We start from the raw sequence: 72089 nt of genomic DNA, 5'->3' as shown, positions 1-72089 counted from the left end.
TTCTTAGCTAACTTTGATATCAGTGTTTCTTTGTCTTATAAAGTGGGTTGGTTGGTAGCTTTCTGTTTTTAATACTTTGTGAAGCAGTTTTCCCAAGACAAAGATTATTTTTCCTGGGGTGATTCATAAAAATTTCTAAAGCCATGAAGGCCTTGTATATTTGGGGTTTTATGATTGTTCACATCTGATCAGTTATGCTCCATGTGTCTTATCATGGGACTTGGACTGAAGGATTCTAGTTGAGCCGTGTTGTTCTCATAGGAAGACATGAGCAAAAGACTTAAAATCAAACAGTGCAGACCTGTGCTAACTTCTTCTCAAAGATATCAGACAAAAGTCAGTAGGCCAGACAAGGGTTTGATGCCATGATATCTGTTCAGCAGTTGGGTGGTAAGTAGTGAAGAAACACACATAGAAATCCAGTTAGATGGATGTTCATGTATATGATGGCAAGATTGAGATAAAACTGACAACTGTGGTAATTTTGAAGGCCATACACTTGTTCATCTTACATGTATAGAAGAACTTAAGCACCAACATTAAATCTTAGTACTTGTTAATAAATGCCTTTTGTAATTTAATTCCGTAGTTCATAGGCAGTGATATGTCATAGATTTTAAGACATCCCTTTATTTTATGTGCCATTAACAAAGGCAGGAAAAAGTCAATTAAGCTTTGGCATTATATATTTGTATAGCATCAGTAATGAAAAGCAGCCCAGTCTAAAGATGCTGAAGTGAGAAACGAACATGCTCTTAGGATCAATGAAATATGGTACAAAATAAGAAATGAGTCCAGGAAAGAATTGGACCGTTTATGAGCAAAAATTACAGGAAAAAGGGTCTAGGAAGTCAGGATGCTGATGTGTTGGAAAAGCAAACTGCTGCTAGAGCCCCCAAAAAGGAGACGTGGCTTTAAATGACTGAGATACAAGGACCCAGTAAAATCTCTGAGTTGAATGGAGAGACTCAGCTTTGAGGCTAAGAAGTGGCCTCTCTGCTCAAGTCTAAGAGCCTCAATGTGGATGCCACTGTGCTGAGAGGGGAAAACAGGAGTGAGAAACAGAGGAAATAAAGAGATCTGAGATCCAAGTCTACAAAAGTGTTTTGGATAATTTAACAGCCCACAGATGTAACAAGAAGCGAATCAGAAACATACCAATTATTTGAGGGAGACTGCTTCCAAAGAATTCTTCAGCATTCTCTCTTCACCTAAAAAACCCTGTGACTGTTCAGTGAGTCTTAAAACAACTCTCATAAAAGAAGTGGGCTGTGTGAGCTGCACAGCCCTCAAGGAGGGAAAGCTCTCACATTTGATGAGTACAAGATAGGTAATAAATCATAAAGAATGTCACTGAGTGAAGCCCAGATCATTAAAAACAAAGAGCAAGTGATTTTTTTTTCCTCCAGAGAAAATTGGGGTCTGTCCAGGGTAGAGGACTGTCACAAAATAGGTTCAGAATTATTTCAGAATTGCCATGGAGTGGGAGCTACTAAGCATCTTCCAAATTTCTGTTCTCTGAAAGAAAGTATCCGTGTGGTTATTATGTTCCCCTCCTACCATTGCATGGTGCATGTAGGGGAAAAATGATTCATGTTTTTAGCTTATAGGTTGTTGTGTCGTCAGAGTCACATCTATATGTAAATGGAGTAGTTACCCAGAAATCTTTAACTTGAAGCTGGTTTTAATGTACGCTGAATCTCTGGAATACCTTTTTGAGGAAGATGTGACATGCTCAAGGTGTGGGAGGAGGAATGAGATGCTTATTTGGTGACAAGAACTAGGGATGGGCTCTGTGGCAGTGATGCATGTCTGTTAAACTCATGCCATTTTCTTGTGTATTGTACTGGAAAACCACGTTTCTCCCATTGTTTTGGTGAAGCCATATGTCTGAGTTCTTACCAATGGAACATGGATAGAAGTGATGTGCTCCACTTCTAGACCTGGTCATCAACTATCCCTGTAAAAGCCATGATGTCTGTCTGCCTTTAAGGAAGACTTGGAGGCCTATGTTAAAATGGAAGGAGCCCCCTCGCGTGTGAGTAAAATCCAGAACAGAAAAATTCACCTCTCCCTGCATTTCATCCACCCCTCCCTGCATTTCATCCACCAGTGACTATGGTTGAGAGTGAACAATGCAATTTTATTGTAGTAAATGAAATTTTGTTTTTTATTTCTTACTGCAGAATAATTTAGCCTAGCCTAATTAATACAATCCATCAATTTCTCTCCATTACATTATTATTATTGATTGACCATTTATTCATTAATATTTTCCTACTTTGAAAATATCTCTTCCTTGGCCTCAGAGCCTCCTCCAACCCATTTTCCTACTCCCTGTTCAAAAGATAACTTCATGAAAGAATCCTCTTCTCTTAAAGTCACCACATCCTCTATCTCCCATTAATGCCAAGCCCAATGACTGTTTCTCTGTCCTTATTTGGTTGAAACTTGTAGCAGTATTTGTAATGGTGGATCATACCTTTGTTCCATTTTTATTCCTATTGTATTTCCATTTCCTTTTCTTTTTAAAGAAGATTTATTTATTTGAAAGGCAGAGACAAAGAGAGGGAGAGAGGGAAGTGAAGAGGGAGAGAAAGCATGAGAGAGGAAAGAGTGGGCGTGAGTCACAGAGGTATCTTCCGTCTGCTGGTTCACTCCTCAAATAGCCCCAATGGCCAGAGCATGATTCGACCAAAGTCAGGATCCTGGAACTCCATCTGAGTCTCCCATGTGGGTGGTGGGAGGCCCAAGTACTCGGACCATCTTCCATTGAATTCCTAGGCACATTGGCAGGGAGCTGTAGGAGAAGTGGAGTAGCTGGGACTCCAGCATTGTTTCGATATGGGATGCTGGCACTGCAAGTGGTAGCTTAATCCACGGTGACACAGTGTCAGTGTGTAATTTCTTCTTGACCCTGCTTGCTAGCTTCTTCCCTTCACTAGATCTTAGAATTTAGAAGCAACTGAGAACTCTTCTTAGCTTTCTAGCTCACATCCATGGTGACTCAGTCACACCTACAGTTCTGAAATATACCATATTTATACCAGTGGTTCCCAAATCCATAGCCCTTCCCATCATAGCTCTCTTCCCCAAGATTTCCTGTCTCCAGCAGTGTCACCACTGAAAATTCCCCTTTGATTCTTTTGTGATTCCTTTCTTCCTCACATCCTTCATCAACCTTTCATCAATTTGTCCTCTCCCTCACCGCTACTGAATTATAATTCAAGCTACCAGCATCGTGTGCTTTGATAAAGCCTCTAGCTTTGGCTGCTTCTGTTGCAGTCTTCTCAGATCAGTCAGTGGAATCTTTTGGAAAGATAAATCAGAGAATGTCGCCTTCCTGCTGCTGTAGGTCTTTAGGAGGCTCTGATTTCTACTGGAATAAAATCCAGATTCATTAACTCACCCTGAAGGGCCTTACGTAGTCTGTCTCCCACCTAACTCTGAATTCTCCTCTTCTCAAATTGCTCCTCTATGCAGTAATTTTATTCTTCATCTGTTTTTACTGTACCTTAATTGTGTTAAGTTCATTCCTACTCGGGGCCTTGGTATACTTTGTTTATTCTGGCTGGAAAGATTATCATTTGGATCTTATGGTGATGACATCTTTCTGCTCATCCATCTCTGCAAAATAACCCTCTTGCCTATACAAGCAAAGAGACAATCCCTCAGTCATCTCATATCCCTTCAACAAATTTTCTTTATAGCATATATTTGGATCTGAGTTTATTATTTTTTATCTGTGGCTGATTGACAATAAGGAGGTGTGACTTTATTTTAATAAGGAATATGTTCTCAGCATTTGAGCTTAACTAATTCTATCATTATTCATAAACAAGTAAAGGAAACTTTGGATACTTAGCCTTTCCATTAGAAAATATTAAGTAGGAGCTAAATATAATGGATGTAGCAGTTAACTAAAGAGAGGTGCTGGCTTTTGTGCAGAGAAACTTAATAAAACCATTGGTTCAAATAATTACTTAATTATAGTATGCCCGAGTTTGAATGCCACCCAATTGTGGCTCCATTTCCATTTACAGCCAAGATTGTGCTGGAACCAGCACTTTGAATGCCATGGCAACATTGCCTGCTGGAACATCTCATCCTTGGTGAACATGCTTTTTTCTTTCTAGTTGCCGGGCACCACTTTCCCTGCATTGCAATCAAATCTTTGCCCTGTGACTTGTCTGTTTTCAGAAGTGGTCTCACCCTTTACACATCAACATTCCCACTGACCGAGGACACTTGCTCACTCTCTAAAGACATACTCATTCCCATCCTCCATGATGGAAGCTTCAGTCTGGGTTCAGTCCGCCCTTCCCTCTGTTGACCGTCCCACTGTCAGCTCTTACTTCCGTTCCTGTTCCTGCTTTTCTCTGTCCCATACTGATAGAAATGTGGCTCAGTTCTCTCAGCCTCAACTCTGTCTTGCTGGCCTGGAACTCCCATGAACATAATACCAGTCTGCTCACCAAACTCTTCATTATTACCACGTTGGCACTTATAATTCCTGAATGGCTATTCCTAGGTAGTTCCTGTTGAACACTTAACCTAAGGTTAGGATCAAACTTTGGCCTTTAGCAAAAAATCTTCCAGCTAAAAGTCATGGGACCTCATGATGGTAGGTGGAATTAAAGTGCTCCATAGATTAACAGAGAATTGATCTGGACACATTCCCCAGATTCTGAATTCTTGTCATTAATTCAGTACGTGGAAAATTTTAGCTACTGGTATCACTTAGAATGATTCTGAAGCTGTCATCAGCCTCGTCTGGTCCAATGACCTCCAAGGAAACTAGTTTGCTTCTAAAGGTCTAATCTGACCCACCATTTGGCAAAAGTCCTTGGAGACCTAATCTAATTAGTGCTTACTGTCTTTTGAATAGATCAAAATCTTTCAGGGATGAACTTTGAAATTTGAATATTAAATAGGCCATCTGCAGAAAAAGTCTTCCTTCTTCCTGAGGGTGAGTTCTGTATCAGTTTATCAGTATTGCAGTAACCAATTACCACAAACGTTGTGGGTCACACAACAAAATACCTTTTCTTATTGTTTGAAGGCCAGAAGTGATAGTGCAAAATGTCAGCAGGCTTGTCTCTTCCTGGCTTCTTGATGACAATCCTCTCCCTCTGTTTTCACATTGTCTCTGTTCTGTGCGGGTCTGCATCCAGCGTTCCAGTCATAGTGAATCCAGGTCTGTCCTAATGACCTCATGTCTTTGCACACGACTTGTGCAAAGATTCCGTCTCCAAATACGGTCACATTCTGGGAAACTGCAGGTTAGAATTTGGAGAAGTACAAAATTCAGCTCACAGCAATATCTTGAGCCTTTTGAGACACATTTCATTAAAAGTTTCTTTCTCTCCTTATGTGATCTCCTACAGTTAAACAAGTAAATGATTAAAATGCTTTAGTTTGTATTTTCCAAAGAAGATTGCTGTGACGCTTCCTTTCACATGGAGTATCCTCTTCCTTCTGGTCGTGGGGCTTCTACCACTGCACTCAGGTCTCTGATTAAATATCACTTACATCCTTTGAGTGTCTGATACTTGTTAGGTCTTCATCTAAACCGTTATATATTTTGCCATTAAATCTCACAACTAGCCAAATTGTTTTGTGCGTGCCCAGGGTTAAGCCACCTGCTTGGACTTTTGCATCCCAAATCAGAGAGCCTGGGTATGAGTACCACCTCTGCTTCTGATTCAACTTCCTGCCAATGCGTAGCCTGGGAGGCAGCAGATGGTGGTATAAGTTCTTTTTATCCCTTCCACCCACATGGGAGGGCTAGATAGAGTTCATGACTCCTGCCTTTGCCCTGGCCCAGCTATGGCTCTTGTGGATATTTAGGGAGTGATCCAGAAAATGCCAGCTCGCTCGCTCACTCTCTCTTTCTCCCTTTCTCTCTCTCTCTCAATTGCTCTGCCTTTTTGAGAGATAAAAACAAATAAATAAACTTTAAAAAGTTAGCCAGAAGGTCTAGGTTGCTTAAATGCAGAAGTGCTCAATTTTTTAAAAATTACTATGGAAACAAAAATGCAACATTAAAACTTTCTTATGGATTTCAAGGGTGTCTAAGAACAGATGAATGGATTGTGTATTGTAGACTCACAAAGTTACATGATCACTCATGAGGGTGGAACCATTATAAATGGGATCAGTGTAACCTTTTAAGAAGGGGCCAGAGATTTAGCTTCCTCTTTTCTCACCGTGTGCAGATACAGTGAGAAGAGGGCAGTTTGCAACCCAATGGCAGAACCTGGCCATGCAGCCATCCTGACCTCAGACTTCTAACCACAGGAACTGTGAGAAATGAACTTCTGTTGTTTATAAGCCAGAATGTGTATCTGGGTGGTTATTGCAGCAGCTGTAACTTTCTAGAGCACTAGGAATGTGGGAAGGAATTTGGTGGCCTAGGGATTCAGGATGCTGGTAAATCCTTCTCATATACAGAGGGTGGAATACCATAGTGGAACCCCCATGGATGTTGAAGGTTGCTCCTCTCAGGATTCAAATACCAGTTCTGCTCTTGCTTATGGTGTAAATGGGTTAGACTTCTATAGCCAAAGATTCCTCAAAAGTAAAATAAATAGTATATTTCCTAGTTAATAATGTGCTGAAGAGTAAGTGAAATTGTATACTACCTAGTACAGTGTCTAGTTCAAAAGTAAGTCCTCAATATATTAAAACTGCTCTGAATAGAAAACTTATGGGAAAGTAATGGAATTATGGAAATGCTTTTTAAAAATGAATTAATTTTAGGCTTTGGGATAGCTGAAAGACTCCATTGTTCCAGGATCTCCTATGGTAAGCACACCAGAGCCTGTCTGTGATCATCAATACTGGCGTGACCCCGGATGTTAGTTTTCCACAGTGGAGTCACCTTACTGGCCGTGATCAACAGAATCTCAAGTCTGACAAGAAATCAGGAATGATAGCTTTCTAGCCACAACATTCTTGGGGCTGCTGCCAAGCAGCAGTGACCAGTATCTCCCCTTCAGTGTTGGTGTTAGCTACAGTTTCAAGACAATTGCGGACAATTTTTAACTTTATCCAGTTGACTACTTTGAGAGAGATTATGAGATATCATTTCATCATCCCCAATTATCCTAACATCCAAACAGAGGAAAACCATTCTCATAAGCAAACACAAGTGAAGGAACTCCTAGAAGCCCAGAATGGTTCTATAATACATGGATGATCCGATAGGACTTCAGTCTTTAAGGACACTGTCATTTGTGAATCCCGTAGGAAAAAAATGACCTTGCTGGCCTTGGCCTTCCTAGAGCTTCGTAGATGCAGAGGCAATTAGCATGCAGTTTGAATCACTTACTCTCTCTGTTGTTCAGTGGGTACAGTTTAAATGGAAATAATTTGCACAACCGAATTTTCTCTCTCTCTCCATGTTGTATTGGGAGCTTTTTAGTGTGAATTATTCCATAAGGTGAATTATCTTAATGGATTCAGTGGATATGAAAAATTAACAGATGTTTGTGGAAGTCTAAATCTATTTTGCTTTCAAGATATGATTTAAGCTCATCTGTCTTCAAATAGCTCCTAAAAGTTTCAAAAAAGTAGTCAACTACCAAGTGTGTTACTGAAAGAAAGCTGTGCACAGAGGAACTATGTATGCCAAACTGTATTTTAATTTTTCAAGGAAATGGATGCTTTTTATTGTTTGAAGTGTTCACCATTTCTAAGGGAGGCATAGAGCCTATGTCTATGTGGAAACCTTTCTGTAGCTTCTAGAAAATTGAGGAAGTGAGTTTGCCAGCAGAAGTGTTCTATATTAAGAATCGTGCTCATTGGCAGATAGTCAAGGGAGTGCTACCTGAGTGTAGACAGCCATTTAGGACTATTCAGATTTACATCTCCAATTTTAGCTGAACACCACAGTGGAGCAATAAACCCACTTGTCACATTTATGCTTGGCTGAAGTCAGCCAAAATACAGTGTTGATGTTATCTACTCTCAGAGTTATGGACATACCTATTTGCAAATGGGTCATTGTTTAAATGAATTGGTATAGTAGTGGAAGTCTAACCTCCAAATGAATAACTTCATGGAGATAATATTAACATTTGTCATACATCTATTGTAGAGTATTTATTGCATTTTAAGTCTAATTCAGGAGAAGGATTATATAGTCTGGAAGACTTAACATGACATAAACCTCTACTGGCTATCTAGGGCTATAAGATACATGCAGACCTATGAAGATCCATTTACATTAAGACCCATTACTATTAGTTATTCTATACAAATTTTTGAAGAATACAGTTTAAAAAACCTGAATGCTTAGTTAAAAATGCTAATTTTTGAACCTACCCAAATTCCAAAAGAAATTTTTAATGCAATCTGGCTACAAATGGGCACTTTACCTTGAACATTTTGACAATAACAGACCATTAGGCAGTTGTAAAAACCATATTAATTCAAGTAAGGTGTTAGTTTCCAGTTTAACTTCTTCCTTGAACTAAACTGAAACATTTTCTCTTCTGTTTTGAACTTATTAGCAATTTAGTTACTGTAGCTAGCACGGTGGGGAAAGAGAATATAATGTATAATTTAATTATGAACAAATTGTAATCTCTGTTTCAGAACAAAAATATTATTGCATTGGCAGGAAGCTTATAAGGAACTCCAGTTCAACTCCTTCATTTGATAGATAAAGAAAAAGGATGACTTCCATAAGGTCAAACTACTAATTAATGGCAGAACAAGAAGACAGGTCTAGGAGAGCCCAGATTAATTAGAGTAATTAAAATTAATAGCAGTAACAAGACCCATCAATAATTTCTCTAACAATATTTCATTACATTGGCTTTTTTTGCACATGATAAACTGTTACTGAAAAACAAAATTATAAATAAATCACTTCCATGTCCATTGCAAAATAATGTATAATTATATTAATGCATTAATGTTTTACTCTTCATATTTAATCCATCAGTACATTGAATCCTACATGATTTCTGTGTCGCCTGAATCCATCTCTCCCTTCCTTCTCTTTCAGCATTGTTAATAACTCCTCAGTGTTGTTCAATGGCCTGCTGACTTTATGCCCTGTGTGGGCATATTTATTTTTAATAACAGATTTGTTGAGGGAAAATTCACATGCCATCAAAATCATTCTCTTAAAGGTTACATTGTAAAGGTTTTACAAATATTCACAGAGTTGTATAAGCATCACTGCTTTCTAATCTTGAATTGTTTTTATCACCTCCAAAAGAAACTCCATTTCTCTCTTCCTCAGTTCCTATCTTGATGGCTCTGCCTCTTCTGGACATTTCATAGAAATGAAATTATGCATGTAGTCTTTTGTGATTAGCTTCTTTCACAAAGCAAGGTATTTTCAAGCTTCATTCATGCAGTGTGCATCAGTATTCCAATCCTTTTAGTTGCAAATCAATCCTTCATTGTATGAATATATCACAGTTTACTTATCTATCATCACTTGATGGATATTTAAGTTGCTCTACTTTTTCTTTACTTTTTGCCTTTTTGACTAACGCTGCTATGAATGTTCACATACAATTTTTTGTGAGGACCTGTGTTTCATTAAAATATATACCTAGGAAAGGGAATTTGAATCATATGGTACTTTTCTGCCTAATGTTTTGTAGAATTGCTTAACTTTTCCACAGTAGTAGTGCCATTTTGTATTCCTACCAGGATTCCAACTTCTCTACATCTCAGTTTATATTTCTTTTTGCTTATTTTTTGGGGACTAGCTTATTTCATAAATGTGGAATATTTTTTCTATTTTTTATATATACTTTTCTTTAATGTCTTTTTTTATTTAGTCAATATAAATTTCCAAAGTACAGTTTATGGATTACATTGGCTTCCCGCCCCCCCATAATTTCCCTCCCACTCGCACCCCTCCCATCTCCCGCTCCCTCTCCCATTCCTTTAATGTCTTATAATTTATCATTGTAGAGATCTTTCATCTATTTGGTCCAATTTATTCCAAGGTTCAAGATATTTAATTTTTTGTAGCTGTTGTGAGTGGTACTGATCTTACAAGTTCTTCCTCAGCCATGGCATTGTCTGTGTATTCAAAGACTGTTGATTTTTCTGTGTTGATTTTATATCCTGCAACTTTACCAAACTCTCTTATGAATTCCAGTAGTCTATTACTGGAGTCTTTGATTACCTATATATAGAATGATGTCATCTGCAAACAGGAGTAATTTGACTTTCTCCTTTCCCATTTGTATCCCTTTGATTTCTTTTTCTTACCTAATGACTCAGGTCGAAACTTCTAGAACTGTATTAAATAGGAATGGTGAAAGGGGGCATCCTTGTCTGATTCCAGATTTTAGTGGAAATGCTATCAGCTTTTGCCATTTGATATGATGCTGGCTGTGGGTTTGTCATATTGATTGTGTTAAGGAATGTTTCTTCTGTACCCATTTGCTTAAGGTTTTCATCATGAAAGGATATTGTCTCTGTATCTACTGAGATAATCATATGGTTTTTATTCTTCAACATATTAATGTGATGTGTCACATTTATTGATTTGCATATGTTGAACATTCTCTGAATACCGGGGATAAATCGCACTTGGTCTGGGTGAATTATCATTCTCATGAGATGTTGGATTCAATTTGCTAGTATTTTGTTGAGTATTTTAGCATCTATACTTATCAGTGATAATGGTCTGTAATTTTCTTTCTTTATCATATCTTTTTTTGTTTGTTTGTTTTGGAAGTAAGTTGATGCTGGCCTCATAAAAGGAGTTTGGGAGGCTTCTCTCCTTTTCAATTGTTTTAAATTGAGAAAAATTGGAATTAATTCTTTAAAAGTTTGGTAGAATTCAGCAATGAAGTCATCTGTTCCTGGACTTTTCTTTGTTGAGAGGATTTTTATTACGGATTCAATCTCCATCTTGGCTATTGGTCTATTTAGTTTTTATATGTCTTCAAGACTCAATTTTGGTAGATTTTATGTGTCCAGAAATCTACCCATTTCCTCTAGATTTTCCAATTTGTTGGCATATATCTGTGGTAATTTCTGATGATTCTTTTTATTTCTGTGATATCCATTGTAATATCTCTTTTTTAATCTCAGACTTTATTACTTTATGTCTTTCTTCTTCCTTTTTTTGTTAGATGGGTTGATGGTTTATTAATTTTGTTTATGTAAAAAAAAAACCTGTACTTCATTTCTCTCATCTTTTGTATTTTTTATTTCAATTTCCTTTATTTATTCTCTAATTCTAATTTCTTTCCCTCTACTAATGTTGAGTTTTGTTCTTGTTTTTCTAGGTCCTTGAGATGCATTGTTATGTCATTTATTTGATGCATTTCCAAATTCTTGATGTATGCACTGATTGCTATAAACTTTGTTTTATCCCATGGGTTTTGATATGTTGAGTTATCATCTTCACTCATTTCCAAGAATTTTTATTTCCCTTTTTATTTCTTCCATGATCCACTGTTCATGCAGGATCATGTTGTTCAGTCTCCATGTGCCTATTTTCTATAATCTCTTAAGTTGTTCATTTCCAGTTTCATTCCATTATGGTCAGAAAAGATACATGGTATGATTTCAGTTTTTTTGAATGTATTGAGACTTGCTTTAGAGCCTAGCATGTGGTCTGTCCTAGTGCAAGTTCCATGCATTAATGAAAAGAATGTGTATTCTTTAGCTGTAGGATGAAATGTCCTATAGATATCAATCAGATCTATTTGGTCCAAAATGTAGATTAACTCTGTGGCTTTGTTGCTGATTTTTTGACTAGTTGATCTGTCCATTGAAGATAGTGGGGTTGAAGTCCCACATTATTATTGTGTTAGAGTCTATGCCTCCCTTTAGATCCATTAGCATTGCTTTTAAATAGCAGGTATTGGGTATATGTGCATTTAGTATAGTCGTGTCTTCCTATTGCATTGATCCTTCAATCGTTACATAAAGTCCTTCTTGATCTCTTAACAGTTTTGGGTTAAAGTATGTTTTGTCTGATATTAGGATAGCTACTTTTGCTCTTTTTTCTTTCCATTAGCATGGAATATCTTTTTCCAGCCTTTCACTTTAGGTCTCTGTGTATCTTTTTTGGTGATGTGTGTTTCTTGCGGGTAGCAAATAGATGGATCTTGTTTTTTAATCCATTCATCCAATCTGGATCTTTTAATTGGAGGATTTAGGCTATTTACATTAGAGGTTATTATTTATATGTAACAACTTGGTCCCGTCATTTTTCCATAAACATCCCTACTTTTGCTTTGAACTTTCTTTGTAGTTTTACTAGGAGATTTTCTGCCTTCCCATTCTTCGTGATGATTACTGTCTTTCTGTATTTCTGTATTTAGCACATCCTTAAGAATCATTTTTAAGGCTGGGCAAGTGGTGCCAAATTCTATCAATTTCTGTTTGCTTTGGAAAGTCTTGTTTTTTAAAAATGAAAGCTTTGCTGGGTACAGTATCCTGGTTGACATTTTTTTCTTTTCTTTTAAGACTTCGACTAGTTTTCCATTCTCTCCTAGCCTACATGGTTTTGATGAGAAATTAGCTGTCAGTCTACTTGGAGATCCTCTGGAGGTAAATCTGCTGGGTCTCTTGTGCATATTTGGAATCTTTTCTTCATGTTTTACTGTTCAAAGTTTGACTACAATCTGTTGTGGTGAAGGTCTTTTCTGGTTATATCTATTAGGATTTCTATGTGCTTCCTGTACTTGAATATCCCTTTTTTATCCAAATCAGTGAACTCTACTATTATTATTTCACTGTCTAGGCCTTCTTTTTGTTTTTCCATACCTTCAGGAACTCCTAAGACTCATACGTTGAATCATTTGATAGCATTCCATAAATCTCAGTTAAAGAAATAATTTTTCTTATTTCTTTTTCTTATTTCTTTTTCTGTTTATCTATTTCCAAAGATTTGTCTTTTAGCTTGGATTTTCTTTCTTCTACCTCATCAAGTCTATTGTTAAGGCTTTCCACTGTATTTTTAATTTGACATATTGAATTATTCATTTCTAATATTTCAGTTTGATTTCTCTTTAGTATCTCTATCTCATGGGAAAATTTCCAACCATGCCATGCATGGATTTCCTTAACTCATGAATGTGCTTCTTATTGCTTGTGAACAATCCTATGATCATTCTTTTGAATTCCTTTTCAGGCATTTCATCAATCCCTTTGTCATTACAATTCTAATATTGAAATACTGTTGTGTTCCTTTGGGGGAGTCATACTGTCTTCCTTGTTCATGTTCCTCATGTTCTGTTTATTTTTAGGCATTTGTGGAACTACGTGTTAGTTTTCTCCTTTCATGGCTTTTGTCTTTGAAATATGCTTCTCTGTCCCAGTGGAGTGTCTGCTCCTTCAATGGGTATTTAGAGGCATGTGCTGGGCGGGGCCAGGGAGTTCCTCTCAGTGCTTGGGTATGGTACGAGAGTCCAGGGTGACACCCGAATTGGTCATAGTAAATCTGCTGCATTGTCAGCAGGAGGATGGTATGATTATGTTGTCTGGTATGATTGCTGTCTCATCTCCTCTCTGACAAGATAGTCAATGCTGAGGGTTAGCCCACAGTGGCTACCAAGCCCACCCATGCATTCACAAGAATCACACAAAGGATCTGTCCAGTACTCGGAGTGAGTTCAGAACCCTCCATAATGACCCCCCTCAGGCACTCAGTGAAATCTTAGCCTCTGAATCCAGACACAGTGATTGCCCACAGACCCAGCTACACTGCAAACCCTGTCGTGCAGTCACAGAATGTCCACAGTCATAGTGTGAGGGCTCCCACAGTCACAGGGACCGGGATCTGCTCTCAGTCCCATGAGGCTGCACTGAACATGGAGAGAGCTATGGAGTTCTGCCATGGCAGTTTGAACACAGACTCCAGTGATTTAGAGGGGGAGGGGATGCCTCACAGGCTTTAATGGACACCTTGCCCCCTGTCAACCCTGCAGGCCAGACTCAAAATCAACGGGGAACATGGATTTATCCCTCAGATGAAATCCCCTACTCACACAGGTGCCAGCTGTGACAACGTGTACTTGTCCTGTAAGATGGTGCTTCTTCCCTCCTATTTGCTGGGAGCCCTCGTTGCAGAGATGGGAGGCAGCCAAGGAGCTCTTGCTTCACGGTTTAGGTGGGCACCTGCCCCCAGCTAGTGCTCCAGGCCCGATTCCAAGTCTGTGTGGTCCAGAAGCTTCTCCCTCAGGCAAGATCACCAGCTTTGCTGGCTGCTGCGGTCTCCTTTCATTTCTGTTCAAGATGGTTTCTCCTCCTGGTGCTGATCCTGATATGGATAGGAGTGAGTGGAGCAGAGGAGCACTGCCCGACATTTTGCTGCCAAGGGCGGCACTCAGCCAGAGTGCGGGAGGGGAAGAAGCAGGTCAGCTTTCCTGCTCCAAGCCTGACAGTTGCTCAGACCCCAGGCAGCTCCCCAGGCTGGAGCAAAAGTCAACAGTGACTGTGGAATAGCTGCTCAGCCAACACTGCCAGTGGCAGGGCACGCAGGTCGCAAGGTGATTTCTTCCTACTCTGTCGTGGTAGGATGGCAGCTCTCAGCCAGCAGCTGGCTGCACCTGCACTGTGTGGCTGTCTGCAGTGGTGTCCCTGTCCTCTTTCCTCCTGCCCTATGGAGTCTTCACTTTTTTCAGCTCTTTGCCAAAAAGTTCTAGCAATCAGGTCCCTAGAACCATGGTTCTTCCTTTATTCTTTTCATGTCCCAGAGCAGCTGAAGTTTGTGCGGCTACGCCCTATTCAGCCATCTTGGATCCACCTCATGTGTTTTGGAGGAGCCTCTTATGTTACAAACTTGTCTCCCCTCACCACATTGGGTTGTTGTGATGTGACACAATCACTGCTGACTGGGATTCTTGACATGCCCTGAGGTTAGGAATGTTCCCACCAACTGTGCTGAGTGAGCTTACCAGAAGAGAGCTACCAGACTGGTCAAATAATGATGCTCTCTGCGGATGGGGTCTTCTGCAGTGTTTTAGCCCGTTTGCCTTCTCTAGTGTCTGCTAGGCAGCTGCTTTTCCCAGCTGTCATGGCGGTAGCAAGACCATAGCTTTTCAAGCGATGACAGAGTCTGGGAGAGGGGAATAGAACAGAGAAAGAAATGGAGAAACGAAGCTGATTTTCCCTGGGATTCAGTTGCGTTTTTTTAACAAGCACCCCTCAGATTGCTGCAAGCCCCTGCTTACTTTCCAGCATTCTGGAAAAAGTGGTTTTTGACAGCATTTTGCCACTTTTCTAAGTGGCTTTCTGTGGAAGTGAATTTTTAGATATCCTAATTCTGCTACTACCGAAGTGCTTCTTCCCTATTCCTGATTTAAAGGCTTAGCTTAGATATGGTCTCTTCGGAGAAGTCTATCATTGACTGTTGGGACAGACTCATCACCCTGATTCTGTGTCCTCACAGGGCCCTGGGCACCCCTTTCCAAACCTCTTGCCATATTACAGTGTAATGGCATATCTGTTTGATTTCCTTTCATTGGCCTATATTTCAGTTAGGAACACGGATTGTGTTCCTAACTTACTCATTTGTTTCCTTTTTCCTTAAGTGTTTGTTATCTTCCCTTCTTCCAAAGTTATTCAAGGAAACACATACATAAAATTAAATGTTAGGATGAATAACTGATGGATCTTAGGAATAGAAAAAGAAATTTAGGGCTAAGATTCATCCTGCATTTGATCTCATGTGGTTATTAGTTTTAAAATAAAATTTGGCCTTGAGATTCCTTGCCCTAGACCCCTGAAAAAGTTTTTCTCTTCTTAAATATTTAATTATGGCTTACAAAGAGAAAGACAAAAAGAAGAGGACACTAGTAACACACCTCTAAGGTCTGTTACACGGTCTCATGGTCAGTTTGGGAGTAAGACACTTACTTTCAGTAATGTTTTCCTTTCTCAGATATGTGTTCGGGAACCTATTTTGTCAATGTTACTTTAAGTTCGGTCTCTCCACTTTGGTTCTTATTGAGTTTCCCTGCCCTTATGTTCAGACCTTCCCTTCAAAGAATGAAGATTCATGTATGCCAAAGTGCTATGGGTACAATAAATGTTCCCTAAAGACAAAATTTCTGGTAAGAAAGAGCCTTGGGGAGAAGGAGTCCCACTCCTCTGTGCTCCTGATGGGACTTGGCCACATGCTCTGGGGGTTACATGTCAAGCTGCTCTCTCTACTTGGAATAGTGTAGTGAGATCTGTTAAGTGCCTGATTATCCAGCCCCCTTTGACTGAGGTTTGTAGCACTAAATGGATTGTGAAGAAAGTAAGACAAAGGCAAATGTGTTGGGGAGAGACTTAATTTCTCGCTCTCACACCAAATTGCATATTTATCTATAGCGTAGGGTCAGAGTGGTATTTTAATGGGTTTGCAGCCTTTTGAGATGCTGATGAAAGGAGCTAGAATATGGCCTCTCATTATTTTGTGCAGCCTTGGCATTGAGCTCAGCACTTCAGAGCCCAGAACCTTCAAGGAAAAAAAAAATGGAAAAATATAAATTAACCCTTTCCTCTTCTAGAGAAAAACAGAAAGGCTGCTGACTCAAGGACAAGAGGCCTTCAAATGAATAAAGATTTCTTCATGGAAATTTGCTTTCCGTATTTCTTCCTAGAAAAAAACACTGCCAGTTTATAGGACAAATTCATGAAATAAATATACTACTCTTAATTTTCCTTAGAATTAAGTAAATCTTTCATAAGTGTAATTGTATCAAGTTGTCTAATTTCCATTTTATTTAAAATCAATTTTTCTAAAAAGATAATATTTCCAGCTGAATTCTCTACACCGACTTTGAAACTTCAGGGAAGCTGCTCTTAGGGTGAAGGATTAAGGAAATGCTTCTATGATTAATAATAGGAACTGACTAGAACTGGGGAGTTTAAAAACCCTTGCTCATTGTTACAGCAAGTGAGTCGAGGTAAGCCAGGTCACATCCAGCAAAATTTAGATCCAAGTCTCTCATTTCTGTAAAAACAGGATTAAAAATTGAAATACTCTTATGTCCAGAACATCCTGAATATTTTCCTTTCTTTTTATAGCAAATATTTGGTGTATTTGATTGACTGTTCTTGCTTTTTCTCTCTTTTTTTTTAGCTCAGGGGATAAAACAAATGTTAAGCAGTAAACAATCTGAGTATATTAAGATCCAGAAATAAGACAGAATCAAGACGAGAAGAAGAAAAAAATCTAATGAAAAAGAAGAGCATACATCTAATTATAATATTCCTGTTTCATCTCCCATGAAAGATCATTATATGGTGAATCTCTCAGAGTCCATATCGTCCCTATGTTATTCTCCCACATTCCAACTAATGGTCACTCTGTCTCTAGACATAATCTATAAATACTGGCAGTCGATGAACTCAGGTAACCTGAATAGTTGAACTATCTCATTAATCTCTGATGTTTTAGGTCTCATATAAAGTAGTGAGAAGAGGTTGTTACTTATAGAGACAGAATATCTTAGTTCAGGCTGCTTTAATGAAAATATCATAGACTGGGGCTGGCGTTGTGGCACAGTGGGTTAAAGCCCCAGCCTGCAGCTCCAGCATCCCACATGGGAACCAGTTTGAGTCCCAGCTGCTCCTCTTCTGATCCAGCTCCCTGCTAATGTGGCTGGGAAAGCAGCGGAGGATGGCCCAAGTCCATGGGTCTCTACACCCACATGGGAGAGGTGGAAGAAGCTCCTGGCTCCTGGCTCTTACAACTATTGAGGGAGTGACCTCTCTCTGTGTCTGTACCTCTCTCTGTAACTCTTTCAAGTAAATAAAGTAACTCCTTAAAAAATCACAGACTAGATAGCTTAACCAACAAACATCTATTTCTCACAGTCCTAGAGACTGGGAAGGCTCCGACCAAGGTGTCAACAGATCTGGTGTCTGGTAGGAGCCACTATCTTTTCATAGTGCCCTCCCCTGGTAGAAGGCAGTGCTAGTGAGGGCAAGCTCTTATATCTCTTCTTTCCTTCATCTTTTTTAAATATTGATTTATTTTTTTGAAAGAGATCATGAGAGGGAAGAGACAGAGGGAGAGAAGAGAGATCTTCCATCTGCTGGTTTACTCCCCACATGGCTATAACAACCAGAGTTGGGCCAGGAGCTTCATCTGTGTCTTCCACGTGGGTGTAGGGACCCAAGCACTTTGGCTATTCTCCGCTGCTTCCCCATGTGCCTTGGCTGGGAGCTGGATTGGAAGTGGAGCAGACTGGAACCTGCACCCATATGGGATGCCAGCTCTGCAGGTTGTGTGTTAACCTGCTGCACCACAGCGCTGGGCCCAGGTCTCTTCTTTTAAGGGCACTATTGCCATCCATGAGGCAGGTGCTCTCCTGACCTGTCTATCTCCCCAGGCCCTGCTTCCTATCACCATCACCTTGTTGCTTAGGAGGACAGACACATTCAGTCCATAAAGAAGAGTGGCAGTTACTTCAGACTGGACTAGATCTGAGTCTTGCTAGCATTCTTACATGCCTGGGCACACATGAATGATGAGTTGAGTCTATTTGCATAAAGGGCAGAAATACTGCTCTGTATTGAATTATGATAAGAGATGGAAGAAATGAGAAATACTGGTTTGATTCAAGAATAATGCCTGAGAGTCACAGAGAAAGAGGATTTGAGTGTATAATGTCCTTTTTTTTTTCAAGTTCTCTTCTAGCCCACTTATTTCTAAACATAGTATTCTGTAAAAGGACTACAGGAATGAGCCAGGAGAGGCAGCTCGTGCAGATCTCACCAGAAGGGAGATTCCAGCTGCACTGCACGGAGACCCCTGAGCAGAGGGTAACCGAGGGTGGGGAGAGCATGCCTTCACTTTGTTGTGGGGATAGCAGTGACCAGCATTCTCGGTTAAGACTGATGCCGCGGGATGAGGATGCATGCATACTGGACCAAAAGCAAAACACAGGGACTGATTTCTAAACAACAAAGCAGCTGGAACAGAAGCTAAGAGCAGAAATCGTAACTTTGCAGGGCTTCTATTTGGCCGCTGTGGTTCTCACGGAGAGCTTTCTTATCTGTGGAGACAGCTTTCTGGCTTCTGAAATCTTGGCGATGACTAGAGAAGGAAGGAGTGAGATTGATGATGGTAAAAGCTTGTATCAGAAAGAGCTAAGGGGTTGAGCACTAAACATTGTCTTGGAAGCCTGCACGGATGTTGAAAGGTGAATGCAGAGTCAGAAGGCAGAGTGTGGAACTTCTATTTTTCAGAATGCGGAACTTTTAAGCGATCCGTTTCTTTACTGACAGCGTGATGAGACCAGGACACGTTATAGAACTTGTGGGAAAAGAATCAACCGTAAGTCCCTATGAACATTAAGCTGAAGGAGGAATAAGAATGTCATAATGACCCCATGATTACACGTAGAGGTCATTTTTACTTATGTTTGGCACCTTCACTCCAGGCTGGCTTTAGAGGACCAAGTATTATCCCCATTGCGGAAGTGAAGGAAATGGGCCCCAATTTCCAAGGTTCTGAAGCTGATGAGTGGAAGAGTCTGGATCAGTGCTGAAGGTTAATGAGTTCATCTCTGAGAAGTGTTGCTGTTCCAAGGCCTTTAGCATTCTAAGTGCTGTCTCATTTGCAAGAAGGCAGGGACCTCTCACGAGCCAAGTACTTCATAGTTAGGGATGAGTTTTAAAAACTGCAAAGGGAAAGGAATAATTACAAAGGCAAATTCTGGATGCATGATGTTGGCTGGATATTCTTTGGCAAGAAGAACCAGAAGCAGTTTGCAACAGAACTGGTAAGAATGGCAGACATGGAGTGGTTCTGGCAGGCCCCCAGAGCACAGATGGGGCAGGATAGGCATGGCCCTCAAGATAGCCTACAGCAAACATTACCTTTCATTAACAGTGTCCTCCCCCAGGTATTTCTGTCTTCCTTGGAGCCACCAAGAATAACATAGAGATTCAAAAACCCAAAGATTTATCAGGTAGGCATGGTTGATTTCTGTTTTTTGTTTGGCCCCTTGGCACAGAGGAAGGCTGTTCAGTACCACTCATGCTGAGCAACTCCTCAGGAGTTCTGCAAAGTCCTGTCAGCACAATAACCCCCCCTTTTCATCCTCAGAGGATATGCTGACCCATATCAATTCCCACCTACTAACTCAAGTACTATGAGAATCCTATAGTATGTGCTTCTCCAATTAATTCTTTAGAAAATTTTACTATGACATTTTGAAGCACAAACATAGGTAGAAAAAAATAATAGGATGACTGTGTTGCCCACCTTCAGCAGTCAAGGACACAAAGTCTTTTAATTCCAAGGATTAATGTTAAAATATATGTTATGACATAGACTGCTGGTTCTATTCCAAAATTCTTCCCCTTTTTCCCATAGTTGTAGAAGCCCAGATGTTTAGATGCCTAGGGTAGTGGCTGCATTCTCCATCCTCTACTTGTCTGTGTTGCAGATAAGGAAATGAAGTACCTTGGACTGGGAACTGAGACCACTTCCTTATAATGGTACAGCTACAAAACAGAAAGTGTTCAGGCCTGTGAAGATTTGGAAGTGGAGAACCACCATACAGGTTGGGCTACTAGGTGAGCGAGAAACACACGTTTATCTAATTTATGACGTGTGGCCCTCTAACTTAAAGCACATCTCATTTGAGTCTCTATCACCAGTGCAAAACCAATGTCCTAATAGTCTTCATAAACAGTCCTATAATATTTGCAGAGTAGAAATCTGAGCATGTGTTCTTAATACCAGTTCTCTGATTCAATGGTGTTGATTACATTTTAGCTCAGCTGTTATATTACATACAACTTCCCTTGTTCTAATTTAACAATTATTCCCTGAGTGTTAGTGATATGCCAGGGATTATTCTGGATGTTGGGAGTGTATCAGTCAATAAAAAGAAATAAAAATCTATGTCCACATGGACCTTACGTTCTGTTATGAGCTGAATGTCTGTATCCTCTCAAAATTCATATGTTGAATCCTTAGTCCCCCGTGTGATGGGATTTAGAAGTGGGGCCTTGGAAAGGTAATTGGGTTTAGATGTGGTCTGGAAGGTGTGACTTTCAAGACAATGTTAGTACCCTTAGAAAAGGGGTCGACTGAGAGATCTGTCTCTGTGAGCAAGGACGGGAAAGCCCGTTTGAGGACGTGGTGAGAAGGCAGCTGTCTCAAGCCAGGAGGAGATCTCACCAGGAACTGAATCTGCTGATACCTTGATCTTGGACTTCTAGCCTTCAGAACTGTGAGAAATAGATGTCTGTTTATGCTGTCCCGTCTACGTTATGTTTGCATAGGGGCCCAGGCTGAGACACACTAATAGATTCTTGCTTTCTCCTCTTTTTATTATGAATCCATTTATTCATTCATCAAATATGTATTAAGTGCCTAATATATGATCTGTTGTTGGCATTAAGGATGCAGAAGTTTAAAGGCAAAATATCATTCCTATATCCCTGGTACTTACAATCTAGAGGGGAAGATAGATAAGCAAGATCGCTATGTATCACTAAAAAATATATTCTATAACAAATAATGCTATATGCTGTGGAGTAAAATAAAGCAGGAAGAGCAGTGGGAAGTTGTGTGGGTGGAATTTGATATTTCAGCTGGGGTGACAGTCCGAGGCCACCTCAGAGAAGGTGATACTTGCATGAAGACATAAAGGAGCGATGAGCAAGCTACTCAGAGGCATGGAAAAGCAGTTCCGGCGGAAGGACTTGCGAGGGAGAAAGCCCAGAGGTGGGTAACATGTTCTGGGAACTGTAATGATCCTCTTGTAGCTGGAGCTGAGTGGTCTAGGAGAACACTGGTAGGAGATAAAGTCTCATCCTCTGAGGCCTTGTAGGCCCAGGGTTCTTGAAAGCTCAGGCATCTCTCCCTTCAAACCTAGGTCTGTAGAGGTAGGGCCCCTATGGTCTTGCTAGTACCCACTTGAGGGAAGGTTTGGAGAGGAATTTGAAAATGAGTTCTAGGCCGGTGCCGCGGCTCACTAGGCTAATCCTCCGCCCTGCGGCACCAGCACACCGGGTTCTAGACCCGGTCGGGGTGCTGGATTCTGTCCCGGTTGCCCCTCTTCCAGGCCAGCTCTCTGCTGTGGCCAGGGAGTGCAGTGGAGGATGGCCCAAGTCCTTGGGCCCTGCACCCCATGGGAGACCAGGATAAGTACCTGGCTCCTGCCTTCGGATCAGTGTGGTACGCCGGCCGCAGCGCACTGGCTGCGGCAGCCATTGGAAGGTGAACCAATGGCAAAGGAAGACCTTTCTCTCTGTCTCTCTCACTGTCCACTCTGCCTGTCAAAAAAAAAAAAAAAAAAAAAAGAATTAAAAAAAAAAAGTTCTAGCAACTGATGAACAGGAAAGATCTGGCTTAGGACAAAAGGACTTACTTGATCCTACGTTCTAGAGAGGGCTTCCCACAAATAGATATTTCAGTGCTGTTGCTGTTCTGAACTGGAGTCAGTGTAAGAAATAAATAATGTAGTGGTGTCCATTGCATGGCCCACTCCAACAGTGCTGCTGGGAAGGAAGTAGAATCCCGCGTTACCAAAGGTGCACCTGCACTCTCCTGGCTGCCAGCCTTGCTCTGCAGGTCCTGACAGATTGGACCTGCCAAGAGGGAACAATAGAGCAGGGTAGCGTAAGGACTACTTTGGGTCCAAAAAATGGGCGATAATAGAAAACAGCTGGTGAGAAATGGAAACCATTCCCATTTTTTCCCCATCATTCTTCCTCTATACTGCATGTCTTCCAGAAGACCTGTGAGGACACTTCAGAAAGTTTGTGAAAAGTGGAATTAAAAGAAAAACTTATGTTGGTGCAAACAGTTTAACAATGAATGATATTTATAATATGCCTTTTCATAAACTTTTTGAAATATCCTTGCCATGGCGACATAAGAATTTCCTAAAAATATTCCTTTTATAACAAACTTATTTTAAATTTGAGAATAGTGGAATTCTTTGTCCAAAGAAAGGCTGGAAATACCAAGTTCAAAAGTGGGTGTAGGGGCTGGCACTGTGGCTCACTTGGTTAATCCAACGCCTGCAGCGCCAGCATCCCATATGAGCACCATATGAGTCCAGAGAGTCCAGCTCCTTGCTGTGGCCTGGGAGGGCAGTGGAGGATGACCCAAGTGCTTGGGCCCCTACACCCGCATGGGAGACCAGGGAGAAGCACATGGCTCCTGGCTTTGGATCGGTGCAGCACCGGCCATAGTGGCCATTTGGAGAGTGAACCAGCAGAAGGAAGACCTTTCTCTCCATCTCTCTCTCACTGTCTCTAACTCTACCTGTCAAATAAAAAAAAAAAGTGGGTGTAATAACAGTTTAGGTTTTGTAGGTACATAATAAGATGTGGTCTTAAGTTAGGCAAACTGAGAATATTTTGTGCAGATGGCATAAGACTTTTTCTGCAACAAAGCCACTCATACATACATCATGGCTCCCACACCCAAGAAGAGGCAGGTCTGTGCAGCTGCATTCAAGGGATTTCCTCTATTTCTCATTCTTTTTCTCCTGGCTCCTCACTTTTAGCTTTGGGCTTGTGCTTTTAATTGCAGATTTTGTCCTGGGACTTGCTTCTTCAACAAAACCCTTCATATGGTTTTCTTAAGCACTTCGACATGCATTCTCTGTTGAAGTTGCCCCAGGAAATCCCTGGGGTCTAGGAGGGGATTGCGGGAGGTGTGAAAGCCAAGCTGAAGACATCCTCCTACCCCACAGCCTGTAGTTACCTTGGGAGCTCAGGCAAAGCTGGAGCCTCTTTGTGTTCTAACTCCAGGAAAGGAGTTTTGCCCTCAGACTTTTTTAGAAGGTGGTAGCAGAAAGGAGCAGGAGAGAATAAGTGTACAAATAGGGAGGCAAAGGAGTTGCTTTGCCTTTTTTTCAGACTATTGCTTTTTCCCATTTCTTTAAAAGTACAAGAGATCATTTTCTCTCCTCCCTTGCCTGAGTTTCTCTAGGCTTTGTTATTTCATTCTGACACACGGTTTTCTGAACCCTTCCTGTGCTCCTTCCCCTGCTATTTTATAGGCGACAGGTAAAGTACAGTACAAAGGACACAAACAGAAGCAAGTGGCATGCAAGAGACCTGTTGGCCTGGGCCACCTGCGGGAAGGCATTGAGGCAGAGCCCAGTGACCCTCCTTTTGAAACAGAGCAGTGTGCCTGCAAACGAAATCAAAGGTGCTTATAAAAAGAATTCCCTCTTTGGACCTGGTTTTTTCCCTCCAAGTTCCAGGTCCTGCTGTCTTCCTGCTGTCACAAGGGAAGGACCCATGGTCCTACTGCTGCTTTGAATGGCAAAAGCTTTAAATGGTAGCATGGCTTCCTGTTCAGGTTGCTGAAGCCAACTCTGCGTGCAGCTCCAAAACCTGGCTGGGAGCTGTTACCAACAATTTTTCTCTTCCTGTTTCACTTTCTTTTTTAAAAAATGCAGTCCCTTTTCTCCCCTGCTATAAATGAAATGGATGCTTCCTACAGGAAATCACTGTAGAACTATGCAGAGAGAAAAAAAAATCTCACCCTCCAGCTCCACCACCAAAAATAAGCCCTGTGAACATGTTGACATTACATTTTGGACTTCTCTCTAGCACCCTTGGAGTTGGAAGAGTCCCAGTCTATGTGCATTATTTTCTTATTTCTCAGATATTCAGGATCTCCAAGTGTGATTTCATTTTTGGATAAGGGTGTTTCAAGGGAGAAAGAAAGAAAAACACCGGACATAGAAGTCATGAGCCCAAGCACCCTCTGTGTAATAATAGTCTGTGATCTCTGGGGACTCCCGGATTGGTGCTTGCTTACAGTAGTTCCTCTTTAGATGCATCTGTTAATTAGGAAGAGGAGTGAGACAGCAGTGACCTGGGGAATAACAACCAGTTGTATGAGATGAGTAACTTGGCAGCACCTTCAGCTGCTCTTTTTTTTTTTTTTTTTTTTTTTGACAGGCAGAGTGGACAGTGAGAGAGAGAGACAGAGAGAAAGGTCTTCCTTTTGCCATTGGTTCACCCTCCAATGGCCGCCGCGGCCGGCGCACTGCGGCCGGCGCACCGCGCTGATCCGATGGCAGGAGCCAGGCGCTTCTCCTGGTCTCCCATGGGGTGCAGGGCCCAACTACTTGGGCCATCCTCCACTGCACTCCCAGGCCATAGCAGAGAGCTGGCCTGGAAGAGGGGCAACCGGGACAGAATCCGACACCCCGGCCGTGACTAGAACCCAGTGTGCCAGCGCCACAAGGCGGAGGATTAGCCTAGTGAGCCGCGGCACCGGCTTTAGCTGCTCTTCTGAAGATTCTGGTACCCAGCATTGGAAACAGTTTATTTCCAGACACCAGAGTTCTCCAAGGAAGCAAGTTCATGAAGAGATGGCTGGCAGTTTTCAGAGGTGTGAGGAGGGTAATGGCGCCTTATCTGGCAGGCACCACATGGGTTGGAGATGACTGGACTCCCGCCATTCCAGGCTCCACATCCACTACCTCTGTGCGGGGCATGAACAGTGCAGCCACATATGGTAACTCATGGCATGAAAGGGGAGTCAGGGTTGCTCAGTCTAAGGGTCCCCTTGGCCACTTCATGAGTACCTTTGGCCAGTTGCTGTCCTTTTGTCTGTTGGCTCATTCCCTAGTAAAATGAGTGGCACAAAATTAAATAACCTCTAAGATGCCTTCCATGTCACACATTCCAGTTAAAAGGCAAAATATATGTTCCAAGATGTTGCCACACTCATCAATACATGCTCAAATCTCACCCAAGTTCTCAGAGAACTGCCTGTTCTTACAAACCATGGGTGATCTTGAACATGATACTTAACATCTAAACCTCTCTTTACTCCTTTGTTAAAAGGCAACAGCAATGTGCATCTGTAGGCTTATTACTAGGATGCAATGAAAAATAATTTATTCCACAAATATCTATTCAGCACTGACCACATACTAGGCATAGTTCCAGGCACCATGGGCAAGCAGTGAGCAAGAAGAGTAAAATCTCTTGTCCTGTGAAGATGCTAGACTAGATAGTGGTGGAGGGAGACAGGAAACAAATAGAAGTGCCAATGCTTTGCAGACGATTGAACTTCACGATGGGATGGAAAGCAAGCAGGAAACCATTCCTGTATGAAGGAGCAGGGACGATCTTCCCCAAGGAGATGAACTCCAGGCTGAGATGTCCATGACAAGAGAAGCCAGCGACATAGAAGGGCAGGCTGGGGAAAGGCAGACAAAGCACAAAGTATCTAAGAAGGAAGGCAAAGAGCTTGGCACCTTTGGGGCTTGTAGGGATCCAATAAGGTTGCAGCAGGGAGGGAGAGGAGGATGAAGGTGTGAGAAGGAAGTGAAGGGAGGAGTGGATCACAGAGGATTTGACAAGCCAGGAAAGCATTGTGGACCAGGGAGAGTTTTAACAGCTCTGGGTGCAAAGGTACTCTTGCACCATGTCTGTGAGCATGAGGCAAAGAGAAGGTTCTGCAGAAACCAGTTTCCTGGTTGCCCTGAGAGTGTAAGAGAAAAAGGAGTTTTAGCAAATGGTGCTGTGCCAGACGGTTTCCGTGGTAGCAGAGAAACCCTGGGGGAGAGAGGGGTCCTAAGCTGCTCTGCATATCAGCAATCCGTCCCTCACAGCAGGCAAAGTGACAAGAGAGAGCCATTAGGTTCACAAAGGAAACCTTAAAATAGACTTGGTTAGAGATGCAAATTCAGTTCAGTGTAGGTCTCCCAATGTCTTTAAGCTTAAAAGAGCCCTCTGGGAGTGAAAGGGGGAAGGAGGAAAGGAAGGCAGAGCAGATGGCTCCGTGAATGGGACCTGCGCACTTCAGACAACCCAAGAGAGTCTTTATTAATGAGAAGAACGCTCCACGCGACAAACCCGCGTGCCTTCCGTTATTAATAGCATTATTCTTCCATTTATGAATTGCTAACAGATCCATCCTGGGCTCTTTGAGTCTGAGAGGGAAAGAACCATGTTCCTCTGCCTACTTACAAGTGAGCTGCCAGAGGGCCATTTCCCAGGACTTTAAGGAAAGTGAATGTTCCAGAAGAGAAGTAATTACAGTTCTTGGTTTCCAACTGTCTGAGTGGCAGCTCAGATGGTTAATTGAGTCTGCTACCCAGCTCCGTGTTCCTGAGGCTTTCCACATCATTGTCTTCTTTCTCCCACATCTTGGGGAGTTTCCACAGTCCAGAAAGCTGGGCACATTTAGGTTACCTCGGAGGGCAGGCCCACCATAGGCAGCAATTGATATCTAAGCCTCTGCAGCTTGCTCTGCTGATTGTCTGTGGAGTTGGAGAGTCTGGGTGTTCATTAGCATCTGTGATATTCTCATTAGCATTCATGAGGCCCATCTGAAAAGCCTCAGAGCCAGAGAGAGAGGAGTAATTCTGTGCCATAGGGACGGACTAGGGGAACTTTCCTGGTTCATTTCGGCCCCAGTGAGGACCAAGGAACCATCATTTCTATCCCAAGATGCCCATCTTAGCACCTAAATGACCATTCTCAGGGAAGTTTGGGAAATAATATTTTAAAATATTTTATAATGAAGAATTTCAAACATGCACACAAGAATAAAGTTACAATGACTCTTCAAGAGTTTACTGCTCCATCAATAATTCTTAATATTTTGCCAATCGTTTAAAACTCTATTTCCCTCTGTTTTTTTCTTTGTAATTTTCAGATCTCGCATGATCTCATCCCTAAGTTTTTGAATATATCTCCAATTGATAAAAATGTTCCCCTCTCCATTTTTTTTGCAGGTTGAGTTCCCTGGGAAACAAACTCTGAGAATGAAATGGAGCCATGGGCAGTGGCTTTAGGATCGGCACCCACAGGAAGAAGGACAGGAGACAAGCTGGGAGAGGGAGAAGCTGGGTTGCTGGGCTGTCCTCCAGAGCACTCAGCTGACCTCTGAAAATGCCACAAAGAGGGCACTTTTGACTGGTCCAGAGTCGGGATGAGCAGGCTTTGCCTTGACATTCCCATAGAACCCCCACACTAACTGGGCTGTCCTTGGGAAGTTGGTGTAACCTTGGTACTGAAGAATAGTTTTTGAAGAAGCCCATGGGTTAACTGGCAGGCCTCCCAGCAGTGGAGGGAACAGATTTTTTGTTTCTGAAGGGGACCCCAGTGGGTCATCAGAGTGTCCCCTTTAGACATGATTACCCCCAACAAAGCCAACAAAATTCTTCAATATCATCCACGAGTATCTAAAAAAGGTCTGGCCCAGATGAAGAGTTATCTTAAATTGGCTTAAAAGATTTCCTTACTGCAGGTTTAGTCTGACTTTTCGATATGCTAATGAACATCAAGACTGTTAAAGGGCTTCTGTTTCCCCCCCTTTTTTATTTACTTGAGATGCAGAGAGCGACTGAAAGAGACACACACAGAGAGTTCCTACCCAATGGTTCATCCCTCTAATGCCTGAAATGGGAACGCAGTCCAGGTCTTCAATGTGAGTGGCAGGAACCCAATTACTTGAGCCATCACCACTGCCTCGCAGGATACACATTAGCAGGAAGCTGGAATGGGGAGTCAGGGTCAGGGATCAAACTCAGTTATGTAGGATACTGGCATACAAATTGGCATCTTAATCACCAGGCTAAATGCTGATCCACATGCAAAAGTCTTAATCAGTGTCTTTACCGTTATGCCCAATGCCTACCCTTCCAAGAGGGTTCTTAAATGTGCAATATTTTAAAAAGTTGTTTAACCATTTAATATATTCTTGGTTTTATTTATTTATTTGGTTGGTTCATAAACCGAAATCAATATCCTGGAGTATTTAGTGAACAAGGAGATACGAATTTTTAGACTTAATATCTTACGTATTATTTTTGATAATATTTTAAATTTACATTATAGTCAAAGACCTAGTGCTCCACTATTTTACAGTATTTGAGAATATCCAAACCAAGTCTCTCTTGTATGACAAAGAGCAAATGTTCAGAGTAAATACGACTTGATGATATAGTCCCTTCCAAGATAACCACTAATTCCAGGAGCATCTGAAGACATTTTGTTAGAACAGGACATGTACTAAAAATACCATGCACTTTATTACATCCACAGCCTTTCACCAACAGGACTTGTTGATATGGTCATTTCTGCAGAGGAAGTGTGGTAGAAAAGGTGGAAAGGATGAAGAGTTTCTGTAGATGTCTTGAAGATATTTTTAGGCTGCTTTGAAGACTCATTTATAACTGCTAGTTCAAGCTTAAGGGGCTGGTGTTGGAAATCAAGGCACTGGAAAGAAGCAGTTCTCCAAGGTTTAGTGAAAGGTCCATAAATCAATATATTCAATTTACATATATGTGATGAACCCAGGCATTGGAATTGATTGATGCAGGGGAAATACAGTTTATTCCATGGGTGTTTTTGTTAGAGTGAGGAGGAGAAAGATGACCATGGAGCTTAGCAAGTCAATGTGTATGCAATCAGTTTCCCTTGTTGTTGTATGGTTGCTTCTCTCGTGGGATTTTTTCAAAACAAAAATACTACCTCGATTAATCTAAGTGTTCAAGCATTATTTGTATTTCATGGAGAAAATTCTTAATCACACAGCTGTTAGGTGAGAATGTTGGCAACATGATCTAGACACTTGGATGGTAACTCTGTTCTGTCTATTGGTGCACTTCACCAAGAGGTTCAGAACAGTGGAAGAACTGGAAGAAGAGGGGGCTGGGATGTCTGGAATAAGGAGTGAATTTGCCAGGCTTCCCTGGGGGAATTTGATGACCTAGGAGGAATCCTCCTCTCCACAATTTATGCGAGAGCTCTGTGCCTTCTAAACCCCTGGGGTTGCTTCTCTGGTTCATTGTGAGAGATGGTGTGGAAGGCCAGTACAGACCTGAAACCGGATCTTTGTGCCTTACAGTTCTAGCTGTACTCACTAGCAGTATGTTTCATGCATTACATTCAGAACATCAGTTTTTATTGATTGATTGATTGATTGATTTGATAATGCCTGTCTCCTTCAAGCTGTTTATGGCAATTAAATTATGTGTTGTTTATGAATTGCTAGATACTCAGTAAATGCTAATATTCTTTCTCTTATTCCTGAGTGAATTACTACTCATCTTCAGCATTAGAAGTTGTTGGTTTCAAAAGCAAAGACTAGGCTTTCCAATAAAACCAGAATTCTTGGATCTCTCCTCCTCCCATCCATCCCATTTCCTAAGAATCTATGCAACACCTTCTGTGAGAGTTTAGCTGTGCACACTACTAAATTATTTTATATATTGCTAGAGAAGTCTCTGAAGGGCTCATACTTATCTGCCTATCACATTTGAGGTCACTTCATTCAATAATTATTAATAAAAAATGTAAGCAACAAATGACTTGGTACTTACTATGACCTAGCAAAGTGTTTGATAGGCAGTAACAACTTTATGGAGTAGGATCTGCTATTATTCTCACTACAGTGATGAGGCTTTTGAGCAGTGGGATTGAGTAAATTGCCCTAGATCATGGAGCTGGTAAGTAATGGAGCAGGCTTTTAAACCTGCTCTTGATGACATCAAAGACCCTTGAGCAGACACTGTGACAAAAAAAAAAAAAAAAAAAAAAAAAAAAACTAAATCAAAGATCTCTGTGAGTGAGCTCCCAGCAGAAAGAATGGGCCATCAAAGAAGGAGGTTCCTTTCTCTGAAGGGAGGAGAGAACTTCCACTTTGACTATGGCCTTGTCTAAATAAGATCGGAGTTGGTGAACTCAAAAGGCTTCCATAACCTTGGCAACTCATGACAAGAGCCTCGGGTGATTACTGATGCCATAAACAAGATTGTCAATCGTTAAATCAACAACAGGAGTCACTGAGCACTTACTCCCCATGTAGGATCTCTTTCCTTAATGTGTTGTACTATGTGAATTAATGCTATAACTAGTACTCAAACAGTACTTTACACTTTGAGTTTCTGTGTGGGTGCAAACTGTTGAAATCTTTACTTAGTATCTATTAAATTGATCTTCTGTATATAAAGCTAATTGAAAATGAATCTTGATGTGAATGGGATGGGAGAGGGAGCGGGAGAGGGGAGGGTTGCGGGTGGGAGGGTAGTTATGGGGGGAAAAGCCACTGTAATCCAAAAGTTGCACTTTGGAAATTTATATTTATTAAATAAAAGTTAAAAAAAAAACAAAGACCCTTGAGCAACAAAAACACTTGTAACAGTGTCTCTTCCAATCCTAGTGGACAAGGAGTTCTTGGGCCTGTAGAAGTGTATGGAGAAAGGAAAGTGCCAACTGTGGGAGGACCAGGAAATATAGTTTAAGTAAATTGGCCAGAAACTCAGCTGAAGCTTGCTCTTTCAAGTAAGTAAATGTATTAACTTCAGTCTCTCTCTAACTTTGCAGCTGTTTATTATTCTTATATCAAACATACTGGTCAAATTTGAAGTAGGAAATTTGCAAGAAATACCTTCAACTTTTTTTAACTCCTAAATTTTGTGATCACACAAAAAAATAGTGTGTTTGCATCTAATCCATTGTGTCTGTGCCCCTGAACACATCTCCCCTTTGGGTAGGAGAATGGAGGGCTGTCATTGGATTGGCCAAAGTCGTGTTCCTGTAACCTGTGCAGTTGGGTAGAATGGAGGTTAGAGTAAAATTTCAGTCAAGAAAGGGAATGACAGCAGACTGGAGAATGAAAGGAAGATATGCTGTGCAGAAAAAAATAATTTTCCTCTTATGTTAAGTCACTTAAAGCTTATCTACATGTAAACAAGTCATTTCTCTCTAAACTCTTTTCATCCATAAGGAGAGTAATAATTTTCCTTGTAAGGTGATTGTTGAGGGACAAATGAAATGCTATATTAGAAAGAAAAACCTTTGTAAACTTTACAGTCCTGCAGAAACATTAATTCTTACTAGGGTCTTTGAAAACCTGTTGTTTCTCTACTAGTCTTGCTCTACATTGACATATTTTAGCTTCATTCTTGGCATCCAATGCTTGCAAGTCATGCTTTATACTAAACTAATTGAAATGTATGTATTACCCTAGACTATGCATGCTTTATATTCTTCAGCCTGAAGAGAAGCAAACATGAGAGTTAAAAAAAAAAAGAAATCCAAGATATGGTTATTTATATCTCATGTCTGCCAAATTCTCCACCAATGTACAGCTTAATTTCAGGTTTACCTTAAAATGTCTCTGCTACAAGGTAAAAGCTGGGTGACAGCCTGTGGATAAAAATAAATACATGGTTTATACAAAGGCAAATATAATAAAGGAAACCAAAGCTCAGGAAGATGCGGGTGAAAACTGAGTTGTGATCAGTTTGTACATTTTAAGGTAAGTGAGAACTTTGCTGAAGGTTATGAATCAAGGGGAGAAAGCAGTGCTTCTCTAAATAATTAAAGCTTCACATTGTATCTTCTTGTAATGCTCTAGCTAATCAAAGTGGAGTTTGCGTGCTTGACCTTAAAGTCAAGAAGGAAATCTTGAATTTCTTCAGCTTCCTGCTTCGGCTGAGGAATTCTAAAACATAGCTATGAGAATGCCATTTTTAGAGAACGTCGCTAGTGATGAATTATGTTCTCTGGTTTGGTAACCTTGACAAACTGGTACCCTCTCTTAGGAAGTTGTGTATGTCATCACTGCTTTCTAGACACCTTAGTGTCATTAATAGTAGTTAGTGGAAAGACTAAAGAACTGGAGGCAGAAAAATGAGCTAATACTGTGGCTTAGGATAAGGAGCACTACATTCCCAATCTCGAGTTAATACAATTTTTTCAGGAATGTATTTTTGCAGTTGGGGGTCATCAAATTAGGATCCAGGGAAAATCTACCCATTGTATTTGATTAACATATCTCACAAATCTCTTTAATCTACAACTACACACCACCTCCTATCCTTTTCTTTTTCTCTGCTATATATTTGTCAAGGATGCTGGGTCATTTGGTCTGCAGAATTTCCTGTGTACCAGATTTGACTAATTACACTGTGTAGCATTTTAAAAACATGTCTCTTTACCCTTCCAATTTACTGGAAAACTGTTAGATGAATGTAGAGGCTTGATTATTTTCTTTTGGCATATATGATGCAAGTTTAATTTGGAGATGGAAGCAGGCACTAACTATATCATTGCCTTAGGGGACATGTGATGGCCAGTTATCAATCACATTGGTAGGACAAACAATGACCCCACTTTCCAAATAAGTTCAAGCTGTTTGGATATCCAGGATCTATGAATATGTTATGCAACATGGCAAAATAGACTCTGTAGATGTAATTCAGGCTACGGATCTGAAAACAGGGAGAAAGCCAATATTACCCAGGAGGATCCAATATAATTCCATGAACCTTTAAAGACAGAGAAACTTTTCGGCTGCATTCAGAAGCATAAGAACAATATGGTGGGGAGGATGGGGTAAGTCAGAGAGAGGGCAAGTTTGAGGAAGCTTTGCTATGCCATAACTGGCCTGAGATGGATGGGCACATGTGTGAGCACCCAAAGAGGCCTCCAGAGGTCTAGGGCACCACTCCGCTGACAGCCAGCAAAGAAACGGGATCTCAATGCAAGCACTGTAAGAAACTCCATTTGGCTAACAACCTGAATGAGTTGGAAGCGGATTTTCCCCAGAGCGTAACAGTGAGAGCCCAGGTCAGCTGACATCTTCTTTCCAAAACCAGGAGCTGAGAAACCAGTCAACCTAAAACTGACTTTCCACCTACAGAACTGTGAGTAATGAATTTATGTTGTTTTAGGCTGCTAGATTTGTAATACTTGTCAGAGAAGCAATAGAAAGGTAATACAAGAAGATGTTGGTATTGTCAGCCTGATTCATTTATTAAGAAGTTCCCCATCCACCTTCCACCTGAAGGGTTCAGGAGCTGTTGATCCTTGTGGCTTACATTTGCTGTTGTGTTTAGAGAGTCACCAAATGGGGCTTTTTGCAGTTCTATCATTCCTTCTGTGTTTATTATTTGATATTCTTCTGTAAAGAAGAACTTTTTCTTTTCAATCAAAGTAAGCTTTGTACATAAAAAGGTGGATAAATGTGTTTTTTTCTCTTTATTTATTAGTCTTAGAATACTGAGAAGGTTGTTTTGATGCTATTCCAGGTGGCCAATTTTTGATATATTAAGATTTCATGGATTGTTGTATATTTATGTGTTTCAACTATAGTATTGCCATTCATTTATATTGGGTGCTTAACTGGTCTACATTGGTGGCCTTGGAAAGTGCCTCAAGTTGTTCCCTTGAATTTTGTCAAGACCTCACTTTCTTATGGTAATGTTTTAATTCAAATGTTCCAGTAGATAGTTAACGTTTTATTTTTGTGCTTGAATTGTTTTGTTAAAAAATTTTGGTTTTATCATTAATTCTCATAGTACAACTCATTAAGGACAGATGTCCAACATGGGGAATAAGTGACAGTGACTGCTGCTGTTGATTTAACAAGTAACACTCTTATTTTTGACGTCAGTGACTACCTGAGGCTATTGTTATGGGCTTCCAAGGCTATGGAAGCCTCTTGAGTCCACAAACTCTGTCAATATTTAGAAAGGGCCATAAAGTGGAGCAGCCGGGACTCGAACTGGTGCCCACATGGGATCCCAGCACTACAGGTGGTGGCTTTGCTGGCTACGCCACAGCACTGGCCCCTCTTCCAATTTTCTGTCTCTGGATCAAACAAACCCAGGTCCCTTTTTGGTTGGGCCTATTTTCTTTTCTTTTCTTTTTTTTTTTTTTAAGATTTATTTATTTGAAAGAGTTACACAGAGAGAGGAGAAGCAGAGAGAGAGAGAGAGAGAGAGAGAGAGGTCTTCCATCTGATGGTTCACTCCCCAAATGCCGGAGCTGTGCCGATCTGATGCCAGGATCCAGGAGCTTCTTCCGGGTCTCCCACGTGGGTGCAGGGGCCCAAGGACTTGGGCCATCTTCTACTGCCTTCCTGGGCCATAGCAGAAAGCTGGACAGGAAGTGGAGCAGCCGGGTCTTGAACTGGTGCCCATATGGGATGCTGGCACTTCAGGCCAGGGCGTTAACCCACTGTGGCACAGCGCTGAGGTTGGGCCTATTTTCAACACTAAACATCAACACTTATGAGATTTTTCTAAGTTCTGTAGCAAAGCCCCTCGTGGAGGCTCGTCAGCTCCTCGGGTCTGCTAGTGTTTAGCTGAGTGATGGTCCTACCTCTTGGCATTTCCTTTTTTTTAATTCTTCTCTCACTCGTGAAAAGTATCCATTTGCCCGTGGGCAGGGCACTCCTGCTCCTCATGTGGGTCCCGAGAGAGCAGACTATGTTTGCTTCTCCTGGAGATACCCCAACTACGAGCTCCATTCACAAGTTCAGTCGGTGCCTCCAGTGCTTTATCCTTCCCCATGGCCTCTGGGGTCCCTGACACGGCTTTGCTGTGCAATTTTCAGTTCAGTCCAGTCCTCTGTGCTGTGCCCAGGGTTAGATGCAGTCAGTGTGGTCCTCCCTGCCTGCAGGGGTGTTTGGAATGATCCTGTTTCCGAGTGCCTGTGCATGTACTTGGGGGTGCACTGAAGCGCCTTGACGGGACGAGCACCGTTAGGTGGTACAAGGCACTGTGACCTGGGGCGGCACTGACAGCTGTCAGGAGGGCTCGAGAGGAAGCAGAGCAGCTTTCGTCCAGGTCTTTAGACACGAGGGTTTTATGTGTTATTAGGTGTTTCGTGTTCCTAAAAACACCTTCTACTTTTTAAAAAATGATGTATATTTTATTCTGGTAATTATATGAAGTGTCTGAGCAGCATACTGTAAACCATATAATTTTGTATTGGATCAGAATGGAAACTCATGGGATATGGTATATCTGATCATTTCCACGAAAAATCTCTGGGATAATAAAAAAATTCTTTCCAAAAAAAAAAAAAGGGCCATAGTCAAAGTGGAAGTTCTCTCCTACCTTCAGAGAAAAGTACATCCTTCTTTGATAGCCCCTTCTTTCCACTGGGGTCTCACTCACAGAGATCCTTCATGTAGGTCTCGGCTTTTTATGCCTGGAATGCTTTCCTGGACTTTTCAGCCAGATCCAAATGCCTTAAGGGCTGATTCTGAGGTCAGAGTGTTATTTAGGGCATTTGTCATTCTATGAGTCTGCTGTGTGGCCTGCTTCAAGGGGTTAGTTTTTGTTTTACTTTTGTTTTCAAATATGTGAATGTGTACATCATTTTAACTCAAAATAGATAACTAATAGAAAAGACATTCTGAGAATTCCAGTTTATATGGTTTTGCTATCATTATTGTCTTTTCTCCTTAGTTTTAAGTCAATTTTTAATTTTAAAAAATGTAAACAAATATGCACACATATTTGCATATATGTATTTGTATATATATGTATTCATAGTTTTCCTTACTTAAATAAAAGTTAGCCTTTTTAGCATACCATTTACCTTGTTAATTCTACTTAAAATTTCCTGGTAGTTATCCCATGGCACTGTATAGAAATATTTCTCATTACTTTTTATGGCTATACAACATTCCATAATTGATTCACAGTAAATTTATTCAGCCTGTTCTATTTAGTTGGACACTTGGGTTGCTTTTCATCTTTTATTATAAACAGCCTGTCATGGGGCCTGTGACTGCTGTTTTCATTTTGGCTTGTGTATATTTGGTGTGTATTTACAGAATTGGGGATCCTGGTAAATATACCAGCCATTTTGATAAATGTTCCCCTATTTCACTCCATAGAGGTTGCACATTTGCAACCCAAGAAATAATTTATGAGAATGCACCACCTCTTAATGAAAATTCACTTGCTTAGCCATTTCTTGACTTGAGTAGTTACTGACAAATCAAGCATACCCATTGAGCATTGATTCTCCATATATGAATTCTGAACACTAGGAGCAGATAGTGTGAGAAGCACAGAAAGAAAGCATCCTATATGGAATTAGTGTTTCACATATGTAGAGCTTGTTTTCTTTCTTTCTTGCATAAACTCTGAAGTGATTCATTTGATAACTGTGTGTTGAGAGCTATGTGCTATAACTATACCAGAAGTTAAAGATCCAATGGTAAATAAACCATTAACTTCTCTTTCTCATATAACTTACATAATAGAGAAATTTGTAGATATTTGAAAAAGAGCCTTTCAAATATTGTTATGATGTAGAAACACAAACAGTGATGGGAGAGAGAGTTGAGGTTATCAGGGCCTTTTTTTGCCTCAAATCTCTGATGAAAAATAAGAATTATATATGTGTTTGTGAGTATAAATTTAACCTAGACACAAGGTGTTTTGGAAAATGAAATATACTTTTAAATATTTAAGCATTTCAAAAATTTACTTAGCAATTGTTTCTATCCTTGAGGAAAAGAATAAAAATAAAGATGTTGTATTTCTTGAAATAATTTAAGGGTTGTTATTAATTCATTAAATGATAGATGGTAAAATTCAGCAATGAAGATATCTGGTCCTGGGATTTCTTTGATGGGAGACCTTTTACTACTGATTCAATGTTGCACTCATCATTGGTATAGGATATTCTACTTCTTTGTGATTCAATCTTGGTGTATGTGTCCAAGAATTTGTCCATTTCTTCTAGGTTATTGAATTTGTTACCATAGAGTTGTTTTTAGTAATTTCTAATAATCCTTTGTATTTCTGTGTTGTCCATTGTAATGTATTCATATGCATGTAAGACTTTCTGTATTTGAATCTTCTCTCTTTTTTCTAGTTATGGGTGTATCAATTTTGTTTATCTTTTCAAGGATCCAACTCTTCATTTCAGCGATTTTTGTTTTCTTTTAGTCTCTGTCACATTTTTATTTGTGCTCTGAGTTTTATTATTTCTTTTCTTCTGTTAACTGTGAATTTGATTTGTTCTTGTTTTTCCAGTTCCTTGAGGTGTAGCAGTACGTTATTTAGTGTGGTCTTTCTGTTCTCCATGTAGGTGCTGATTGCTCTGAACTTACCAGTAGTACTGCTTTTGCTGTATCCGTAGGTCCTGTTCTTCTTCTCCACTTCTGCCTATTCTCTGTCAGCCTCCCCTGGTTCTCTTAGTTGTTATTCAGTCATTAAATATTACTGAACATCTACAGTGAGACTTATTTCTGGCATAGTTACTGAAGGATAAACTAAAGACCTGGATCAAAGATCGCCTCCTCCTAAAATATAGTAGTTGGGTGGGGAAGGTGTGGGTAGAGAATTTAAAGGTAGTAACAGTGGTTACATGCATAATAGATAGTAGAGATTATTGTAAGGATTATATATAGAGATACTCACTTGTTTAATATTCACAACAATTTTATGGGAAAAAACTGTATTTGTTGTCACCATTTATTAAAGAGAAAACTGCGGCACAGAAAACTTCAAAGGTTTGCTTGTAGTCTTTAGGATAGTGGAAGAGCAGTCTGGCTCTGGAGGCAGTGTTCTGAACAGTAGGCATTTAAGTGTGTTATCTATTATGAATATCTGTAGCTGAAAGATCCATGTATATGACATGGAGTTCATTGCTTGAAGATCATTTTCTGTACATGTTTATAGCTTCGGCTATGTGCATGTGTAGGAACCGTGCTGTACTTCATTGATGATGATCATCTACTCCAGATCATAAGTGCCCAAGGTGGACCTAGTAGTAATATTTGCTTACATGAACGAAATTTGAGGTTAAAGATTGAGATTCTGTAATCGGAATTTAACACTGGAATAGATGATATTGATTCGGAGGGATATGAGACAAGAGTAAATTGAGAATAAAACTCTAGAGCCTGAACATGTAGGGCAGGGGAAGAGTCACAAAGAAGGTAGAGCAAAAAAGATGATGGACAGGGGGAGACCAGAGCAGAGCAGGCTGTAGGGGAGCAGCTAGCAGAGTGGCCAGCATGGAATCATCCCTGCCATCAGATGAGGTGGAGGAATCGCCTTGCTTGCTTGCTGTGAGAGAAAACACTCCTTGAAACAGGCGCCTGGGGGCAGAGGCTCTCTCTGTGTGGGGATTGCTGATCTCTTTTCTTTCTCAAGTCAGGCACTTCCCTTTCCTAGCAAGGCCTTCGTGTAATTGGAAGCCCTCAGGTGTTCAGTTGCCTTCCACCGACTCCACTCTGTGCTATCTGGACATGCCCCTGACAAATAAGGTGAAGCTGGGTGTGCTTTTGATGGAGAAAATGTGATTTTTGACTCACCTGTACTATAGGATGGACTGGACTGAAGGCATGGTTGGGGGAGGAAGGGAGAAGATGGGAGACTTAGGAGGAATGACACTGACTCAGAGACAGTGAGTAACATTCAATTGAGTAAGCAGTTAATTTTTTTTTTTAAGATTTATTTATTTATTTGAAAGGCAGAGTGACAGAGAGAGGGATCTTCCATCTACTAGTTCACTCCCCAAATGACTGCAATGGCTGGAGCTGGGCCAATCTGAAGCCAGGAGCCAGGAGCTTCTTCTGGGTCTCCCACCTGGATGCAGGGGCTCAAGCACTTGCGCCATCTTCTACTGCTTTCCCAGGCACATTAGCAGGGAGTTGGATCAGACCTGGATCAGCTGGGACTCGAACAGGTGCCTATATGGAATGCAGATATCATCTGCTATGCCACAGTGCCAGCCCAAGGAGTTAATGTTCTTAATGATAATATTAATGACACTGTACCCACCAATATAGTAACAGTATTATGCTAAGACTCTCACTACTGCTGTTGCTGCTGCTGCTGCTGCTGCTGCTGCTGCTACTACTACTACTACAGTCTATACAGTGCAGTGATACTTTGGTCAACAACAAACCACATGTACAACAGTGGTCTCCTAAGATCATATCACCCACTGATGTTGTGGCCATTTTAGTTTGTGTGAGCTCACTTTGGTGTTCACATGATGATGATGAAATCATCCAATGATGCATGTCTCAGACTGTATCCTCATCCTTAAGTACTACATGACATTTTACGGTTGATCCTCTGCATCTGTGAGTTCTACATTCACAGACTCCGCCAACTGTGGATCAAAATTAGTTGAATGTATAGTGCTTGCATCTGTATTGATTGTATACATATTTTTCTTTTTTTAAGGTTTATTTATTTATTTGAAAGTCAGAGTTAACACAGAGAGAGGAGAGGCAGATCGAAAGGGAGAGAGGTCTTCCATCCGATGGTTCACTCCCTAGTTGGTCGCAACAGCCTGAGCTGCGTCGATCCAAAGCCAGGAGCCAGGAGCTTCTTCCCAGTCTCCCATTCGGGTGCAGGGGCCCAAGGACTTGGGCATCTTCTACTGCTTTCCCAGGCCATAGCAGAGAGCTGGATTGGAAGTGGAGTAGCTGGGACTAAAACTAGCGCCCATATGGGATGCTGGCACTTCAGCCCAGGGTGTTAACCCGCTGCACCACAGCGCTGGCTCCTGTATAAATATTTTTCTTTTTGTTATTCCTGAAATAATATAGTGTAGTAAGTATTTACACACTACTTACATTATATATTATAAGTAATCTAGATGTCATAACTGAGTGCCAGCTTCAAGTCCCAGCTCTGCTCTCTATTCCAGCTTCCTGCTAATCTACTCTCTGGGAGGCAGCAGGTGATGGGCCAAGTACTTGAATCTGTTCCACCTATGTGTCCGACTTGGATTGAGTTCCTAGTTGCTGACAGCAGTCTGTCCCAGCTCTAACTCTTGTGGGTATTTGGGGAGTAAAGCAGGAGATAGGAAATTTCTCTTTGTCTTTCAAATAAACAAAATTAATAAAAAAAAAAAAAACTTTGAAAAGTATACAGGAGGATGCACATAGCTTATATGCAAATACCATACCAGTTACATAAGAGACGAGAGTTTTCAGGTTTTGGTGTCCACGAGGGTTCTGAAACATGGAGAGATGATTGTATTATGACAGTGTCTGTTTCTTCTGTTACCATTCTGCTACCACTACAACTGCTCCGGCACTACTGCTGTTAGTAATAACACCTCAATCACTACTGCAACCGGTAATTGTTCATGAGGTTCAGTTAATGATGCTCATGTCAGTCCTTGTGATAAGCGTTTTGTGTACAAATTGTACTAAAACCTCACAGTATTCCTATCAGGAAAATAGGTTCACTCTGAGGGGAATAAGGCAGTGAAGGTCCTGGAGTTAGACAGCAGGTTGTGGAGCCTGGCCTCTCAAGCCCTCCTGAAGCTTTGACCACAGTGTTGGTCATTACGACAGGTCACGGCTATTCCATTAAGCACCCAGATTTTTTCCAACCCAGTGAAAACTGTCTTTTTGATCCCAGAAGAAACAGACCTACACTTCAATGTCTGTTTATAAGAAGTGATATAAACAAAGAGAAGGAAGATTAAAATGTGTTTTGCATTATTGATAGGGAAAGGGTATGGGTGATCCAACCTTATACCACGGAGAGAACATGTCCTGATGGTTCCAGAGGTTGTATGTCCTCAGGCAGGTACTTCATCTGGTTGTAACCTAATTTCCCCACACTTTGGTCAAAGGAGTTTGCAAAGATGCTTACAAGTCTATTGGTAGCCTGAGCTGAGTGGACAGTATGGAATGAGGAAGGGATGCAAGTATCCTTAAGAAGTCAGCTTAGGGACAACACTGTGTGTGTGTATGTGTGTGTGTGTGTGTTGAATTCATATACATGTGTGAATTCAACTCATCTGGATGTAAAACTGGGTTATGCATTACAACAGACCTCCCAGCTATGGACAAACATAGCTCACTTGTGAGAAGCAGAGGTAGCGAATGGGTTTTAGAGGTTTACTGCTCTGAAATTGGAGAACTATTGAACAGTGTGCAAATTATAAAGAAAATCACAGAACTACATAAACGTTTTAATGAATATTTTCCAGTAATGCAGTTGCTCTAGGCAAATCTTTTTCTTGGATGTGTTTCATGTAAAAAGAGGAAAAAAAATTTATGCCAATTAAATAACAAGCTAAAGTGATCTTGATGAATGTAAGCTACTAAATATTTGAAAGATCTAAATGAAAATACTGAGAAAGATATCTAACAAAATGTTAACATAAATGTGTGAAAAATTTACACAAATAAACGTTATTAAACTAGTTCACAATGAAGTGGGTTTTCTTGTTTTGCTACTCAGGACTTTGTTTTGGGGTTTATATGTGTGTACGAGAGAGAGAATTGAGATGTCTGTGTTTTCTTCATTGACAGCTTCAAAAACATGATCATCAAGAATCATACTTAAGATATTAGCCTGTGACATAACCTTCTTGATCTCTACTTTTCCTTGAGTGATTTGCAGTTTCTGAAGAGGGAACATAGAAACACAGCCATAAAAATGTTTTATTCTCTGCCAGACATGGTGCTAAGTGTTTCTTACAGGTTACTTCCGAGGCTGGCAACGTTAGCACCATCCTGATTTTATAGGTGAAGAAGGTGAGGGTGTAGGAGCCACTAAATAAATTTCCTAAGGCCACAGAGATGCTATGTGAAAGTCAGAATTGGAACCCACCTCCCTCAGAAACTACAGCACAAGCTCTAATAGCTACCCAGGACAGCATAGGATCCCATTTTAGTACTGCACTGTTTGGTGCACTGACTTGGAAGGAATGTCCTAATTCTTTTCTGAAGTTTGTCATCAGCGGTACATCTTTTGGAAGGACTGCCTCTGCAGCCTGCCCTCCACGAGGTCGGGGGTTGAACTGTTTCATGCGCCGTGTTTTCTGGGAGAACTCAGCTCGGTGCCCCTGGCCCCAGTGCCCAGGTCCTCCCCAGCTCAGCAGACCCATTGTCATGACCTGGTAGCCGCTGAGAAGTAGCTCCCCTGAATTCATCACAGACCCCCCAGGCCACAGTGGCCGTCTCTCTGGCTTCGCTGGGGCCCTTTCCCATCCAGTCTCTGTGCCGGGGAATTTTAGTCAGTTATATTTCATCTTCAGTATCTCCTCTATCAGAAGACTTTCTTTGCTGTCTCAACTATAGGCTGATGCTCTCACAGGCCAGTGCTCCGGACTGTGTGCTCAGTATCACTGTAGCAGTGCTATCCTGCTCTGTCACATGACTTTTCATGTATGTTTCTGCCCTGGTCAATCCACTAATGGGAAATGCTATCTCCTGTTCCAATTTTATATTCCAAGTCCATAGCACAATGTTTGACTGGATAAATATTTGGAAGAATGAATTTAAATTTGAACAAAGAATAAATATTTGGAAAGAGAAGAGACATGTTTCCAAGAAAAGGAGAGCATGTATTTCTTAAGTGATAGTACAGAGAATTGAAAAAGAACCTGAAGCCAAAATATAACAAAATTGATTTCATATTTTTCTATGCTTTAAAATCATTCCCCAGACCGCAATAATGTAACTTTTCATAAATCCACTAAATATACTCTAGGCTACTGTCTCTTGCCTCAAGGAAATTCCCTTGCCAAATTTGAGTTTTCCTTAAGCCCCTGAACTTATCCCCGTTGCTAACTTTAAGCGGCTGATTCATAATTCCAGATGGAAGAAACTGTCCTCTCAGACCATCTCCTCCTACCATTATTTTAATGAATGCTGGAACTAGTTCAGCCTTAGGAGTTAAGTGTTTCAAGATTCTTTTGTCAGCATTTTTAAGATCTCTTTGGATATAAGTAATCCATATTAAAAATTAAAAAAAACCATGCTTTTCTGTTCTGTAAAAGATGAACCCTACTAAAAAATTCACGTTTCCAAAAAAAAAAAAATAAAATGTCAGCATTTAGCAGTGAAACATCGAGTACAGAGATTGCTTAAAAAAAACAAACAAACAAACAAACAAAAAAAAACTTGTGGTTTCTTTATTTACGTCCTAAAGATGAACCTGTTTCAATCAGGTCTTGTGGCTTCATTTCCTGTGAATAGGGGTATAGGTTTATTTTAGAATGTTTTCTCTTGCAGGGGTGTTCAAGAGTGTAGAGGGAAGAGAACTAAGAAGTCTTGAGAACTCATTTAGTATATTCCAGGCCCAACCAAACACAGGTGTCTTCTTTCCATTTGATAGGATACAGCAAAAAAGCAAACAGAAATAAAAAGCAAAAACCAACCAAAGCAACAAAAAAATGTTGTATAATAAAACCTGTGACTTTACCTTATGGTAACAACCCCCAAAGAAAGAGAACTGAGTCCTCCTTCAAGTACAAAACGGTATACTTTTCTTTTAAAGACTATAGACTCAAATATCAGGCATTTTATAGATAAAACAGCATAAAGAAGGCTCTTTGAGCAAAATTTTCCATTTGCATTTTCTTCAGGTGATCTCAGTGTAAGAAATTTACTGTGTGTGTGTGTGTGTGTGAATTTAACAGGAGTTTGGATTTATAAATATAATTCTGAGGTTCTGTGAACTTGGATGGAAAACTTGCATCTTAATTCCATTAATCTCTAATGCAAGTATAGTAGATGTTTCAATTATGAATTTAGGCACCATCCTCCAGTAGTAATTACCGTGCCTGTGACCTTGTCAAGAAGAAACCGGATATTTTCACATCACATTTTAACTGTTGTTGATATCTTGTGATACCATTTATGCTCCTCATTACTTTGAAAGTATGATAGTTACCACATCCACCATTGTGTATTGTTGTTTATTGGGATAATAAGGAAGCCTGTCTATTCCTGCACCACAAATTTTTAATTTACTATTTTGATAATTGCACTGAAATTGGTTTCATTTGTGAGCTTGTGAATGTCATTTTATGCATTTGAAATTACTATTCTGAAAAAGGGCCCATAGACTTCTAAATGTCCCATGCACCCCCCAAAATGTAGGTCTTCTAAATCCTTAATGTGTGCTTCATTCTCAACCTCCCTTCATTTTTTCTCTTTCATTTCTTCAGTCTCTCCCTCTATCAAACCCCCCACCCCTTCCTCTCCACACCTGCTTATGCTAAACATGGAAAGTCTATTCAGGCTTCTATTTAGAAAGTAGTGGACTGAGCTCTCGACCTCTGTTTTCCTTTTCTGACCCCTTTAACTTTCTCCTCGGAGAGACAGTGTGTTGTGGGTTTACCTTGACTCTGGAACAGTTGGAGGGACTGAGGGGCCCAGCTGGGTCAATGTGCACCTATGACAAAACCCAGCTCTGCTCTCGCCTCCAAGATTGTGTTACTTGCTCCATCTCAGAACTGTAGGTCTTTCTGCCTTGAACACAGAAAGAAACCAGACTTTATACCATGTTCCCAATTCAGCAAGAATCATTATAGCTTCTTTCAGGAAGAGTCAGAGGGAAAAGGATAGAGAGGGAGAGGGGAGGGGGAGGGAGAGGGGAAGAGGGAGAGGTGAGGTAAGGGGAGCGGGGAGGGAAAGGAAAAGGGAGATGGGGGAGGGGGATGGAGGGGAAGGAGGATAGAGAGGAGGAGGGGAACAGGGGGAGGGGGACGGAGAGAATGGATGAATCATGAATCCTGGTGGGTTCACATCCCTGTTATGGCCTTCTTGCTGATAGTCATTGGGAAGAGAACATGATAAAAGCAGAGCTTCGTCTGATCTTCTGTGTATCTCTTTTCTATGAATCATATTTTACTTAACAGGGAATATCCTTTTCATTTCCTCCATGTTCCTGTGTCTTGCATGAACAAATACTTCTGTTATTACAATTTTCCTTTTTTCTCAAATTTTTCTGTCTGCTTGAAGGTTCAAAATGTTTCTTTACTCCAATGACTTTGGGGAATGATTTCTAAAGTTCTTTAACAACATGGATTGAGGACATGTAATTCTATGTCTCCATGAATCGCCTCCTTAGCTATTCCGCAAAAATAATCCTACAAGCCAGGCACAATTTAGGATTGCATTGATATTATTTTGTCTTCCTTTCAACTTATATATTCAACAGCAGAGTCTGTGTTATTCTTACCTCTCTTCAAAAAGTGGCCTTGACTATCTTTTGAGGTTGGTTGGTTGTGGGGCTGGAATTAGACAAGACATGGAGTGTGTCCTGCCCTCACAATGCAATTGTAGAGTATAAAAGGCCGTATTGTGGGGGCTGAGCTGGTATAAAGATGGACAGGACAGAGAGCGAGCCATGGTCCAGCTGGCTGAGTGGTAAAAGCTGAGGAATTGGTAAAACTTTGAGAGGCCACGATGGAGCACCAGACCCCTGACCACAGGAACGGAGGCAAAGCTTAGACAGAAATTTGGAAACGCCAGGGCCCCCTTTTAGAGAGCTTTGAGCTTGTCCACGGCTGAAGAGTGAGCTGTCAAGGACATTGGAAATCTTCCCCCCCCCCCTAACTTTTATGTTCTAAAGAATAATCAGTTTTGTGTCTATATCCTTTGACTGATTTAGATATTGTGCTTGTGATGAGTGTAGGGGACAGGAGCTTGCTTGCTCATTTGAGAATAAGTAAAGGACCCTATGTGACTGCGAGGGAAGTAGAAAGAGAGAGGCTGGTAGGAGACCGGGGCAGAAAGGAGAAGAGAACACCAGATTATGTAGGGTACCGTGGACTCTATAATAAACACTCTGAGTTTTCTCTGTGTACATTGAGAGCAACTTGGTGGTTTGAGGCAGAATAATAATATATAATATAATATTATATAATATAGCTACTGTGTTGAGAATACAGGATAACTGTGCCAGAAGAGAAACAGACATTAGTTTGTCTAATGCAAGGGTCCAGGTGGGAGATGATGGTGACTTGCAGCACACTGGGGTAGTGAAATATTGTGCTAGGACTTGCTAATAGATTAGCAGTAGTTGTGACAGTCCAGGAATTAGGACCTGAGAAAGTAATTGAATGTCTGTTGACTTCAACAGAGAAGCTCTAGAAGAAACAGATTTACAGAACGAATAAACCAGGGCCTGACACTGTGGCACAGCAGGTAAAGCTGCCACCTGTGGCACTGGCATCCCATATGGGTGTTGCTTCACTGCCGATCCAGCTCCCTGCTAATGTGCCTAGCAAAGTGGTGGAAAACAGCCAAAGTGCTTGGGGCCCTGCCACCCACATGGGAGACCTAGATGAAGCTCCTGGTTTCTGGCTTCAGATGGGTTCAGCTGCAGCTGTTGCAGCCGTTTGGGGAGTGACCCAGTAGATGGAAGATCCTCTCTCTCTCTCTGTTTCCTTCTCTCTCTGTGATTCTATTTTCTTTCTTTCTTTCTTTTATTTGACAGATGGAGTTAGACAGTGAGAGAGAGAGATAGAAAGGTCTTCCTTCCATTGGTTTCCCCCACAAATGACTGCTACGGCCGGCGCTGCACTGATCCGAAGCCAGGAGCCAGGTGCTTCCTCCTGGTCTCCCATGTGGGTGCAGGGTCCCAAGAACTTGGGCCATCCTCTGCTGCCCTCCCAGGCCACAATAGAGAGCTGGACTGGAAGAGGAGCAACCGGGACTAGAGCCCAGCACCCATATGGGATGCCAGCACTACAGGTGGAGGATTAACTAAGTGAGCCACAGCGCTGGCCCCGATTCCATCTTTCAAATAAAATCACATAAATCCTTTTTAAAAGAGGAATAGATCAAAAATTTCCTACCAGTGACATCCTCACGTTGCTTATCATTCTAATTTGAGGGTTCTTTCTGAACTGCTATACAAGGCAACTTGGAAAAATTGATGGAAAAAATGAAATTAAAAGATAAACTTATTATGCCACAAAAATATTGAAATTCATGCATAGTTTTTCCATGATATGCATTTTCCATGTACTTTTTGAAGACTCCTGAGACACAGGAGGAATCTAAGGATAGTAGTCTTCCAAAATAGACATGAGAGGGAAGCTTGGAACTACTTTTGCAAGTCACTTTATGTAATATTAAGAGGATTAGATTCTATATATTGCAGAGCAAGATGCTTTTGGAGAGCATGATTACCTAAGCCAATCTCTGTACCAGTGTTGCCAAGAGGGAAATTCAGAACTTCAGCAGTGGATTTTCTGAGATTTCTGAAAGTGGCACCCTCACTGACCTGAATTTCTTAGGGGTTTGCGGATGATTGCAATGGTTCTTGCACCGTAAGAAGAGATATGGAAAATGTTAATACCGTGTAGTTTAATAATGCTGGTAGAGGCGTTTCATGAAGAAATAATCATCAACTTGGCTTTCTTAAGCAGCCAGGATTCTGCCTGCCAGCAGTACCCATGACAAATAATTAGTGAAGAAGATTCTACCACAGGTAGTTTTACAGTGTTAGAAAGAACCACTAGAAGGTGAGAGAACCTCAAGATCTGCACCCTGGGAAGCAGCCATCAGCTCTCCAGTTGGAGAGTCTAAGAGGAGAGCTGGGGCCACCTTCAGAAGTGTAGGAACCGCGTGAGTCTTCCCAGTTAGAACCAGGTGCTGGAGCTGGGGCCCGAGAACAGATGCTGCCCAAGTGGAGACTCTGCTTAAAGCAAAGAGAGAGAGGGAGGAGTCCACTGTTCTTTCTCTCCTTCCTGCTCTTCAGTCTTTTTCTGTGCTTCCCATATGAAGGCAGGCATCAAGGGAACCTCAAAACACAGTTCCTAGGGACTACCAGCCCTGCAAATCAGAGAATAGTGACGAATGGGGATAGATATGCAGGCAAATGGGCACAAGCCCTCCTCATAGAGGTGTTGGGTGGAAAGGGGGAATGATGTTGGCGAATTTCTGCCTCACAAATCAAAGGAAAGGAAGAGATTATGTGGAGTCAGGTCTTGGAGAACAGACTGTATTGAAAGCTTCATTTGATTTGGAAGCTTGGTAATGTAATTTAATAATGGTGGAGTCTTTAAACAATGTAACAGAAATTAAGGGGGAGTCCTAGGAAAAACATACTCTATTCATAAGCATTCTAGGAGGAGAAAAGTGGCAAATGATGAGATTAGGGATGGAATTTTTTAAGGGGAAGAGAATAGGAAAATCATATGAAATTATAAATTTAAAAAAATAAAATAGACATGAAGCAATCATTATTTAATAGCACTCATTCTCAGGTAGAGCTATTTTTTTTCTAATATCCTGGACCGTGGTTGGAAGTTCAGACTGAAACCAACATTTGTTTTCCCATCACCAGTTTTTGTTTGAACTATGATAAGCCAACTTCCTTGCTTGTATCTAATTTAGAGTCATTGCATTTACATCTAAAATAGTACCTACATTGGAAAATGCAAGCAATCTTATTTTCTCTGTAAGCATCATAGGAAAGAAGATTATTGGATCCAGTCAATACAGGGCCTGTTATTTGGAGCTTGACAGTCATATTTTGCGAAATCATTTCTTGTGAATAACTGTTGGATGGCTTTTTCTTTTAAGGAGACACTAAAGTCAAAATTTTGGTTATTCTAAATTCAACTCCATGATTGGTAATTTTTGTAGACAAGCCAAATTTGATTTTGCCGTCTGCAAGTCTGAAGTTTATAATGCATATAATTTGATTTTCTTTCTCTAGAGGTATTTTATCTATCAGATGTGAGCCTTTATCAGCTTATGCAAAGTAAAAATTTTCATAAAAGTTATTGTGAAGAATACTTTCAAAGATACTGCTAGAGAATGTTGCTATTTTAAAAAGACATTTGTAGGATGAGCGTTGGACTCTCTTCAAGAATAAATTTTAGAAGTTTTTAATTCTTGAATATATTTTTTTACATACTAATTTTTTTCTTTTATAGTCTTTTATGTCACTGATATTCTCAAGGCTGACTTATTTTTAAAAATTTGTAAAAGAGCTATTTTTACATAGCTTCAGACTTATATTTTAAAAATATTTATGTCCTATAATTTCAATCAGCAGATTATTTCAATGATTGAAGTTCTACCTGTTGCAGTCTTAAAAATCTCTTGACTTCCTAAGTGCTTTGCATTTGCATGTTTGACTTCTGTGCACGTCAGCTCAGCAGCCCCATGGAGTGGCTCAGGAGCTTCAAGGTTTACAGCAGACGCAGGGCAGGGGTAATCATGAATGTGTTGCTCTACCCCAGGAATGTTGATGAGGGCAACGTCCGTACAGGACTCGGAGGAGTTCTAGGGTTCGGAAAACACTTGCTTCATTGGATTCCCTGCCCTGTTTTTGACACATTGTCTGATTCTAGAAATAAGCATAGCAAGAACAAAATTGCCTTGCCTCTCCTAGGATTCTCTGATACCTTTCATATGTAGATAAATAATAACTTTCACAGCAGCAAAGAGCCCACTGACAACATGCCTGTTCCGATCATTCTGAAGGCACCCTGCTTATCATTTATGAAAATAAGATTCAGAAATTTACAAAACCAGTGAATGCATAGACACAGAATAAGGGGCCTAAGGTATTGAATAACAATTGAATCTTTTTTTTTATTAAAGAAAAAATTTACTCATTTATTTGAAAGACAGAATGACAGAGAGGAGAGCTAGATAGTTGGATAGATAGGCAGATAGACAAAGATCTTCCGCTTGCTAGTTAACTCGAATGTTTGCAACAACCAGGGCTGGCCCATACATTGCCACAATAGCAATCCCATGATTTTATCTTGGAAACCAATGATACTCTGTTTCCTTCGAAAGCTGCAGTGTCATGACCACTGAATGCTTAGAAATGTTACTCTAATCAAGATAAACTCTGGTTCTCTATAGTAGTAAACTGGATGTCTCCTCTACTATGATCTCTATGCAAGAATTTCTTTCTCCTTTCCTTCCTCCCCTTCCTCAGTCTCCAGATACCCACGCATTGTCACTCAGATGGTGATCATGCCTCTTTGCTGGTACACTGTTTGACAATGGATTTGCATCTAGTCCTGGGCCAGACATCATGTGTGGCAATGACAGAGAGCAGGGCACACCCTGCCCTTTTAAGTTCAAAGTGGGCCTTAATGGATTGCAATAGCTTTGTCAATTCAGTGATGGCCTTCATATCTATCATCTCATCAATTTTTCACCAACATCTTTGAGGAGAGTATTAGCAGTATAGTGAGGTTAAATATACTCCGTGGTGCTCAGAGTTGGAGGGGGACCTTCCTATGTGTTCTGACTCTTTCTCAAGATTGCTTTGTGGTATCTACCAGAAAGCAAGCCTCGCCCCCAGAAATTGTGCCCCAGGCTTGTCTTTGAAGCTTCCACAACTTGCAGCTCAAGGACGAGATTGTGGTTTTCCTTCCCTGCAACAACCTGGATAATCACCATGGTGACTGTGGTGTGCCAGAGTCTAATGCAGAGGTTGGGAAGGTGCAAGAAGAAACCTGTGTTTCCTAGACTTCTTTGCAGCTAGATTTCTCAGTGTAGCTTGCTTTCACCAATATCTTGTATTCACCTATGAACTGGAAAGTGGGCCTGGGGCCTGAACACTGTTTGTATGGTTGCCATGCTCTGTGAGCAAGCATGGCCAAGGTGCCAGTCTTCATGCACCAGAGTTCTGATACTGAGCCAGCAGCAAGAGAGAACTGGTGAAAGGCAATTTTCTAAGTCTGGAATTGATTTGAGAATCTGAGGAAAGCATCAACCCCTTCTAAAAATATTATATTATGAAATACACTTACACATATGCAAAATACATTGTTATAAATGTTTTCTCAGAGTCAACTTTTTATTTTATTTTATAAGGGTTTTTAAAATTTATTAATTTAGGGATAGAGTTACAGACAGAAGGACAGACAGGTAGAAAGGTCTTCCATCTGCTGGTTCACTCCCCAAAAGCTGCATCAGCCGGAGCTGGGCTGATCCAAAGCCAGGAGCCACCAGCTACTTCCAGCCTCCCACACAGGTGCAGGGGCCCAGACACTTGGGTCATCTTCTACTGCTTTTCCAGGCCATAGCAGAGAGCCAGATTGTAGAAGGAGCAGCCAGGACTTGAACTGGTGCCCATATGGAATGCCAACACTGAAGGCTTAGCCCACTGCGCCACAACACTGGCCCCCAGAATTAACTTATATCTCCTTTTTAGCACGTTGGTTCCCACTTGGTAACTTTCTGCTCTTCCCGGTGTGTGTCCTTGGTGAGGGTGGGAAACTGTGTTGAGAGCCTCAGCTTATTCACCCCTCCCTGTATCCTTGTCCTTTGCTGTGTGTCTTAACAATTACTCTGACGCTGGAGAATCAAGGAACTGTGTTTTCTCCACTCCTTGATTCTGTTTGCCCTTTAGAATTAAGCAGTTGTGAAGATGTGTTAGTTCCTGAGAATTTCCTCTTCTCTTTTTGGTTGTTTTCACCACAAGACATGGCTGGGGTAATGGATGGAAGGTGAAAAACACACGAAGCAGTGGCATGTAAAGCTGAGTCTACTGCACATCAGGCAACAACCAGCTGGCCCTGGATGTGTAAGATCAGCTAGGATTAACCGTGTTCCCCACCGACCTTGAATAGATCCTAGATGCGCATGGACTAAATGCTTATTGCTGTCTGGCACTGCTCTTCCATGACTGCCATCCAGCATTATGATGGCATCATGACTGCAAATGAAAGTACTGTCTCTTTCACTGTCCAAATTGCTGGCAGTGGCCAAAATCTAGACCAACCAGACTTTAAACTCTGAGTTGAGGGAGGCAACAATGAGGGAAGAAATTCTTATTTTTAAATTCTCCATTCCAGGGGAAGGTGTCAGATGAAACTTGTGAGTAGTTTCTAATAACTATATCCAAGCATGTGCCCAGACTTCTGCCCGTTTGACACTGTGGGCCACATTGACAGTTTCTGTAAGTGTATCTTCTTTTTAAAATTAGCTAGAGTCAGTTTCTGTTACTTGCTGTTCATGTTACTAACATTTTGTTTTAAATTGCTCAGAAGCTACTTGGCTTAAAATAATCACTTTATTTCATTCATGATTTTCTGAAAATCAGAAGTGTGGGGAGGGCTCAGCTAATCCATTTTTTTCCTTGGAGTTCTATAGCAGTTGCAATCAAGTGCTAGGCATCAGGATGTTTAACAACACTGGACTTGTAAGATGGCTCACATAACCATAATTGTTGCTGGCTGTTGACTGGGGGCTTGGCTGTGCTGTCATGCAGAATATCTGCTCTGGCCTTTATGTGCAGATTCAGTGGTAGCTGGCTGCCCCTAGGGTCTCTGAAGAGAACACAGTCACTCTCCCAGGGAAGGTCAACCAATGTACCCTATTCTCCTATTCTGCCCTTTGGTCACAAATTGTTGGAATCCTTCCACTTGTAAAATATGTTCTCTCCCTCCTGACACCCTCGCAAGGTTTTGTCTACTGGGCCATAAATCTAAAGCCCAGGTATCAATAAGGATCCCTGAGTTTGGTTCTTTGGCCACAATTCCCCTTAATTTGGAAAACCTATTGAACTCAGGCAGTACGTATTCTGCCCCTGACATAGCCAATATACAATGCTGACACAGTGGTAGAAAAACTAAAATCAACAGTCTAAAAGGGGAATAGAAGAGACAGCAGCCATTGGCCCATATGACTTTGAAGTCCAGATGGACACATTCACCATTTTGATTATGGTCTAGTTCTTCCTAAATCAAAGCTAACTGTGCAATGAAAATAACAAATTGTGATGAATAACATGAATTATCCTTCTTAAAAATTATAGTTGATGGGGCCAGCATTATGGCATAGCTGATAAAGCTACTGTCTGCAATGCAAGCATATCAAATGGGCGTCAGTTTGAGTCTCGGTTGCTCCACTTCTGATCCAGATCCCTGCTAATGTGTCTGAGAAAGCAGTAGAAAACAACCCAAGTGTTTGGGTCTCTGCACCCACATAGGATATGTGGAAGAAACTCCTGGCTCTTGGCTTTGGTCTGACCCAGCCCTGGCCATTGTGGCGATTTGGGGAGTGAACCAGCAGATAAATCTCTCCCTCCCCCACCCCCCCTCTCTCCCCTCGGTATTTCCCTCTCTCTTTCTCTTTCCCTCTCTGTCTCTCTGTTACTCTGCCTTTCAAAGAAATAAATTTTACAAAATTATAATTAACATGTATAAAAATAAAAATGAAATATTATAATTATGTCACTCATTTGTCCTTGGAAAAATTATGACAATTTTCCAAGGGAAAAGTTGCAAGAGATCTAAACTGTACTAATATCAGCTTTATCTAGTCTGGTTTTGATGATATTGTACAATGCTGTTGAACTAGCAGTTTGCAGGCAACCTTTGATATCTGTTTGGTTTTGATTTTTATTTTATAGAAGTAAGTACAGAAAACCCTGACTTACAAAGATCTAAGAGTGAAGGAAGTATCCATCCTCATTATCCTCTTGGTGATAGAATATTTTGTCTCATGAAATGCTATTTCTGAGATTCATTCTTTTGGGGTTGAATTCATGATTTCATTTTCCTTGTCCTCAAACCAGTGGCAGTTTCCTTCTAGAAGTTCCTAGATGCTACCTATGTTTGCAAGAAAAGAATTACGAATCCCTTTTATATCTCAGCAGAACTATTTTTGGCAGACTTTTATGGTGTTTGAGTGTTGTGGATTTCTGAAAAATTGACTAACTTTCATGATTTTTAACTTTGGCCCAATGAAATGTGTTCACAAGCAATGGAAAGTTTTTGCCAATTTCTGACCCTAATCTCTTCCAACTTAGCCAATGGCATACACAGTTGTCCAGCAACAGAATCCATAAAGGTGACTGCAGGACTTCCAATTTAATGATTTATCTCATCCTTAAGTGCCGGATAGCTGCCAACTGAGCCAACACGTAAGTGGACTCTACCCCTTCAAACTGTTCTGAGAATATGATTTACTTTTCTCATAAAAATATGCAATTTCTGCCCAAATTTCAATCAACCCCTTCAAGACTAATCCTCTTATAAGCCAGGGAACAGTTGAGCAGAAGACATCTTTGTACCCAACCTCCTCTGCTAACCAAAATCATTTGAAGTGGCTATGACTCAACATCTCATTTAGGTGGAAAAGCCCACTTTCAAGGCCCTTAGGGTTGCCTGTTTAAATAGATAATAATTCTCTCACTGTTGGCTGTCTGTGATTTCAGGACAAAACAAAGAAACCTCGTGATGTGTACCAATTTCTTGGTAAAAGAAAAAAAAATGATGCAAGTATGACAGGTACAACTTCTGTTGAAAATAACAAGAATGTTTTTGTGTGTGTGCTAAGGTTTTGCCTGAAAAGTAAGTGTCTCCTTTTTAAGGTTATCAGTTCCATCTAAGGTTTGCAAATGGGGTTTATATTGGTATTTTCACAAACCACTGAGGTAGAATATATATTTAGATACTGCCACCATTGACAAACATTGACAGAAACTGATATTTCCATCCGGTTGGTGTTGTCTAAGGTGCATTACTGTTGGAAGCATGTTACAAAGGATGCCAGCAATTTTGGGGAAGATACTATGATTTTTTGAAAAATATTTATTTTGTTTTATTTGAAAGAGTTACTGGTGGGGGAGGGAGAGAGGGAGAGAGAGTCTTCCATCCACTGGTTCACTCCCCAAATGGCTGCAATGGCCAGGGCTGGGATATACTGAAGCCAGGAGTTTCTTCCAGGTCTCTTGCCTGGGTACAGGGACCAAAGAACTTGGGCCATTCTCTACTGCTTTCCCAGACACATTAGCAGGGAGCTGGATTGGAAGTGGGGCAGCTGGATCTGGAACTGGTGCCCATAGGGGATGCTGGCTTTGCAGGCAGCTTGACCTGCTATACCCCAATGCTGGCCCCAAGGATACTATGATTAATAGAAATAGTCCTTTGATCTTTGAAATTTGGTAATTTATAGGTCTCAGAGCATTACAAGATACAGTTGTGAACCCTACAAATTTGTATGTTGAGATCCTAATTCCTAATCCCTTGCAATGGGAATATATTGGGAGTCAGAGTCTTTATAGAGGTCATTAAATTAAAAACAAGTTCAATAAGGCGAATCCTACCTAATACAATATGACTGGTATCCTTATAATAAGAGGAGATTAGGACACAACACATACAAAGGGCAAACCGTGTGAAGACACAGGGATAAGATAACATCTACAAGCCAAGAAGAAACATCGCAACACCTCAATCTTGAATTTCCAGTCTGTAGCAGTGTGAGAAAAACCTTTAAGTTGTTTCAGTGACCTGGTCTGTGCTATTTTATTAAGGGAGTCTAGTAAACTAAAACAACTGGACTCTCTAAGAACTTACCAATAATGCAAACTTTTTTTATTATCACTTGTTTGGCTCTGCGATAATCTTTCTGGGAGACTGCTTCAAAATGGTGAGGTGTTTTGATCAGCGAAGATCCAAGTTTTGGAAAAGTTAGAATCTTTTCACAACAAGTGTCCGTCATAAAATGATTCTTGCAGTTTTTCATGAACAGGAAAAAAATTAATTATTTACTTAAAAGGGAGGGGGAGAGAGAGAGAGACTGAGAGACTGAGAGACTGAGAGACTTCCACATGATTGACTGGGACCAAATTACTTGATCCAACTACTTTAGCCATCAACACTCACTTCAAGATTGTGCATTCTCAGGAAGTTGGAATCAGAAGCAGAACCAGAGCTGGAACTAAGGCAACCCAGTGTGGGATGTAGGAGTCCGAAGAAGCATCCTAACCATTGTGCCAAATGCCTGTGCCTATATTTTTTCCTTTTTTAAAATTTATTAATGTAAAGAGAACAGATTTCGTGGGTACAATTCTAGGAATATAGTGATACTTTCCTCTCTTTTCTTTCTTTTTAAAATTTGTTTGCAATAACATACTTTCAATTTACTTTATAATTATAGGCTTAATGTTCCTGTAACTATGGAGTTCTATAAGGAAAAAGTAGAAATACCACTGTTCCACAAGGATTATAAACACTAGTCAAATCACAAGATATCAATTTCACTCATATACTGTTTTTTAAAAATGTATACATTATCTACCGTGAATCAAAAAAACCCTATGGTATGTCTTTTTGGGGGTCTAGCTGAATTCACTAACCATAATGGCTTCTACATGCATCCATTTTGTTTCCAAAGACAGATTTTCATATTTTTTATGGCTGATTAGTATTCCATCATGTATATATAGCACATTTTCTTTACCTAGTCATCAGTGATAGACATCTGAGTTGATTCCATATCTTAGCTATTATTAATTGAGCTACTATAAACATGGGGGTACAGGTAACACTTTCTATGCTGATGTCATTTCCTTTGTGTAAAGTCCCAGGAGAGGAATGGCTGTGTCTGTCATGGTAGATGTGTTTTCAGATTTCTAAGGATTCTCCATACTGTCTTCCAAAATGGTTGCACTAGTTTACATCCCTACTTATTTATTTAAAAAGATTTATTTAATTTATTTGAAAGAGTTACAGAGAGAGGTAGAGACAGAGAGAGAGAGGTCTTCCATCCACTGGTTCACTCCTCAGATGGCCACAATGGCCGGAGCTGCGCCAGTCTGAAGCCAGGAGTCAGCAGCTTCTTCTGGGTCCCCCACATAGGTACAGGGGCCCAAAGACTTGGGCCATCTTTCACTGCTATACCAGGCGATAGCAGAGAGCTGTATTGGAAGAGGAGCAGCTGGGACTCAAACCAGTGCCCATGTGGGATGCTAGTACTTCAGACCAGGGCTTTAACCTGCTGTGCCACAGTGCCAGCCCCTGAGTTTACATTCCTGCCAACAGTTTATTAGGGTATTTTTTTCCTCCACATCCTCACCAGCATTTCTGACTTCTAATTTTTGGATCAATTTTGTATCATAGTTCTAACTGGAGTGTGGCGAAACCTCATTGTGGCTTTTATTTGCATTTCACTGATGTCTAGTAGCCCTGAGCATCTTCTCATGTGTCTGTTGGCCATTTGTATTTAATCCTTTGAAAAATGCATTTCATGTCCTTTTCCCATTTATTAATTGGATTGTGTTATTGTTGTTGAGTTTCTTTTTTTTCTTTTTTTAACTTTTATTTAGTAAATATAAATTTCCAAAGTACAGTTTATGGATTACAATGGCTCCCCCCCCATAACTTCCCTCCCACTTGCACCCCTCCCATCTCCCACTCCCTCTCCCATTCCATTCACATCAAGATTCATTTTCAATTATCTTTATATACAGAAGATTGATTTAGTATATATTAAGTAAAGATTTCATCAGTTTGCACCCACACAGAAACACAAAGTGTAAAATACTGTTTGAGTACTAGTTATAGCATTACTTCACATTGGACAACACATTAAGGACAGATCCCACATGAGAAGCAAGTACACAATAACTCCTGTTGTTGACTTAACAATTTGACACTCTTGCTTATGGCATCAGTAATCTCCCTAGGCTCTTGTCATGAGTTGCCAAGGCTATGGAAGCCTGTTGAGTTCGCCGATTTCGGTCTTATTCCAACAGGGTCATAGTCAAAGTGGATGTTCTCTCCTCCCTTCAGAGAAAGGTACCTCCTTTGATGGCCCCATTCTTTCTACTGGGATCTCACTCACAGAGATCTTTCATTTAGGTCTTTTTTTTTTTTTTTTTTCCAGAGTGTCTTGGCTTTCCATGCCTGAAATACTCTAATGGGCTTTTCAGCTGGATCCGCATGCCTTAAGTGCTGATTCTGAGGCCAGAGTGCTATTTAGGACCTCTGCCATTCTATGAGTCTGCTGTGTATCCCACTTCCCATGTTGGATCGTTCTCTCCCTTTTTGATTCTACCAGTTAGTATTAGCAGCCACTAGTCTTGTTTGTGTGATCCCTTTGACTCTTAGACCTATCAGTGTGATCAACTGTGAACTGAAATTGATCACTTGGACTAATGAGGTGGCATTGGTACATGCCACCTTGAAGGGATTGTATTGGAATCCCCTGGCATGTTTCTAACTCCACCATTTGTGAAGTGTCATTTTCAGCATGTATTTGTGCTCTATTTCATTTTAGTCCAAGTTTAAATTTGGACAAAAATTTAGCTTGCTTTCTGAATATCTTAATTAAATCCCAGCTATCACTGCTGCTAATTTCTGTCAAAATGGATGTGCAAATTGTTGTTGAGTTTCTTATGCTCCTTAAGATGCATAGTTTGCAAGTATTTTCTCCCATTCTGTTGGTTGCCTCTTCACCTTGTTGAGTGTTTTCTTGCAGTGCAGAAGCTTTTTTAGCTAATGTAATCCTATTTGTCAATTTTTATTTTGATTGCCTATGCTTCTGGTGGCTTATCCAAGAAGTCTTTGCATATGTCAGTGCCTTGTCGTGTTTCTTCATGTTGCCTTTTAGTAATTTGATGGTGTCAAGATTTAGATTTAGATTCTTGATCCATTGTGAGTTGATTTTTGTGTAATGTGTAACATAGAGGTCTTGTTTCATGGTTCTGCATGCAGAGATCCAGTTTTCTGAACACCATTTGTTAAAAAGACTGTGCTTTCCCCAGGGGTGATTTCTGCTCATTTATCAAAGATTAATTGGATGTAGTTGCATGGACTAACTTCTGGAGTTTCAATTCTGTTTAATTGATCCAGAGTCTATTTTTGTGCCAGTATCAGGGTGTTTTGATTATAACTCCCCTGTAATATGTCTTGAAATCTGGTTTTGTGATGCCTCCAGCTTTGTTTTAATTGTTTAAGATTGCTTTGGCTGTTCAGGGTCTTATGTATCCAAATGAATTTTAGGGTAATTTTTCCCTTAGATCTAAGAAGAATGTCCTTGATATTTTCATTGGGATCATATTTAATCTGTAAATTGCCTTTTGTATTGTGCATATTTTGATGATATTAATTCTTCCAATCTGAGACTATGGAAGAATTTTTAATATTTTAGTATATTCTTTGATTTCTTACCTAAATGTTTTATAATTTTCATTGTAGAGGTCTTTCATTTCATTTTTAAATTTCATCTCAAGGTATTTAAGTTTTTGTAGCTATTGTGATTGGGACTGATCTCAGTCCTGTCATTCTTTGGCTACCTAATTTTTGTTTGTTGATTTTATATCCTACAACTTTACCAAACTCGCTTATGACTTTTGGTAGTCTCTTAGTGGAATATTTTGGTTCCCTTATATGTAGGATTATGTCATCTGCAAACAGGGATAATTTGACTTCCTCCTTTCCCATTTGTATTGTTTTGATTTCTTTTTATTGTCTAATCACTCTGGCTAAAACTTCTAGAACTGCATTGAATAATAATGGAGAGAGTGGACATCCTTGATTAATTCAAGATTTAGTAGAAATGCTTCCAACTTTTCCCCTTTCAACATGATGGTGGCTGTGGGTTTCTGGTGTATTGTCTTGATTCTGTTGAGGTATGTTCTTTTTATACTCAATTTGCTTAAGGTTTTTTTCATGAAACGATGTTATGTTTTATCCACTAATTTCCTTGCATCTGTTGAAATAATATGGCTTTTATTCTTCAGTTTATTAATGTGATGTATCACTTTTGTTGATTTGCATGTGTTAAACCATCCTTTACCCCTAGGATAAATTCAACTTAATCCAGGAGGGTGATCTTTTGATGTGTTGTTGGATTTAATTAGCTAATTTTTTGATTGATGATTTCCTGATCTGTGTTCATCAGGGATATTGGTCTATAGTTCTTTCCTTGTTGTATCTTTTTCTGGTTTTAGAATTTACTTGATGCTCACCTTATAGAAGAAATTTGGGAGGATTCTTTCCCTTTTAATTGTTTTGGATATTTTGAGAATAATTAGAATTAGTTCTTCTTTAAAGGTTTGGTAGAATTCCACAGTGAAGCCATCTAGCCCTGGGCTTTTCTTTGTTGGATGTATCTTTATTACTGATTGAATCTCTATCTTCTCTATTCATTTACGTAGGTTTCTATGTGTCTTTGTGCCTCAATTTTGATAAATTGTGTATCTAGAAATCTATCAGTTTTTTCTAGATTTTCCAATTTGTTGGCACACAGCTGTTTTTAATAATCCCTGATGATTCTTTTGATTTCTGTGGTATCTGTTCTAAAATCTCCTTTTATATCTGATTTTATTAATTTAGGTATTCTCTCCCTTCTTTGTGTTAGTAAGGCCAGTAGTTTATCAATTTTTTTTTTATTTTTTAAAAAACTAACTCTTCATTTCACTGCCCTTTTATATTTTTCAATTTCAATTTTTTATTCTCTAATTATTCCTTTGCCCCTACTAATTTTGGATTTAGTTTGTTCTTTTTCTAGGTCCTTGAGATGCATTGTTAGATCACTTATTTGATATGTTTATAATTCCTTATGTAGGTAATAATTGCTATAAACTTTCCTCTTTAAACTGCATTTGCCATGCCCTATAAGTTTTGATATGTTGTATTTTTACCTTCATTCATTTCAAGGAATTTTTTAATATTTCATTTTTTTTTACTTCTTCTATGACCCGCAGTTCATTCAGGAACATGTTATTCAGTCTCTGTGTTTTTTTTTTTTATATATATATGTAGGTTTTCTTATGTTTCTATTTTCCAGTTTCATTTCATTGTGGTCAGAAAAGATACATGGTACAATTTCTTTTCTTTTTTTTTTTTAATTTGTTGAGTCTTGTTTTATGGTCTATCCTAGAGAATGTTCCATGCACTGATGAAGAAAATTTGCATTCTATGGCTATTAGATGAAATTTTCTGTAATTATCAGTTAGGTCCATTTTGTCTGTAGTGTGGATTAACTTTGTATTTTCTTTGTTGATTTTTTTTGTCTCATTATCTGTCCATTAATGAAAGTGGGTGTTGAAGTTTTCTATGATTGTATTAGAGTATACATCTCCCTTTAGATCCATTAACATTTATTTAAATAGCTGGGTGCTCTAGCACTGGGTGCATATACATTACTGTAATCACATCTTCCTGTTGAGTTGATAGCTTAATCATTACATAATGACCTACTTTGTCTCTCTTGACAGTTTTTGTCTTAAAGTCTATTTTGTCTAACATTAAGATAGTTACTCCTGCTCACTTTGAATTCCATTAGCATGGGAAATTGTTTTTCATCCTTTCACTTTCAGTCTGTGTATCTGTTGGTAGGGTGTGTTTCTTGTAGGTAAAATAAAGATGGGTCTTATTTTTTAAACCATTCAGATGGTCTGTATTTAATTGGATAATTTTGTCAATGCTAAGTATTTAATGATTGGGCACTGCCATCTTCCCATAAATATTCCTTTTGTTTGTTTTGAATCTCCTTTGTGCTATTACTAGGAGAGTTTTCTGCTTTCGCATTCTTTTTTTTTTTTCATAATGATTATCTTTCTCTGTTTCTGCATGAGGTTCATCCTTAAGTATCATGTATAAGACTGGCTGAGAGGTGACAAATTCTTTCAAATCTTGTTTGTATTAGAAAGTCTTTATTTCACCTTCATTTATAAATGAGAATTTTACTGGGTACAGTATTCTGGGTTGACAGTATTTCTCTGTTAGGACTTGTACTATATCTCTCTATTTTTTCATAGCTTGTAGGGTTTCAGATGAGAAATCTGCTACCTATCAAATTGGAGATCATTCAAAAGGGTAATTAACATTTATATCCTTGATATTTTAGTATTTCTTGTTTGCTTTACTTTGGAAAGTTTGAATATGTCTCGGTGAAGATCTCTGATCATGCCTGTTTGGGGTCCTATGTATTTCATATACTTGGATGTCTAAATCTCTCTCCAACTTAAGGAAATTTTCTCCTATTACTTCACTGAATAAGTCATTCTGTTTTTTTATTTGTTTGGGAACTCCTAAGACATAAATGGTTGTTTGATGATATCCCGCAGATCCTGATCACTGTTTTATTTTTTTAATAATTTTTTTCTTCTTTTTTCCATCTGAATGAGATATTTCAAAAGATTTGTCTTTTATCTCAGCTATTCTTTATTTTGCCACACCAGAATCTTGTTAAATCTTTCCACCATATTTTTAATTTGGCACATTGAATTCTTCATTTCTAATATTTCTGTTTGATTTTTCTTTAGTATCCCTGTTTTTTTTTCATTTTCAATTATCTTTATATACAGAAGATCGATTTAGTATATATTAAGTAAAGATTTCATCAGTTTGTACACACACAGAAACACAAAGTGTAAAATACTGTTTGAGTACTAGTTATAGCATTACTTCACATTGGACAACACATTAAGGACAGATCCCACATGAGAAGTAAATACACAGTGACTCCTGTTGTTGACTTAACAATTTGACACTCTTGCTTATGGCATCAGTAATCTCCCTAGGCTCTTGTCATGAGTTGCCAAGGCTATGGAAGCCTGTTGAGTTCGCCGATTTTGATCTTATTCCAACAGGGTCATAGTCAAAGTGGATGTTCTCTCCTCCCTTCAGAGAAAAGTACCTCCTTCTTTGATGGCCCCATTCTTTCTACTGGGATCTCACTCACAGAGATCTTTCATTTAGGTCTTTTTTTTTTTTTTTCCAGAGTGTCTTGGCTTTCCATGCCTGAAATACTCTCATGGGCTTTTCAGCTGGATCCGCATGCCTTAAGTGCTGATTCTGAGGCCAGAGTGCTGTTTAGGACCTCTGCCATTCTATGAGTCTGCTGTGTATCCCACTTCCCATGTTGGATCGTTCTCTTCTTTTTTGATTCTACCAGTTAGTATTAGCAGCCACTAGTCTTGTTTGTGTGATCCCTTTGACTCTTAGACCTATCAGTGTGATCAACTGTGAACTGAATTTGATCACTGGGACTAGTGAGATGGCATTGGTACATGCCACCTTGAAGGGATTATATTGGAATCCCCTGGCACGTTTCTAACTCCACCATTTGGGGCAAGTCCGAGTGAGCATGTCCCAAATTGTACATCTCCTCCCTCTCTTATTCCCACTCTTACATTTAACAGGGATCACTTTTTAAGTTAAAATTTAAACACCTAAGAATAATTGTGTGTTAATTACAGAGTTCAACCAATAGTACTTGAACAAAAAAAAAAAAAATACTAAAATCCCATATGGGCACTGGTATCCCTGTTTCTTAATTTGTGTAATTCCCTGTTTTTGAGTAATCTTTTATTTATTTTAAATATTTATTTCTTTGAAAGGCAGAATTACAGAGAGGCAGAGGCAGAGAGAGGGAAAAAGAGGTCTATCATCGGCTGATTTACTCCCCAAATGGCCGCAACGGCCAGAGCTGGGTGTATTCAAAGCCAGGAGCCAAGAGCATCTTCTGGGTCTCCCACACAGGTGCAGGGGCCCAAGGACTTGGCCTGTTTTCCACTGTTTGCTCAGGCCATAGCAGAGAGCTGGATTGGAAACAGAGCAGCCAGGACTCAAACCAGTGCCCATATGGGATGCCGGCACTGCAGGCAGTGGCTTTACCTGTTATGCCGTAGTGCCAGCACCTTGAGAAATCTTATAATATTGTATTTTTAAAATTCCTTCTTGGCATTTTGTCAATCTCATCTTCACAGTGTAAACTGAAATATTATTGGGGCCAGCGCTGTGGTGCAGTGGGTTAATGCCCTGGCCTGAGGCTCCGGCACCCCATGTGGGCACTGGTCCAGCTCTCTGCTGTGGCCTGGGAAAGCAGTGGAGGATGGCCCAAGTCCTTGGGCCCCTGCACCCATGTGGGAGACCTGGAAGGGGCTCCTGGCTCCTGCCTTCGGATCGGCACAGCTCCAGCCATTGCAGCCAACTGGAGAGTGAACCATCGGATGGAAGACCTCTCTCTCTCTCTCTCTCTGCCTCTCTGCCTCTTCTCTCTCTGTGTAACTCTGACTTTCAAATAAATGAATTAATATTTTAAAAATTTATATATTATTGTGTTCCTTTTGGAGGGTCATTGTCTTCCTTGTTAATGTTTCTTGTATTTATATGTTTCTTTTTATGTATCTGAAGAAATATTTGTTGGTATGTCCTCTGAAGGGTTTGGTCTTTGAAACGTGCTTCATAGAATGCCTTCACCTTTAGTGGATATCCATAGGTGTGTGCTGGGTGGGGCCGCTTTCGTGAGTGGGGAAAGAGTGAAGAGTGACACCCAAGTTGGGCATTGTTTATGCATTCTAGCATCAATAGCAGGAGGGCATGGTCATGATGGCTGCTGTGTGCACAGCCTCGGTCCCCCTCTACTCCAGTTCCTATGCTTTCAACTGATGTGCTATACCATCTCTCTGTTCCTAAGGAAGAGGTAAGTTCATAGCATCGGCAAGGAAGAGTTCTTGACTGTTTAGATAGGGCAGAGAATCATTATTTTCTCAGGAAAACAACTCAGCTAATGTTATTCCTATCTTCTTTCTGTCTAATCAAAATATTCAGAATTTTCCAAGACTTGGGTAAGTGGTTCCAATTCACTAGCACAGGGCTCACTTACTCTGTTCAATTGTCATAGCACTCTGTATCTCATTTACTTGCAGATTTATTTATTAATTCACTTATTGATTCTTTCATCAATCCTCTAGCCATCTCTTAAGCACCTGTATAAGGTGCTTAAGCCATCTCTTAAGTATTGTATAAAGCAACAGCGATACAAAGTATGGAAGATGAATTATATGTCCAAGATTTACGAGTCTAAAGGTGTATGTGTATAGGGACTAAACATTGAGTAACATGTATTATTGCAAAGTTCTCTGGAATGCGTTATGCTTCATCAGTGAAGTTTGAGGTCATACTTTTTTACTCTTAATCTCTTCTCTACTTTACCTAGTAAGGCGGTCACTGTATGTATATAAATGAGTTTTAAAAATGCCTAATTTAAAATTTTATTCTTTTACTTATATCTACATATTTGTTTAACTGATGTGTATTTTGGAATAATATATCCAGAGACATTGAAAATACACCAATAAATAATAAGGTACTGTTTAAAACATAAGGAAAATTGAATTTAGCTGCATAGACAATATTCCTTGGATCATAGAACTGCTTCCAGGACTGGTTATCTGTCATATGTTTCAGATTTGAGCATGAATTAAATTTGATAATGGACACTAGGCTATTAGCAATGAGAGAGAAGGTGTCACACAATGTGCAACCAATTTCTAACTCATTTAAGTAAAATGTCACATTAGCTCACCTTTGACTGAGCTCCAAAGAGTTCACATATTGCACCTAACAATCAATGCCAACATATATATATATATATATATATATGAGAGAGAGAGAGAGGAGACTAATATAAGATAAAGCATATTTATGAAGCACATGTACTCCCAGAGCTGATGGTGAGAACAGCTGTTCAATTATCCGTTTGAATTCAAAGCATCAAAACACATTGTGCTGAGAGTTTGGGGACTTTTAGAAATTAGTCTCTTACAGGAAATGCAGAGAAGGCTAGTTGTGCTGTAGTTGTAACAACCAATTCAAAAGTGAGAAAAACTCAATTAACCAACTGAATTGGGTTAAATATATAATAATTCATCCTATTTTTCTCCCCATTGGAAATAATAGAGGTATGAAAAAAGTTCCAAGCATCCCATTCTGGGACTTGAGTCTTTAAAACAATTAGGTAACTGTTTTATGGCCACCTTTAAAATGAGTATCTTTGTAATGGGAATTTTTGATTTATTATTTGTATAATCCTGAAGAATAATCTTTTATCTTTCCATGCCTGATTATTAAGACTAATGAATATTTTGTTCAAATTAATTGAATGATTAACTACTTTAATTTTCACTGGAAATTTCCTAGAGGTGGTTCTCACATTAATATTCTTAGTAAGCTCAGGTCATCTCAGAATTATTTCAGTTGTTATTCTGGTAAAAAAAAAAAACAACTATCTTTTGCAACAATAAAAACTGTATGGATTTTTACCATATTTACACATGATTTTTGACTCTTCATATAGACTTTTCTATAGAAAAAACAAAATCAAGTTTTTTCCCCAACAAAATTACTCCTCCTTATAGCAGACCCACAGGAAAATTGTCTACATCAAATCTGAGGCCCCATCTTGCCAACCAGGTAAAATAGTTTTGCTTTCATGAAAAACAGATGATGTGAAGAGATTGTGACTGTTGACCATTTTTAAGCAGAAGATTTAGGCAGTGGCTTCTAACATGACCCAATTTACACTCTCCTGGTCCACCCAACTCTTATGCTTGTGTAATGCCTTTCCCTTGAGTGTGAGTTAAACTTACTGTTGAGGGTCTAATAAGTGGAATGAGGTCAATAGATGGGAGGCTATCTTTTGAGTTTAGGTTACATAAGTTTTAGTCTGGAATCAAGATTTTTTTAAACATGTTCCCATTAATACCCTATATAATAAATAAATACTTTATTGAAGGTCATGAATTTCCAGATTAACAGGGTCCACTAATTCTTGCCTAGCTTAATGAAAGAAAAAGAGTCACACTAAAGTCTTCATCAAGAAAATACAGAATATTAACCCTGAAGAAAGAATCCTAAAACTTTCCAGATAGGAAAATCTAGCGGGTCACATAAATGTGAAAAGGAATTAGAATAGCAACAAGGTTATCAATAGCAACACTGGCAATGAGGAGACAATGGAGAGAGAATTCTAAATGGAATCACATCTCAGCCAAATTCTAATTCAAGTCTGAGGGTGGAACACGACATTTGCAGACAAACAGGATATCAATGGATTCATTGCCCTGGCCTCCTGCTCAATGTACACCAGCAGATAAGAGAATAAATGGTAAAATGGGAGATCCAGGACCCAGAGACCTCTTAGAGTGGGGAGAGGTGAAAGAGAAGAATATCCATCCTCAGTCCACCCTGGAACACATGGTTAATGTTTGGAGAGATCCGTAAAGAAAATAGAAGATAAGGGGGCAGTGCGGTGGCTCACTTGGTTAATCCTTCGCCTGCAGTGCCGGCATCTCTTATGGGTGCGGGGTTCTAGTCCAGGTTGCTCCTCTTCAAGTCCAGCTCTCTGTTGTGGCCTGGAAGGGCAGTGGAGGATGGCCCAAGTGCTTGGGCCTTATACCCGCATGGGAGACCAGGAAGAACCACCTGGCTTCTGGCTTTGGACTGGCGCAATGCTGGCCGTCGCGGCCATTTGTGGGGTGAACCAGCGGAAGGAAGACCTTTCTCTCTGTCTCTCTCTCTCTCACTCTCTATAACTTTACCTGTCAAATAAATTTAAAAAAAAAAAGAAAGAAAATAGTAGATAATGAACTTGATGCCTTTGATTTTTTTTAGGATGTGTCTTAGCCCGTTTGCTCTTGCTTTATTTATTTTTTATTTGAAAGTCAGAGTTACAGAGAGAGAGAGGAGAGACAGACAACTTCAATCCACCGGTTCACTTTCCAAATGGCTACAATTTCCAGGGCTTGGCCAGGCCAAATCCAGGAGCCAGGAACTTCTTCTGGGTCTCCCATGTGGGTCCAGGGGCCCAAACACTTGGGCTATCCTCTGCTGCTTTCCCAGATATACTATCAGAGAGCTGGATCAGAAGTGGAGCAGCCAGGACTTGAACCTGTGCCCGTATGGGATGCCAGCACTGCGGACTGTGGCTTAACCCACTGTACCACAGTGCCAGCCCCACTGTTGCTTTAACAAAAAATCTGAGAATGCGTATACTTTATAAAGAATGCAGGCTTAATGATCTCATGGTTCTGGAGCTGGGGAGTGTAAAAGCATAGCCCTGTCACCTACCAGAAGCCTTCCTGGCTATGCCATGGCTGGCAGTGTGAGCGCATCATATGGTAAAACAAAGCAAGCCTAGTTACCTCCCAAAGCTGCACCTTCGAATACCATCAGCCTTACGTCTCTGGGGATTACACTGCTAACACATTAACTTCAGGGAGCACATTCAGCCGGTAGCAGGGTGTAATGTGCTTTTCTGAGAGCTTGAGGAAGTAGTCATCATGAGCACAGAAAATACCAAGAACACCACATCCTTGTCTACTTTAGCAGGAAGAAATTAGACAAAGTCTCTAATCAACCAAGAAATAGCAACACAGATATATTATTTTGAAGTTAGTACGATGTCTAATTTTTGGGTCAAGGTGACTGGGCTAAAAGATGCCCAGATAGCTGAGAGAACATTTCTGTGTATGTCTCTGAGGGAGTTTCTGGGAGAGACGAGGGTTTGAATTAGTAGACTCTGTAAGCAGATCCAACCTCATCCATGTGGGTAGGCCTCGCACAATCTACAGAGGACCTGTTGGAGCTAAAAGAAGGAAGAAAGGCAAATTTTCTTCTCATTCTGAGCTGAGACAGTCATCTGCTCCAGCCTTGAACATCAGAGCTCCCAGGTCTCAGGTCTTCAGTCTCAGAAATAAACCAGCAGCCACCTCACTCCTAGGTGATGTATTCTGGGACTGTTTAGTTGCCATAGTCTTGTGAGACAATTCACATGTAAATCACCATACACACATATGTATATGCATATTATACATATATATGTACTCACACAGGCATATGTAATGCAGATAGTAAGTATTAGCAGTAGTTAATGAGTTGAAGGTGATTACTCCACAGATTAGAAAGTGAGATGAGAAGAGAAAGTGGACTACTTTTCTGTTTAACTTACACAAGCACTTTGACTCCTAGAACGATACATTAATTGAAAAATAACAGTAAGTTCCCAGGATTGACTGACTGATTTGTTTAACATCCAGTGTGGTGGAGAGAGAGGGAGAGATAGAGAGACCTTCTATCCACTGGTTCACTCCCCAGATGGCTTCAACAGCTAGGCTTGGGCCAGGCTTGAGTCAGGAGCCTAGAGTTCTATCTGGGTCTCCTATGTGAGTGTCAGGGCCCAAGCACTGAGTCGTCTGCTGCTTTCCCAGGTGCTGTATCCAGGAGCTGGAACTGAAGTGGAGCAGCCAGGACTCCAGTGCTCCGTAGCTAGATGCTACGGGATGCTAGAATTGCAGGCGGCAGCTTAACTTCTTTGTGCCACAACACCAACCCCTGGACTCGTGTTTTATACGCCAGGAAATGCCTCATCCTTTTTTTCTCTTCCTGGGCTGCTCTCTCCTTCACACCCCGGGAAGCCCCTTGGGCGTCTGTATTTGCATGGAGGACAGATCACAGCAGCAGACAGTGATCTCAGAAGTTCCCATTTTCTGGTTCCTGGGGCCTGCTGCTTTGTCCTTCCTGTGTGTCTCTCCCTCTTTCTCCTTCCTCCTCAGGAAGCTCCTAGGGAGAAGAGTTTGTGTGAACATGACCTGTCTTTTCCTTGTCCTCACTACAATTTCACATTCAGCCTCTGGCAGAGATGCGCATCAGACAGGGTCATTGGCAGGTCTTGCTAATGATTTTTCCTCTTCTCCTGTTTTGAAAACAATAGATTTCCCATTTAGTCAGTATGAGCACCTCAGGAGATTTTCCTGCCTGTGTTCCAACTTAGCCTGATCTTCCACCCTGGAAAATAAATTGTCTCTTTGCTCATTTAGCCATTTTAGTGCGATTTCATCCCATTAAGATGTGCTAAGGCACACTTGCTTGTCATTGATTTCTACATGAATTCCGGAGAGCCAGGCTGTTAAACAAACACTGCCTGCTGAGTTCCTTTTCTGAATGCACCCTCCACCCCAGGGGAAGTTCACAAACTCCCGCGAAGGTCATTATCACAGCAGTGCCCCTGGCCAAGGGGTGGAGACTGAGAAATCAATGTAGGGGTTTTTGTCCTTAAATGTATTTTCCTTTTTTAGGTTCCAGAATACTGAACCAGATCCAATTCTTCACTTAGATTCAGAAAATGAGTTATTAGGGAGACCCACTGCCCTGCTATTGCTCTATATGTTGTACATCCAAAGTCTTGGAATGCACTGTGACAGGATTCAGGGCAGACTGCCATGGAGCATGAAGAAGGCGTGTCTGCTATGATCTTAATGAGTTGGGGAAAGCTTGCCTGGGCAGAGAATGTATAAATATTGATTGACTCTGTGTGAGCTAGGAAATTGAAATAGTGCAGAGTTCATGAGCAGTTAGGTGCTAACTGGAAAGAGAACTCGGTTATGTGTAGAGTAGTACTAAAACCCCCATCACAGTTTCTAACATGATCTCTATACAAAGGCAAATCAAGTTTCGGCTCAGAGCATCAGCAAAGGTGGTTATGGACTGAATGTAGTCCTGCCCTACACTTCTATGTTGAAGCTGTAATCCCTGATGGGATGTTGTTAGGAGTTGGATCTTTAGGGAGGTAATTAGGTTTAGGTGAAAGCTGGGCACAGGAACCTGGAACTCCATCCAGCTCTACCACATGGGTGACAAGGTTCTTCTGAGATGTTGGGCCATCTTCTGCTTCCTTCCCAGCTGCTTTAGCAGGAAGCTGGTTTGGAAGCAGAGCAGCTGGGACTCGAAGTGGCATTCTGATAGGGGATGCTGATGTTTCAGGGGCCACAACACTGCCACTAGTTGGTTATACTTTGTAGAATAAATAAAATGTGGTACAGTGGGTAGAGAGAGATACTAAACCCTTTAAGACATTTTAAACCTTGACAAATTTTGGTCACTGTGTATGCATTTTTCCTACAACAAACTTGAGAAAGGTAGATAGGATGGATAACAAAATACTATTGCTCTTATCATCATTATTATTATCATGGTTGCTATGTTAATAGATGAACATGCATTGGCCAGAGAGCTGCAAAGAGACTTACTCAAAATCATGTTATAAATGAAGGGCAGAGATCATGGCCTGTGAAGTTCGATAGATCTGGTCTCAAAGCCCTTTTCCAGAAAGTTATGAGATTCCTTAACATCATTTATCTTCAAAGGGGGCCGTCATATGTATCTGGAGATGGTGTTGGGATGATAAATAGGTTGACATGTGAACAGTCTCTTGCCCAGGTTGGCCTTTAGAGCGTGTTTAGTAAGCGGCAGTTATTATCATCAGCTGGTCCCTAGGTCCAGGTGTTTCTATACTGCAGCATGGAGTAATCCATCAGAAGCATGAGAAGTGGAGGGGAAGTACAGCTTTTCTTGCTTGCAGATCTCTAAGTGCTATTAGGACACCTTGGGGAGTTTGGAGCTAAACCTTGGTGTTCTCCTTCCTGTTTCTTGTAAGGTAGGCTTGACACACTTAGGTTGTTTTTATGTCTGGATTTTATGGAATTACTTTCAATATTTGGCAATGAATTATTTTAAATGTACAACAAGGAGTGGGCATTTGGTGTAAAAGTTAAGATGCTGCTTGGGATGCCTGCATCCCAGATCAGAGTGCCTGGGGTTAAGTCCAGGTTCTGCTCCCAATGCCAGGTGCTGACTGAGAGAGCAGGCTGTGTCCCTGCCACTCAATGATTTCCTAGCTTCTGGCTTCAGACTGGTGCAGTCATGGCTGTAACTCGTGCTGGAGGCAGTGAATTGGTAGATAAGAGGTCTCTGTTCTGTCTATCTACCTTTCCAAGCAATAAAAACTGAACTTTAAAGAAATCTACATTTTTTTTCCCTCTGATTTATTCAGTAGGAAAGCATTGGTTGGAGGTAAGCCCCAGAGCCTACATGGTAGGGTTGAAATGCTGTCTTTTTTTTTTTTTTGCTTTCTGGTTGTGTTATGTTTGAAACATTCTTGGAAAATCTGTGCTTCCATTTCTGTGTCTGTACAATGACTTACTACTTACTAAGTCATTGAAAGTATTAAATGTGATAGTATGCAGAGATTTCCTTTTGAAGCATTTAGTTCAAAGAAAGACTCAGTATTTATTGAACATTTACTATATGCCAGGCTGTATTTTACACCC

At 40.4% G+C, this 72089-nt stretch overlaps 1 long non-coding RNA gene across 2 annotated transcripts; it reads left to right on the top strand.

Annotated features, from left to right (window-relative positions):
- Positions 1 to 18659: 18659 nt before the first annotated feature.
- Positions 18660 to 34571, top strand: LOC103352340 (uncharacterized). Of its 2 annotated transcripts, none has more exons than XR_007917940.2 (3): positions 18660 to 19718; positions 20388 to 20517; positions 31106 to 34571. It is a non-coding gene; the product is annotated as an uncharacterized lncRNA (long non-coding RNA). The 2 variants fall into 2 exon arrangements; XR_007917941.2 differs by lacking the exon at positions 31106 to 34571 and adding an exon at positions 27675 to 28689.
- Positions 34572 to 72089: the final 37518 nt, after the last annotated feature.

The sequence above is a fragment of the Oryctolagus cuniculus genome, chromosome 2, assembly GCF_964237555.1.
Source record: "Oryctolagus cuniculus chromosome 2, mOryCun1.1, whole genome shotgun sequence".
NCBI lineage: Eukaryota > Metazoa > Chordata > Mammalia > Lagomorpha > Leporidae > Oryctolagus > Oryctolagus cuniculus.
The sequence above is the reverse complement of the archived record's forward strand: the minus strand, read 5'-3'. Positions and strand labels throughout refer to the sequence as shown.